General features: G+C 47.0%; 4 protein-coding genes and 1 long non-coding RNA gene across 5 annotated transcripts; 3 read left to right on the top strand and 2 right to left on the bottom strand.

Annotated features, from left to right (window-relative positions):
• The first annotated feature begins 12,304 nt into the window (after nt 1-12,304).
• Nucleotides 12,305-14,240, top strand: LOC144119792 (uncharacterized). The gene is made up of 3 exons (XM_077652332.1): nt 12,305-12,471; nt 13,070-14,157; nt 14,214-14,240. The coding sequence occupies exons 2-3, from the start codon at nt 13,126-13,128 to the stop codon at nt 14,238-14,240; spliced, it is 1,059 nt and encodes a 352-aa protein (XP_077508458.1). The 5' UTR covers nt 12,305-12,471; nt 13,070-13,125.
• A 4,381-nt stretch (nt 14,241-18,621) lies between these two features.
• Nucleotides 18,622-22,987, top strand: LOC144119791 (uncharacterized). Its single transcript, XR_013312411.1, has 3 exons — nt 18,622-18,843; nt 22,413-22,464; nt 22,906-22,987. It is a non-coding gene; the product is annotated as an uncharacterized LOC144119791 (long non-coding RNA).
• A 530-nt stretch (nt 22,988-23,517) lies between these two features.
• LOC144118691 (uncharacterized) lies at nt 23,518-33,633 on the top strand. Its single transcript, XM_077651543.1, has 8 exons — nt 23,518-23,624; nt 24,314-24,433; nt 24,831-24,911; nt 26,125-26,208; nt 26,962-27,124; nt 27,987-28,133; nt 30,207-30,341; nt 33,159-33,633. The coding sequence occupies exons 1-8, from the start codon at nt 23,551-23,553 to the stop codon at nt 33,264-33,266; spliced, it is 912 nt and encodes a 303-aa protein (XP_077507669.1). The 5' UTR covers nt 23,518-23,550; the 3' UTR covers nt 33,267-33,633.
• A 2,080-nt stretch (nt 33,634-35,713) lies between these two features.
• On the bottom strand, nt 35,714-54,434 carry LOC144118689 (uncharacterized). The gene is made up of 7 exons (XM_077651542.1): nt 54,185-54,434; nt 52,688-52,856; nt 48,469-48,614; nt 47,511-47,640; nt 46,600-46,758; nt 38,368-38,493; nt 35,714-36,120 (listed from the first exon to the last, which is right to left on the bottom strand). The coding sequence occupies exons 1-7, from the start codon at nt 54,232-54,234 to the stop codon at nt 35,920-35,922; spliced, it is 981 nt and encodes a 326-aa protein (XP_077507668.1). The 5' UTR covers nt 54,235-54,434; the 3' UTR covers nt 35,714-35,919.
• An 847-nt stretch (nt 54,435-55,281) lies between these two features.
• LOC144119790 (uncharacterized) lies at nt 55,282-65,232 on the bottom strand. The gene is made up of 3 exons (XM_077652331.1): nt 65,155-65,232; nt 57,982-58,137; nt 55,282-55,499 (listed from the first exon to the last, which is right to left on the bottom strand). Exons 1-3 carry the CDS (start codon nt 65,198-65,200, stop codon nt 55,282-55,284), a joined length of 420 nt encoding a protein of 139 aa, XP_077508457.1. The 5' UTR covers nt 65,201-65,232.
• Nucleotides 65,233-70,655: the final 5,423 nt, after the last annotated feature.

Raw genomic sequence — 70,655 nt, 5'->3', positions numbered from 1 at the left:
TTTCACTACAAAATACGCGGAATGGTTGGTTTTGTTCCATTCTCATTGCAAAGCAGAGTAACTTGCTGCAGTTAGCATTGAGATGAGGTTTCTAAATGCAGCACCGGAGTTCCTGAGGTTAGCAAATGGAGGAGATTCAAACCTCGGTTAATGTCTTAACTGCTAGAACTTCGCAGGCATTGAAGAGGGAATTTGTTTCCGTTAAAATTATTAAGATGAGGATTAAGAGGCCACGCAGAATGTTACTCATGTTTCGCCTTACCGCCAACTACGAGTGTGTACTGCTCAGAACACGCAATGGAATTAGATTTTGGCCACCGCAGAGCTACAGCGCACACGCTTTCCTTCCCTTTTGCAGCTCGCTTACCCTTCCACTAGACTACCATTCATGACTCTCTCTATGCACGCTAACTGTTTTATCACAGCAGAGCGGCAGCATGATTTGAAATCCTCTCAGTAACAGCCGGTACTCAGGACTCGCAATTTTCGTTGGCCTTATTGGCCAAGCATGCTAACACACCTCAAAGCACCTTCTCAACTTCTTCCTCGCTTTTCCGGACACTTAACCTAACGTCCGACAAAAAGCATCTAACATAATTTTTACATTTCGCTGATTTACTGAAATAAAGATCCTTCGCTTGTTCACTCCCTAAGTACAGAGGTTTCACTTGACTAGTTTAGCACCCTCAGCACTGCCCCCACAGGTTTTCGCCCGTCGCGGCTACCCCAACGCAACTAGCGTATGTATCCCCTTGTGCGACTTTAATCACATAAAATAGCTACCTAATGCTTCCGACAATGTGTCAATATGAGGTCACCTTTCAGAGGTGTAAGTAGCCTAACCTTCTTCCAGCCTTCATTAGAGATGGCTTCTACGCTGGCGCGTGCGTGATTGTGCTACGTTCAGTGAAGAAGAAGGCTTGCACTCACGCACTCCGATCTCCGTCTTGCAAACGGGCGTTCCTCGATTGCTCGGCGCTGACTCAACGGTCCTTTCACAACGCTAGTGCACTGCTTCCCTTCGTTGTCTCTTGGGTCACGGAGATCTAGCATGGCCGCCAGTAGTTCACAGGGCATAGTAGAAGGTAAGGATTGCCATGATGGTGTGAAGGGGGATGCCTACGCTGACCTGTTACCGAGACTGAGGATTTTCTCCCCCCGTGGTTTGAGAACTAAGCAGGGACACAATTAAGCTTGAGTCCGCCGCTTTGTTGCGTGTGCAGGCGAGCGACCAGTGGCTGCGGAGTCGCCGCGCCGGCATTCTTCCATCTACTCGCTGCGCTCGAACAGCCTGTCAGTAGAAGACCGCCATGATCACCAGGACTGCCGCAGCTTGTCACACTTGGGCATCCTCATGCCGCTCTACCTGTTGCCACTTTTTTTCCTTGGCACTAAGGTAAGTTGCGCGCAATGGGCCTCTGTTTCATGCGCGATGATGTGGCGCTGCTTCTTAAGATGAAATTTCTGCTGGCCTCTAGGTTTATAGGGAATGATTTGTCAAGTGAACACGTGTCTGCTGCTTACAGCCGCAGTGCACAACTTTGTGCAAGAGACTTGTCAGTGAACGTAATACAGAACGATAGGTGGCATCAGGGAGTTTGCGAACCATTTATCCATTGCGTTTTGCGCGAGTTAGAATTTGGCCGCTGTGGCTCGTCACTACTTCGTGTTCTTAGCCGCCACTTTTTAGCTTAACGCACCCAGCAGTTATAGACAAAAGCAGTTTTCATTGAGAAAGAGTCTATGAACTCAGATGTTTTCGTATACCGTAAGATTTCACTATAGAAATCAATGCATCCGCAGATCTCCCTTAAGCAGACTTGCATTTTTTTTGCTGTTAGTGTTTTTTTTTATCAGCAAAAACGTCCCCCATTGCTTTTCTAGGGCAACCTTAACTGCTCGATGCGATCATGGAAAAACTTCAACAGAAAGATTTTGGTACGCCTCGGAAGAATTGACCATTACCCTTACTAAATCCATAACAACTTACTATGTTCCAATATTCAAAATTTTTGTAAAAGAATGCGCGACATGAGTACATAGTGTAAAAATAATTTTTCTCTATAGTTTAAGGCGGTAATTAAGTATAAACCCTGCACTTGGTGCCCGATGGCCATAGTTGTTCATTCCCCCCCCCCCCTCCCTCCAAATAAACCTGACATAGGTAGGTAATACTAATGCATATGTATCTCAAGGAAGGTTCAAGGTAGCATACTTGTTAAGCATACAGCGCAGTCCATTAGCTTGTTGCGTTCAGGCTAATTACTGACTTTAAGCAATAGCGCATCATAACTCAACTGCATTACAGCACTTTGTTTTCTGTTGCTCATGATTTCATAACGCCAGGTACAGAACATTTCCAAGTGCATTTATTTGCAAACTTCCATTACGAGGGCTCCTTTCTGTAAGGCCCTGTTGACGGCATACCTGTAAAGCCTGCGGTTCTCAGAGTACATTTTTTAGCTAAATTGGGAGCAGATACAAGGCATAGTCCCATCTCGCGTTTGCACTTCAATCCCGGTGTTACAGAAGCGGTACTCATTTAGCCACCCTGCCATGTCGCTGTACAAGGTGCGTGACCACTGAGTCGTCGGCCTTATCAAAGCAGCAAAGAGAGTTAATTATTACATTCAGCCTCTCTCCCCAACTCCTCCGCTCGAAGAAAGGGAGTCACCTATGCGGCTCGCCCCACCAAAAGATGCCGAGGACCATTTGCACATTACAGCATACATCTTCATTTTGAAAACCGGCATGGGTTTCAACAGGAACACAGGCGCACATGCGGTGGATGTCGTGTTTAGTGTGGCTCTTGATACAGTTGGATGAGGGTTCGGGGTCGCTGCTTCTTGACGGAACCGGGGTCATCTCGACGTCCGTTTCCACCACCAGGACAATAGTGGCGTCGAGTGAAGAAGTTGCGTGATGGACGAAAGATTAAGAGTGGGTTTATTTGCGTTATATTACATCGTCAAGAGCAAAACGGGAGTCTCTCGGCCACTCTCTATGTCGATTTATATAGGGCTGCTATTCCCTAAAGTCCTTAGGAGACAGCCTTCCCCAGGAGGGAGTGGTCTGAACCTTCACTTTTACGCACAATCTCACAATTCCTCTCACTTGTGGGCACGCTGCCGTCACGTGTTTGAGCTTGAGAGTGAGGAGAATGCCGGCAAGGTCGCGTAGGCCGCAGTGAGTCAACACGTGTTGTTTTCCGTGGCCAGCTGGTGGTGCACACATGTTGCCGACATCCGACCCGTGGGGCAGGCACGTAGGAGAGGAAACCGCGGAAACAAGACCTTTGTCTCCAGACATGTTCGCGGCAGTTGGGGAAGCTAAAGCCCGTCTGCTCGGTGCGGTGTCTCTCGGCACGTGAGGCGACACCGGAAAGCACGTTGATTAAAGCCAGATTAAAATTGGGACATGTCCTGGTGGTTCATTAAGGCAGGCCTGGTAGCAATTGTCTTCGAGTAGGCTGGAGGTATTCGGAGCCACCCAGGAGAAACTTTTGTGGTGGTTCAAGTTTGGGTAACCTGAAACCTTAGTTTAGACCTCTACCTCCATTCACACCCGTCATTGCAACTCCTTTCACTGACTGCTCTCCTACTGACCCGCTGCGGTGCAGCACCGGCATTGGCACTGTCATATTGAGGTCAAAGCCCCTGGATGTCAACCGCGCCGCGGTGCCCGCATTTCCGATCGAAGAATCTCATGTGGCCGAAATTTTTCAGGAGCAGGATGGTCTCATAGCCCCCCCCCCCCCGCATAAAAGCTTAAAATTCGCATACCATGCCCCCCCCCCCCCCCCCCCTAGTCTCTTGTATACCAACGGTGTCATTCAATGATACTACTACCTCTGTTGCAGTACGGCGGCTCGCTGTACTGCCTGCTGCTGCCGCTGCTTCTGTGGGCCTTCAACTCGCTGCCAAAGGCCGGTGCTGCACTGGTGCACCTGGTCACTCTGCCGCTCTTTGGACTTATGGCGCCGGAGGAGATTGCCCGCCAGTACCTCAGCGTGAGTTCTACTGCCTCTTATTTCCTTCTGGGCCGCAGCGGTGGCAAAGTGGTTATGGCGGAAGGCTGGTGACCCGAAGGACACGGGTTCGATTCCGGCCGCAGCTGTCGCTTTTCGGTGGAGGCGAAATGCTAGACGTGCGTGTACTGTGTGATGTCGGTGGACGTTAAAGAATCCCAGGTGATTGAAATTAGCCGGAGGCCTCCACTACAACGTCACTCATAGTGTGAGTCGCTTTGGGACGTTAAACCCAATAATCCTATAATCTTACTTTATTCGTGGCGCCCACCTCTACAGCAGTCTTTGTTCGCTCTAGCTAACCTCGTAAAAGTCAGAGGCTTACTGACTTCGTCCTAACTCGTTTGAGAAGAGAGAGTTTGTTACCTCAGTAGTACAATTGCACGAATCCGTACGGTAAATACGTTTATCGTACGTGGGATATTTCTTGGGGTGCATAATCATATCCAAAGAAAGAGCAAGTAAGTCGTAATCGGTTCGTGCTCAGTGTTGCACCATGAGCGGATTAAGTTGGCACAACTGAGCTTCTCACGAAGGGTCAAGCTCAAGGAAACGGCGGCGCAGAAGTAGCCTGCTGTTTTGCACAACATCTACTCGTAGCTTAACATCCACTCACGCTGTTTATGTGCTATAGAACCTTTCTGAATCCTGACATCCCTAAGATCACTAATGATCGCTAAAATCACGCGCAGCATGACACTGAGCGATAGCCTCAACGTATCAAATAAAGTTCGCAGCTATGAGAATTCTCCTGGCACAGCTGACCTTATCAGAAGATTGAACAGCAAATGGAACTCGGTGTGCTTTCCAGATTATTCTGTTTAAACCCCAAGCTCGCTTCACTTCGGCAGTGCATTGCGTGGCTTATAGTAGCCCAAGACTTGTAACCAGAATCTTGTATAAAACAAGTTCAGTATGCTCCTGTTCGGTATTCGACTAGTTCGTTCAGATATCAGCATCACAGAAAACGAGAAGAAAATACTTATAGGCAAGAAAAATGAATGGTAGCAGTGGTGTAGTATCATTCTGCACGAATAGTGTGTATATTGCTGTCACTGACCGCACATGTTCTCGTCCAATTATTTTCTATGAGTCAGCAATTCTTGTCCTCCTAATTTACTTCCCACCCGACTCACCTGAACAACAGTCGATTGATACCCGTGCATAACGAGAACGCAGTAAGGTTGGTGCAAGACTGCAAAGCCACCATAGCTGCTTCTCACGAATTTCACGTTAGTGGCAAAACAGATTACACAACAAGCATGCATCTGCTGCATTGTACTGCACTGCACTGCATTGCACTGCTGATTACAAAAGCATACAACTGCCGCATTGCAACTGAAGTGCAATATTTAGCGCATAGATAAAAGGGGCAGCGCAGTTTTCGTTGACTTTGTCCTCTCTGCCTCCTTTGCCCGGTGAATTTCAGTGCAACTTTGGGGATAAGCTTTTCCAAACGGCGTTAGCTCATGCCGCGTGAGGTGGAATGTATATGGCGGGTTAATGAGAAGTCTCGAAGGAGACCAGAAATGTGAAGGTAGAGGTGATAGAGACTTCTTCATACGATAGGATTAGAGCTGTCGTCACACCCGTCGCCGTGGGATGTCAGGAAAGTACCTTATTGGTCGAAACGGTTATGACCTCACAGGTACCACGTGACCTCCAAGGACCAATTGCGGTAAGCCACCAAATTTGAAAATGCATCACTAAGAGAGGAACTGAGAGGCCCCGAAAGTATTGAAATCGCGACCCGCGAGAGCAAGCCCTGCAAGGGGGTGTCAAGTGGTAGGTGGTTTGATCATGTAATGAATAAATAAACAAAATACTCTGTCCGCGAGCAAGATTCGAACCTACGTCGGCGCGAACAGATTAGCTGCGCTGCCCACTGCATTAAACCGCTATCCTATAGTCGGAGCCGAACGTGTCGCGTGTTTTGCTCCCTGCGTTCTGCGCTGTGCTATGGATGTCGTCATCTTCATCAGCTGTCATCGATCCGGAATAGATCCAGAACACACCGCAATCACATTGCCCTCTTTAAGTAACTAGGGGCCCCATAAAGCTTTTTTTCTTTGCTACAAAGGATTCACTTTTAAAAGAAGAGATGAAGGCTATCACGAAGCAGGCCTACCCAACGTGATAACTGCGAACATTTTTCATATTTTTTTTCACTGCAACAGGACAGTCCGGCTTGAAAATATATATATACACGTGTTAAGCCTGCGAATGTCATCCACTTTCATCATTTTTGCACGGGCGCAAATCTGAATATAAGAAATTCGGCAGAGACACTTGAGACTGCTTACGCGTGAGAAGGCGTAAGGCCGCCCGTTCACTTTGTGAACGCAGTCGCCGCGCGCTGCCATGTGATGTAAGCCGATGCCACGCAGCTGGCAATTCTGTCTCTCCATGGCTCTACGTAGCTGCCGCTGCTACGCCGCCACGCCCCCTCAGATCTGTGCGCTAAATTCGTGAAGGCAGTCGCCGCCCTACCGCGGCCCGCGCCTCCTCTCCCCACTAGCTGCTGCATCGGGACGCATTCGGATGCGGCGACCGTTTGGATGAGGTCTTCCTCAACTTCACATTCATAGGTACCTGGGAGTACTACCACTCCTTGGCAATGGTGCAGCGGTTAAGCGCTGCGCCCCTGCCTTGCGATGGCAGGTGCTGCCACTTGCGAGGTTTGTGCGACCCAAGTGGCGCATCCCGAGCAACCTCTCGCGATCAATCATTCATTTAACCGGCAGATGACAGTTAAGCGGTGTGCCACTGTCCTAGGATGGCAGGTGCTGCCATCTGTGGGACTTGTTCTACCGTTGTCTCAGGTTGTCCCGAGCAACCACATGCGTCCAATCACTAATTTAGCTGCCCCCTGCCAGGTTGCATGAGGACGCCATTTTTTATGAGTACCATCGAGAGTTATGAGTACCATCGAGACACACACGCACACAGACGGGCAAGTAAGGCTTACGCCTTAAAAGAAGCTGAAGACAGTATAGGGTCGAAGCCTACATATGCGTAATGGGGACCCGCGCTTAGCCTCTGCGGGGTGAACACAAGCCATTCGTCATCTCGTCTTTCCGCGCAGACCGATGTTCTGACCGTGGCCCTCGTGCTGTTCCTGGTGATCGTGGTCGACCGGTGGAGCGAGCTGGTGCTCTCCCTGGCGTACGGCGTCTGCGCGCGCTTCGGGCTGCAGCGTAAGTGGCTCTTCTTCGGCACGTGCCTCTGCTCGTTCGCGTTCGCTTGGCTCTTCTCCGGCCCCCTGGTGTCCGTGACGTTGCTCTACTTCCTGGACCGCCTGATGTCCACCATCTACAAGGGGAACATGGATCGCGCTCCGGACGGGCTTCCGCGCTCTCCTCGCCGGGGCTCAGTGCAGGAGTCGAGTTCGTTACGCTCTCTGTCGGAAGCCGACCAGGTGCTCTTCGACCGGCTCGCGAAGCTGGCGATGTCAATGAAGAAGCCCGAGCGCAGGAAGTGGCGCAACAGACACCCTCTCGAGGAGAACAACGAGTCCGACGCTGCCGCAGCCCCAACGGCATCTGGCACGAACGCTGCATTGAAGGTTCGTGTGCTCACGAGAGGGCACCCTGTGATGCAGCTACACTCGCTGCCAGGTGACGTGAAACAGCACTGCTAAAATTAGTATTCTCCTTAGCTATGTACTGCTCGCCACACATATACTTCCGCTATTTTTAGATCTCTGACTTGTATCACAACCACAATCAAAAAACATCTAGGCAACGTTTGTTGCTTAATAATCACAGCCGCAGGACGAACTGCCCGTTTTCGCAGCAACTGTAGCCCATTGGCATTTAATTTATTTCACTGCGCATTTTGTGTTACTGTAACTGAGGCAGGCTTTTTTCGCAACAAATGTTAACTGTTTTGTCCGTTTCATCCGGAATCATGATATTTTGCAGTTTTTTCAGTTAAAACATTCTGTAAAATGAGTATTTCGAGTATGCACACTTGTTTATTTTAGAATAATCTTGCAGTTTTTTTATATCAAGGTAGGTAAAATTCTATCTCATGTTTGGATAATGGCGGGTCAAGAGCACTTAGACTAAAGCATGTTGAGGCCACTTGCTCGAGTAAACTGCTTCGAACGACTGTCCAACACCGACATCCAAAATACCGTTGGAACATTACATCTGGGTATGCGCAATCACTGATTTACCGTTACAATAAAGTAAAAAAAAATCCCTTTACTATTGGGTATAAGCTAATGATTGGGAGTATCGCTATTTCGAACAAGACATTCTTTGACGCCCGCTTTCAGATGACGTGGTTGACGGAATGGGGGGATCTGGAGTACACTTTAGCTATGTTTTTTAAATGCTCTAGGTTAGGTACTTGCTCAGAAACAGACTTTGTGTATAGTAAAACAGTTACGAGCAAATACTCATTGCACAAAGAAAGGACTTGTTCATCTTTTGATCCGTTTTGTAAGCACACCAAGAATCTGGGAGTCTTGCAGACAACCCGTAATATGGGTCGCTAACAGTGGCCAGAACTTAGAAATACGAGACCCACACTGCCTGCGCATGTTTCTCATGTCTAGAACAGTGTATAGTGGCTATGAAATAACAGATAATTGATTTATATGAACCGGTTAATTCGGCACGTTCTTAAAGAGAGACGGAAGACAACTGCATAACAGTTATTATTCGCAGTACAATTTCTATCAGCGGCTCTTTCTGGCTATGTTGACATATTTCCGGCAGAAAAAGACGCATTTGTTGTGGATAAAATTAGATTTAAATTTCTTCCACATTGCGCGCATCTATCATTCACTAGCATTCGCACAAAATGAATGGAAACAACGCCATATTTACCTGGCGGGAGAGCGCGAACTGCTTACTCATATGCAAATGCATTAAGAGCAAAACCTAGCCGCAGGGCACGTTGTATCAGTAAGTAGGATAGCGTTTTGAAATACGTACTGTACCAAAAGGTCATGTACGAAGTATATATTAAATACCTCACGCACGTAAGTTTATTGTATTCTCTGAATATAAGGGTTAGTAAGGAACTCATTGGAAAATTGTACGCTGGAAAGGCACAGTTCTGATGCTGGACCGAGACTTTCAATCTTAGCCAAAAAGCACGAATTTCACATTTCTGATTAGTCATGTGAAGGATGAACTACAGCTGCGCTAGGCTTTCTGGCAGATATCTCTGTAGAACTCCAGTGGCTGAAACGAGGGATCATGGACGGCCATAAGGGATGGCCATACTGTCGGGTAGACAACGCAATGCATTTTTATCAAATGACTCTCAATGGTTATGTAAGACAGAGCGTCCTGTGCATTCAACATCATTCATGTGCTCATTGCAAATTTTCATACGAAACTATTGATATTACTTTTGGTGCTATCCTTGAACGCTGGGAAATTCATCGCCGTAAATAAAACAAAGCAACTGTTTAGTTCGGACACGTCATATGCTTTCTTATTACTACGTGCAATTTCTTGTCATAGTCATTCCTGAAAAACTGAAGCAGTAGCGAAAACGATATTAGTTGTTTTGAGCTACTTTGCGCAGTGAGACAAGCCTAACCTCTGTAAGGCTAACTACATAAACAGACGCTAGCTATAAAACCCTTGTCCGTGAAGTTCCCATACTGAGTTCATTAAAAAAAATGGCCAGGCTTAGCTTGGTTAAGCCAAGAATGCGTTGCATATCTCGATGGAGTTCCGTGGTGCTCCGCTGACTCGATAGGCTATTGACTCGATCGCCATTGAAACTGCCCGTGTAGCAGCGCTCGATCGCCTTTGAGTCGATAGACTATCGGATCGAGGGCCCTCGAAATGCCCGTGTGACAGGGGTATAAGACTGTCCCGGCGAAGGAGCGCAGCTCTTTTATACATATGCCGTGACGTCAATCATAGCGCAGCGCCCCTAGCGGGAGGAGCGGGAGTCAGGTGGTGGCTGCGGCCGCGCGCGACCGCGCGAGTTGGGGCTTAGCTTTTCGTCCGGCTGTCGTGACATCACGTCACGTGGTTGCGCTAAAGGTCAATGGTGGCTGCCCGGCAGCGCCCAAGGGCTGAACTGAGTGATTGCAATATGCAACGCATAAAAGTGCGTTGAACGTTGGAATCATTTGCGCAGCACCTCTTCGAAATACTCTTTCTTGAAGTCTATACACAGCTTCCAACGCTTCTTGAGGTCTTGGAAACAGTTGGAAAACGCTTCATTTGGCAGGGCTGTCAGCTATTTTGTCCTGGCATCTTAAATGGCCTCCACGCTCCCCATGCAGTGATGTTTTATGGCTCTCTTCACAAGAGGAAACAAAAAATCTCATGGGTCGAGGTCAGGCGAGTATTCCGGATGGGGAAGTACAGTGATGCTGTGCTTGGCGCGAAATTTTGTCACGCTGAGAGCAGTGTGTGGTCTTGCGTTATCGTGGATATCGTGGAGAAGGTTCCACTGCCCGGATGCCCTTAAGTCAGGGCGACGGCGTCGCAGTGCATCACGCATGTGTTGGTTAACAAGGATAAAAACTCCCAATTCACCGTCTGCCCTTGTGGGATGAACTCGTGTAGTATGACTCGTCTGGCATCGAAAAAAACTATGAGCATCGTCTTTGTTTTGATCTTCTGTCACCACCCCTTTCTCGACGCCGGTGAGCTTGTGGGCCGCCATTCGGCGTTCTGTCTCTTTGTTTCAAGATCGCATGAAACCACCACGTTTCGTCCTCAGCAATGATGCTGTCTGCGAATGCAGCATCCTTCTCTGACTAGGAGAACAAATCAGCGCTCACCGATGCCCGCGTGTCCTTCTGGTCCTCTGTGAGGGAGTGCGGCACAAATCTGCCATTCAGCTTTCGTTTCCCTAAGGTCTAACGAAAAATTTGGTGGCATGTTTTCTTACTAATCTCGAGAGCATCTGATAGCAAGCGGACTGTAATGGTGCGGTCTTGCTGTACGATTTCCCTGATTAGAGCCACGTTGTTTTCACTCCATGAGGTTGAAGGGCGCCCCTGCCTTGTGTTGTCTTTCACCGACGTGCTCCCCGAAACGAACCACTTGTGCCAGTCGAAAACTCGCGCCCGCGATAATGTCCCGTTGCCGCAAGCGTCACGAAGGAGCTCATACGTCTGTGTGGCTCTCTTGCCGAGCTACACACCGAATTTTATGTTTACACGCTGTTCAAGGTGGACGTCCATCTCTCCACATTCACTCAGAGTAGAATGCGTAGACGACTATTGGCAACGTATTTTTACATGTAGTGCCATCTAGCGGCTGTCACAGCAATTAACCTAAATAGCTCAGGTTAGCCCTAAAAGATGGCGCTTAATATACGCACCAACATTTGTTTTGGGGGAATCATTTGTAGAGAAGAAAATAAATGTCTCGAAACTTTACGGACAAAGTTTGTATATTTGTAAGTAAAGTGCCTTTCATGTTACCGCCATATTTCTCAAGAAGTCGCAGCTTGCGTCTGCTGTCCTCCTGTCTGTGTTCAGATTTTGTTTGCTATTTTCGTTAGAAGGCACATACCAACTGGGCCTGCCAATATAAATGATATAGAAAGCTGCAAACTGTGCAGAAACTGGCATAACTGTTTTCTTGTAAGAGACAATTAAGTTACTAATTATAAAGTTTGCAACTGAAAGCGCTGCATGAGAAAATTATGTTGTCTTTTATCGTAATCTTTCCATCTCTTCAAAAATGCAGAAATAAAAACCGGGAAAGGCACCGCCACCGAGCCTGGTTCCAACCATTCTAGAGACGTGACTTTTCTGATCTTTCTTTAGCTGTCTTACATAAACCATGCCATTAGCTAATACAGATTGCCTAAGTCGAGACCCACAGACCACCTTTATTGCAACCGCTGTCACCTAAAAGTTACCCGCGTATTGTTTATTATTGTGTCACAGAATATCACAACTTGTGTTGCAAATACAGGAAGTACGGGCGGTCAAAAAATAAACGCTATTTTTGGTTGAAGGAAATGCGCAAGAATGCCTGTTAACTGCAGTCCACACAGGATATAGGTTCAGGTATCAACTTTCTGGAAGAGGCTCGATCATGCATGAAAGAGACGGCAGTTCTTGATCAGTAAGAAATACAAAAACAAAATGATGCCCACAGCTGAAAATCTCATTGCAGGTAATCGTACTTCCTGAAAGAAAACCTTTTATATCACATTGGTACGCATAAAGTAAGGCGAATCTAATTTCAATAGGACGCCACCAATTGGCGGCTTGTTTTAAGGTCCTGAAGTGCGGTCTGTCTCATAAACCCAGGGGAAAACCCGCGCACTACGGTCCTCTCCACCAAGGACCATTATTGTGCAATGTCCTGACTTTGACTGGGCTACGGGAGTGATAGCGGAGCCCCCTACTGGCGCACTCAGTACTCACGCATACGCAAGAGGAGCTTCTCCCCTCCTTCCTGACACAGGGCTTGTCCGAGTCGACATCGCTAACCAAAAAGGTACGGCCGAAAATTCTTTTCATTTTAGTGCTCCGCTTTCACCCTGGACTGCGTGGCTGGCGAGGGCATTGGGTTTGTACGTGGCCCACCATGCGGAATAAATGTCCATGACCGTCGAAATGGGTTTTTGCCCGCTGATCGAACGAGATGTAATTCAGTGGCACGCTATCGCCGCCAGGTTTGGGCAGAGCAAGTTGCCACTCATTGGCCTGATGGGTAAAGTGCCAGTTTGTTCAGTGAATGAAGGCAAGAGCTCTTTAACCACGATGACGCACTATCAAACACAAAGGTCATTTTCTACGCGCTACTGTTCACCACGCTGGCAGCTTAATTTTCGAGAGCAGTCTTGCGTTTCGAGAGTTTTCATTATTAAAGTAAGCATGCATCCTAGAGTGTCTTTCTCCTTCCTGATTTTACTGTAAATATCCGATTGCAACCTTGCTTCGATCCTTATAGTTAGAGGATTGCTTATATGATAGCACAAAGAAGTTGTTTGTGTGTATATCAGGAGTAAAAACGCGTATCCGTTTTTTCACTTATGCGGCAAGTTATCTACGCATCACCCTTGGAATTTGTCCTCTCTCTTTTCGTGCTATAGAAACCCTCAACCCAGCCCAGCCACTCAGTTCCGCCCAGCCTCCCTCCTTGCCTGCGATGCCACTTGAGGAAAAAGGCGACAAAGAGAACGCCCCGCTGTCAGCGATAGACGGCAGTCCCGGCAGAAAGCACAAGCCTGACCGCCAGCTAACCTTGAATGCTAAGTTGGGGCGCAACGCTCCGGGCCACAAAAACGGGCTTACCACGGACGCCGACGGCGTCATCCCAGTATCTACAAGCAAACGGCGTCCTTGGTTGTTTCGCAGATTCAGCAACTTCGCCAGCCGCCTCACACGGAAGCGGACCCGTGATGCGCAGTTCAAGCATGCCGACGAAGAGAGCGGACGCAGCTACAACATCGGCGCCGCGTCCTCCACTGAGCCGCAGCGCAACGGAGGAGCACCACAACCTAATCTCGGGACCGAGAAAGCGGCACCTGTTCGCGGCTGGTTAACGAGTTATTCGGATGCAGGAACGGCACTTGACACTAGACAGGCTGTTCGCCCCAACCCCTATGATTCTGCTCATTCGAATGCGGCGCCAGCTCAAACTGAGTCGGCTCTCGTTCCCACTACTCAGGGCACTGATGTGGTCACTGACAGCGTAATTCATCCTGCCTCAGCCCCCGTCGTGTCTGAAACCCATCTTGCTCTCCAACAGACACTTCCTTCCGTAATTCGGGACTCAGACTCCTCTGTTTCCGCTTCGCTGGTACCCGCAGCGCCTGGCCATCAGCCCTGGACAAAACAAGCTGTTGAAGAAACTACAGCCAGCTGCAGTGTACCCGGGAGCCGAAGTAATCTTCCGAGCCAAAATTTCGGCTCTGCGAAGTCTGATTCTGAAAACACCACCGCAAAACCAGTGGACAAAGTGTCGCGGCAGGAAAGTGCAGTAGCAGCCGAGGAGAAAACTGGAGAACGCCTCATCCATAGCATCGGCCAAGTAGCGTCTGCCTCTGCACTGGGAGACGCGAATAAGGAAGGTAAAATGGAATTTCAAGGTGCGCACCAAGACGACAGTGTGAGCTGGTCCAAACTTTGCCAAACAGAGGACCGAAGAACAACTAGCAGGAATGAACTACCTGGAAGCGTGAGCAGGAAATCCATGGACAAGCCGTTTGACAACCGTCCTCGGAATTTTGAAAGCAAAGGAGCGCAAGGAGAGCATCCTGAACGGCTGGAACGTGTCCTTCCCGCTGCAGTAGATGAAGAACCGTGTAACACGGGTTCCGCTGCCAGCCCGTCACAAAACATTTGCCAACAAGAAGATACGAAGGCTTTCGAACGTTTTCGAAACAAGGAGGATGGACAGTCCCATGGGGCCAAAAGTTACACAGCTGCAATTATAGACACAAAGCCTCAGCAAAGTATCACAGCAAATGAAGAGCCTGGCCTGAAAGATCCTGAGCGGAAAACGGAAACGTGTCCGCGAAAAGGAAGCAATGATTCCTTGGGCAAGCCATTGCTTCAAAATTCTTATCGGAAGAACATAGCATCGGCGCACTGGGATGGACTTGAACCAGTCCTTGATGAAAAGCAGGATAATTGTTCGTGCAAAACTTCCGGTACGGACGCATCTCTTAACGAAGACCGATCGAATGCAAAGAAAGCCTCATTGAATGTAACGGCAGAGAAGAAACACCGCACGCATGAAGCCAGTGGTCACAAAGTGGTTCCTGCCAAAACAGAGCACAAGTCAGGAGTAAGGGCAACTGAAGGCCCTCACTCTACCCACACCGATGACCATCCAGAAAAAAGGAAGGAAATGCAATGTCGCAAAAGTGTCAAGGATTCATTGAAGAATCAGCCACACCATCATCATACTCCGCGTCGAAAGAGCAAAGGTTCCAATGGTCAGCAGGTCGAGGTGCTCCCCGCGCAACAACCACGCCATCCTCCTCGGTATATTTCAAAGGGCGACCGTCGGGATGCCAGTTCCGGCGGAACCCGTGGCAGCACTGACAGTGGAAGCGAAAAAACAGAGCTTGCTGTCAAAAGGCAAAATAGCTTGCCGAACAAACACGTGTATGACGAGCATCCGCCGGTGCAGTTGGAGGCAAGCAGGCCCGAAACCACTGCGGACCCAGTGGCTCAGTCAATGCGCGGGTCCACAAGTGAGAGACACCACGGCAACTATGCTGATAGTCAAAGCGATGTGAGCCGTAGGTCGAAGACAGCCGTGAAAATCCATCACGGAAGCGACGTTCCTGATGCCAAGGAACATCCTGCTGGAACTGTAAAGGCTATGACAGCGGAGGACGGCAGTGAAAAGCGTGCAGATAAAAGGCTCAGCAGAGAAGATGCCTCTTCCAAGTTTACCGCGGAAAAGCCGCTTCAGTCTGCCGGACCGGCTGCTTCTGAAGAAACTCGTCGGAGCCAAAATTCCAAACTGGTTTCAGGTGCCGTACCGCCGAAAAAACAGCCACAGAACTTTACAAGCGGCACTAGTGCACCGAAGGCAAGTGCTCTTGATGGGGCAGAAATCACTAGCACGATGGAGCTCAAGCGCAAGCAGTCCGTCGTGTCTTTTGGTGCAGATCTATTCGGAGCCATACAGCCCCAACCAGAGTTTTCGGCGGTAAGTGAATCTTAACGTTTTGTTCTTTCCGGCGAAAGCGCTGTGCTGACTGAATATAACCTGCTCCAATTGCAGCCTGGGCTTACGGAACATTCGGAGGAAGCGGCTACCCGACCCTCACAGGGGCGGCGCCTGTCCGCTATCCTGAAGACTTCGAACTTCGCGATGACGGCTCCTCGAACAAGGAGGAGGTCATCGGTTGAGTTTGGTGCTGCAAAGTTCACTGTTATCAGGTGTGTGCAGAAGGTTTTCAATGACTTTTTCCCTCTGCCTAATAGCGTTGAAAAAAGCGTGGATAAAGCTGGCAAAAAATTACGGACAGCATCAATTTGTGTTGTAGAAAAACAAACCGAAAGGACGTCATAATAAAGCCGGGCGGGGACGTGCATGGGCAGCTTTGCTTAGCATAGATTTTTGAAATGGAGATGCCCGGTAACTGGCTCAGTCTCGGTGCAAACATGAGCCGGCACGAGTGCGAAGCGATTAAGACTGCTGCTGTCTGCGCAGCCGTGTCACTCCTCGAGTAATGGAGACTAAGACGTCTCGGTGTTATCTCTGCCGAGTGACTGGAAATGATGCGAAATTTTAGAGTGGCAAAAAAAAACGCACGGTCATTGCTTTTTACTTCCCGAGTAAGCGACCTCCTCATGAAAACGACAGCACTCGTTCTCTCCAAGAACACCTCCCGGTGCACTTGCGTGGTGCGCGGAGTCGTCGTCAATTGTACCCATCTACTATACCGTTAGGTACAAGCTCGAGGGAGGTCAAGCTTCCTGCCCACGCGAGAGAAGTGTGAAAGAACGTAGTCGCAGTAATCTTCGGCGGTTTTCGTCATGCTTTCCGCAGCCCAACTGTAGGTATTGGGCGCGAGCACAACGACAGGCTAAATGTCATCATCATCGTCAGCCTGACTATGCTCAAAAGTCTCTCCCATATATCTCCAATTAGCCCGTCCTGTGCCAGCTGTGGCCACCCTATCCCCACAAACTTCTTAATCTCATCCGCCTACCTAACCTTCTGCCGCCCCTTGCTACGCCTGCCTTCTCTTGGAATCTAGTCCGTTACTCTCAAGACCATCGATTATCTTGCCTTCGCATTACATGCCCTGCCCAAGCCCATTTCTTCCTCTTGATTTCTTCTAGGATATCATTAACCCGTGTTTGATCCCTGACCCAGTCTGCCCTCTTCCTGTAGTGCTTTTTTTTTCACGTGACCAAGACGCTGAAGAAAACTGGTGATCCTATCCTCGAATGTCTCTAGCGCAAGTTATACTGCGAATGAAGGCATCAGTCTGTTGACTTCGTTACATAACGGATTTCACACATTTGGATGTGCAACACGCTATACGCGCGAACCGCATGCGCTAAAGATGAGCAATTAATTGTTCGAAACGTACAGTTGTGAGGCCCAGCGCACATGTAAGTACGGCGTGTCGTACACGCTGCGTCTCGGCACTGAGAAAGTGATAACACTGGTCCGCTGTGGAGAGCTGCGTCTTTGTACAGTCAGATCAAGCTCGGAAAATAGACAGCTGGTGCGTCGTTTTTGTATTTCACTGAATGTACAGTCCTCCACACAGATGTCTAGAGCACTCGAACGGCGTGTTCTGCGGTGCTCATGACAATCACTGCTTCCTGACGGAATCGATACAGCGTTTAAAGATATGAGAGATTAATTAAACACAATCCATGTGAATCAGCATGAGCGATATGCTCAGGTTTTCAGCCGCAGGCCATTCGCAAATGACACAAGTGCACTCCCCGATGCTCCGTTCGAGCACTAAAGACAGGTGGTTGGACGACAGCACTTGCGGCCGGAACCAACGTGTCGGTCTAATATACGTAAAATAGTTCAGGCACCTCAGATGTTCACCTGCAAATTCCTTCAATACAGCGTCGCGTGATTGTACAGCAACTCTACTCGTGCAGTGGACATAACTTGATTTGCGGCAATACATGACGCTTGTTGAAGCGATGAAACAAGATTCTTCAGGATCCATTGCTTCTAACCGAACGCGGTGAGAGGTAAAAATGAGAAATGAGCGCTTCGCTTTCGAACCATGCGGAATCCTTCCAGCCTTGAGATACTGAAGAATTCGTAAAAATTTCATTCATGACCCGACATCGTACACATTTTTCGTTGCACCTTTCTCACGGAAGAGTGACTTAACACCTCTTTTGAACCGAATTCTTCCCTTTCACTTAATCGTCGTCCGGTGTGGAAGTTCTAAGTTCCTTACGCCGATTCTAAGATTCAAAGTTTAGGGGACACTGAGATGAGTACTCATCTATCTAATATTTGTTCTCAGTAGAAATTGAATTCTATAGTTCTTTCTGCTTACGTGAACGATTGTCCAGCAGCGAAATACGCATTCATCGCCGATAAAAATGGAATTCAAAAGCCGTCCCTACGGACGGTTCAAATATGTGGCATATTTTCCTAAATGTACGGGTTGCCGCCGTTTTTAACTGAATAGCGGAGCATCCTAGCGCCTCGTATAGGCGTCAAGAAACGTGGGTTGACCCACGCAATTTATTTGCGAAGGACGTAGTGGCGGCGGCACCTGTATTTAGTGTCATCGCATTTTATAGCATATAGCAGCTCTGTTTTCGTTCACAGTCATCTCTTTCGGTTAGAGCTCATAGCTATCGATGCAGGCCAACTTCTATTGAACCTCAGTATCCCTTCAAGCTTGGGCGCCTTTTCCGTTGGCATAAATAACTCCGCGACAGGCTGATGACGTCGCTGGAACGCGACAAGCAATGCGCTATGATTTGTCCGAAGTCTGTGACGTCACATGAAAATTTTTAGCCGGTACGAATAATAACGAATAAATTAATAAACTACGTTAATTTGCCATCGCAAACAGCTGTCGCTGACTGTCGCGTTCCCCCTCGTAACCACCCTGGAAGATTGTTGCAATGCTTAACAACAGCGCCAGTAACCATGACGAACCAGTCGGAAGTTAAGTTCGCCAACGGTCACCACTGTTGGTCTCCAGTCCTTTGCAGAAGCATGACGGCGGTCCACCGGCTCGTCGTCACTCCATGTCCAGCCGCATCTCCACCGGCAGCCTGTCGTCCTTGGGTGGTGACAGCGAGGGGCGCGGCTCGAGCCGAGCTCCACACACGCTGCGCCGCATGACGCGCAGCCGGAGCTACGCCTTCGACGATACCGTCTCCCGCCCTTCCATCGTCGGTGAGAAGCTCTTGCAGCCTTTTGACCTCCACGCTGTCTCTCGAGGAGAACCTTTCTCTCTCGTTTTTTACGCGATGGCTTAAAGGTCCCTCGGCCCCGCTCTGCAAAAATGCTTGCGTTAGCGTGGCCGCCGTCATTGACATTACCGAAAAATCCGGATTGGTCTGAAAGTTGGCTGTTACAAGAGGCTTCTACAGATGGCGCCAGCCACACCGGCGGCCCATCGTATCTTCAGAGAACGGAGTAAACACGAACAACGCGCCAAGCGCATGCGCCGTCAGTCGCCATCTTCTTCCTCACCCTCATATGAACACGGAGCAGATTGCTCACCTTAGAAGCGTCGCCTCCCAAGTTGCGACGCAGCGGACCCATAGCTCTATTCCTGGTAACCGCAGCTATGTACAGCAGAGACAGGAATCGAACTCTTGATCCTCGTGTTGCGAGTCAGACACGCTTCCACTACGCCACGCAGACAAATTCGTACGGCTTCGTTAAGGCAGGGCTTTATATGTATGTCGTCTGGTCGCTCACATAATGGCAGTTATTGTGAAAGAAAAGATTCAGCGTCGGCAACAGGAACGGCTGTCATGTCATAACCTTAAAGGCGGAGCTCAAGTGCCTCCCAATTTGTTTTATCCTCTGCCATTAGTAGCTGCTGCCGTACGGTGTTGGTGTCATGCTGGTCGGAGCAGAAATGCGTTTAGGGTTCCACTTGCTTGGGGGAATGGCGCCCCGGTCCCTTGTTGCGATGCGCCAAGGTTGCGGCCGACGCGTTTGATACGCCTGGCGAGATTAATTAGCGGAAATACCACCTCATGAAAAAACTACGTGAAAGCTGGGAGAGTAGTTGGAGGAGTATGGTTCTTGTGACTCGGTCGTACTGGATGCAGGGGCAGCTTCATGGCTGGCGGCTGGCCTAATCTTCGACGGCAGTTTATGCCCCAGCACAGGGCTATCAAGACCGCGCTAGGCGCTTTCATTTGTTTAATCTTGAGGGAAAAGGGAAGCAGGGCAGAGTGCTCTACGAAACTCAGCGTAAGATGGCTTTAAGTGGCATAGGTTTGATGGCTCAATTCATGCGGCTACCGGCCATCGGACAACGCTGATTTTAAACAGTACAAGTTGCCTTTCCTGCCGCAAAACCCAGTGCTATATGCTGAATAAAAATTGGCCTATGTAGGAGTAAAAAGAGGACTAAGCTATCCTCTAACGCAGTTCCTTTGAGAGGCAGGGCATTTGGTCCCTGGTTTGGAACAGATTTTTGTATGCAAATACATAATGTTATGGTTGGCTATGGAAAAAGATTCTTTTTTTCAAAACAAGCGATTTTGCAGCAATTACGAAGATTCAAACACAGGTTTCAGCCTCTTCTATTTGTTAAACTGCAGACGTCTGGTATTGCTCATAAACGCTTCCTACCACTGATAACTGCATCAGGTTACAATGCTTTGCGGTGGAAATATGCCTCCTTTGCCAACTGTAAGCATTGCGTATTTTTAATGATCCACAACTACCCCACGACCTTGGAAACGTAGCCTCCCTCTAAAAGGGAGTGCTCTATAGGAGAGGTTATCCCTTTTTTATTCTCATACAGGCAAATTAATGTTCGGAGTTAAAACATAAGAGATGGGACCTCTTACATAACGAAGCAGTTGCAATTCTTGAATTATAGTGCACCGCATGCAGTAGTACTTAATTCAGTAGCTGAACATAGGAGCTCACAACGGACCTCACCGGCATTATTTCTCCGGAGAGCGCCATCTATATTATTAACATTCTGGATAGCATAAGTTGGCCGGTTCCATCGCACGGCCAATGGGCTTAAGTTCCTGCTGTGCTATCTTAGTTCTGGTAGAAATTTATATGCTCCATCTACGTATGAGGAGAGTACACAGTCCTCTTCAAGGATATTTGCGTACCTCAAACGAACACTGCCATTCATACCTACAAACGAAAACGTAGGCTTTAGGCACCTGAGGCACCTCATGTCTTAACAGGCAACCAAGAAAAAAAAATACAATATTTTCTTCTATAAGGAAAAAAACAGAAGTTTACGTGTAACAGCACCCCTCGCTTTAAAACACAAATCTATTTGACCCAACAACAAGTAGCTTTTGCAACAAACAAGCACATTCCACAAAAAAAGGTATTACGTCAAACACGGACGTTGTTTGGTTTAATTCATGCCTGAAACGCATGCTAAGGTAAAATTGGCAGACGATCCTGCAAATGACAGGCAGCAAGACACGCCCGGCAAAAACTGGGCTTCCACCACTCCGGTGTGCTTAAGGTGTTTAAGCCCACGTTTTCGTTTGAAGTGATCTCTGCTATTGTTCACTCCACAGACGAGAATATCTTTCACAAAGTTTGCATACTTACCTCGTATGGACTTGGAGTATATAAATTTCTGCCTTAACAAAGGTTGCTGGGTCTGATAGCTGCATGCAACGGTCTCTTGGTGTTTTGCAACAACTTTGCATGGCAACAATGAGATTCTGAGACTAAGAATGGTGGCGCTTTCTCAACCTTGCGGGCAAAATGCTAAACGAGTAGCCCTAGCCGAGCAACGTACGCCGTCCTTCGAAGCGGCTTAGCTGGGGTGTCCGTTTGGGGGATTCTTCTATAAGGTTTTCTTCGTCCCTTTTTCATTTTTAATTTTTTCTATAGCAATCTTTAATATCAACAACACTAACGTCACAACTATTATTTGATGATCATCGTCATCATTGCGAACACTAACTACACTATCATCATAATAGATATTACCAGCTATCACTAGCCCGTCAGCGTACCTTTCTTTTTTCCGCTTAGTCTGCTGTAATTGTATTCCCATTGCTTAACCTGAAGGGGGAGGGGGTATATTTTGAGGCCGGGAACGTATAGGGGTGACTGCTTTCCCAACCTTGCGGGCAAAATGCTAAACGACTAACCCTAGCCGAGCAACGTACGCCGTCCTTCGAAGCGGCTTAGCTGGGGTGTCCGTTTGCGGGCAGAACGAGAGGGTTGGGCGGAGAGGGGCTAGAACTGGATGTCCAGCTATTCAGCGATTAGGATGATATTGATGTGTGCTGACTATGGGAAAAATTTTGCAAAACAAACGGTGGTGATAAGACTTACCACGTGGTTGGCCGGCGCTTGTGCTCCGTATAACGGCACTCTCCATGTCGTAGACTTCTTTTTCCCAAAGCGATGTAACAAATTTTTGCCTTCGTTTCCCAGACCTTGTAATTGCCTGCGTGCCTCCTATCATCAGCCGTACTCTACTTCGCTGGCTTGCACCTAAACTTTGGTCTGTGATTTTAATGCCGCTCACACGTAAAAAAAAACACGTTCAGTGCATTTACTGATTCTTTAAACAGTTGAATTCTTAATATCTTCGGAAGGCGCGCTTTTACTGTGTATGAAGCTACATTGCAGGGCTATGTGGACATTACATGCCATTGCATTTTTTTTAGTGCGTTGAGTAATGCCTCTTAAAAACGTTTTAAGTATAGGGCTTTAGGACACGTATTATTCACAAAGGCACCTGAGCACGCGACCAGTATTCACGTCTCTTCCTTTACTTACAGCCAGCCAAATAGGAAGCCAATTCCCTTCAGTCCCCAAGAAGAAGACCAATAGGTGAGTGCTCTTTTTAGAGAGGCAACACGAACATGGATACTTAATCGAAAGGGCTGCGTGAGTACCACAGTGCCTCATATCGGCATCATTTTCAGTACATGATAAAGATGAATCCACGAACCGTGACTGGGAAACTAACTCGTGGTTATCGAACGTAGCGCAAAGCTCGCCGGGAACATTCTGCGCCTATGCAGCAGAACCTACAATTGAGAGGCCCTAAATTGAGAGCCTGCGTGGTTGGCTCTTTGGTGCGAGATAACAACGGTCACAGGAAAAGGTCGGCTAACGCTCGTAGCATCTGCTCCTCGGCCGTAGTAAATTTCTACCAGAGTAACCGTTTTGAGTTAACGATCCCGTAGTTATAATGTGAAAGCTGCGATGTTTCTCGCCAGTTCACTTATCTTGTATCACACCCGATGGCTTCATTTCTGCCTCACACAGTCATGCCATCAAAGTCGACGTGGATGCCCTCAAGAAACATCCCTTCTTGACATGTTTATATGTGGGCAATAGTAAATGGTGACTTTGAGCAAAATTAACACATTGGAATAGTCCCTGAATGTAATTCGGTATTCTCACCTAGCATCTACAACGTATACTCAGTCTACTAAGCGCATAGAAAGGCCTCTAGATTTCTCTCGCGGTCATAAATGCATTGAAGCTATAAGTGCCTTCCTATGAACTTGCCTTCAAAATGGTCGTTCGTGCTTTTTACTTACTGGATTGTGAGGATCCTTTACCTGCTCTTATATTTCACCAGATTGTTGTATTTCTCCACGGATTGGCAGCACGTGCGAAGTTCTTCCTAAATTTGTAAGAATGAAGCGCACTGAAACTTCCCATTGCTGTATTCCTTCGAAGATTGTGTCGGTTGCTTGACCGCGAACTCGCACAACTAGTCCTGCAGGTTTTCTTCATTCTTTGATGCAAATCGATTTCTCAAGAACAGCGATGTTAACTTGCTTATTCCTTAATCTGCATATCACCCTCTGCATACTGAGATTGACATGTGGTGTTCACTGCACGCGTACTTTCTGCAGTGCCCGTGCCGACGTCCACAATGCATTCCTCCTCGGTTCGTCTTTGATGACCGTGCTCGGAAATATCTGCAGCTTTCATGCCGGTGGCAACAAGGCAGCCCTGGGAGCAGTCTTGCACCCGTAAGTCTTAGGACATCGTGGGGTGATGTCCAATACCACATTATCTCAGTGGCAACGCGACACTGCCAACCGATTTAAACAGAAAAGACAGCACAGTATTGTTGTCAGAAAGTAATAGTGGAGAGTTTCAAGCAGCGCTACGATGGCCGCAGGTCATTCGACAGCTTTATACGTGCAACACTTCTCGAGGCCTTCAACATTTTGCCTCACACACTCTCCTAGCGCTAAAGGCTACCTTCATTTTCCGCTCCGAAAATAAACGAGCGCCATATATCTGATATTATACACATGCGAGATGTAAAATCCAACATTTACTTTCTATCAAAAAATTTTGATCTTGCGATGACCTCTACGTTAGGACAGATGCTCGCTTATTCGGAATTGCTCTGGAATGCCACAGTTTTTTTGTGAACTCATCGGTCAATTTGCGAGCTCTCATTACCAAGTTGTTTCTCATTTTCAGAGTACTTTTTTGTGAACAAAAATAATTATTCCTGTGATTTCCACGAGGACGAATGGAAAGCACCGCTTGCTGTAATAAAGTAAAGGTAATTAGTGCCTGTCCGAAGGAGGATAGCGCCATTTACTTTCTCTGCGGCACACTGAAAAACATCCTTACACAAAATCGTGTTGCGCCCTTGAAATAAGGCACGAGAACGATTGCAAACCGCGCACGCATTTACTTGCAGGGCTGAAATTGCGAACCAGTCGGTGACCGACGTCACCTGGGCAATCGTGACACTGCCCGGAGCTCTGCTGGCGCTGTTAACATGTACCGTCGTCATCTGGATCAGCTACATCAAGCCCCAGTGAGCCATCTCTTCTGGCCACTCCACCAAAAACGGCCTTGGCATGCCGCGGGCATCATGGGGAACTATGAATGAAAATAAGGCGTGAAGCACGGCCGGGCTGTAAGTAAGCTTCCAGGAAGAATTAGATGGAAGAAAAAAGGGAATACAACTATTTTCTGCATTCTACTTAGATGTTATGAGTTGCCTCAGTTTCTAGAGGATAACAAAAGCGTCCTGAATTTCAATAATCATTTTTTTCTGTCGCTAAGTATGCGACTGAATAGGTCAGGGTGCCAGTTATGCCTGAAAGTCAAGCAAAGCACTGGTTAGGCATGTTTGTTATGCCACTGCACTTTCGTACTTAGAGTGCGCCTGCTAAGAAGCTGCCAATGTTTTCCGTTCTTTTCTTGCGCAGTGAACCAGAGCCACAATCCTCCGAGAATCTTGCGGTCATGAGAATTGCTCAAGAGAAGATTGCGAGCCCAGTTAAGCGGAGGTGCGAATGGATTTTATTTATTCACCTACCACTAATGTTACTGGTCAAACCATCAGTAGAACACCTGTTACATGTGCCCTTTGAAGTCAACTAGTGCATTCAATAAGTCCAATAAACGAAATCAACACATTTGCTGTGTGTTGTCTTTTTTGGTCTTTGTTCGTGTCTCCGAATCGAGGCCTCTCAACTCAGCAGGAATCATTTAAATGAAGAAGACTTCGATGATTCTTTCTTGACAGTTGCGTTAAGCGCTGGCTGTGTATTACGGCCATAATAGGAAGATATAGACCTCCTAAAGCGCAAAAATCACTGGAGCCCTTGGAGCATGCTTTTGTACTATGCGCTCATCATGCTGCCCGGAGCCGAAATGTTTCATACGGAGTTAAAACGCTGTCAAGAGATTGTGTTGAAACCGCATTTCACTAATTGTTGAGTTGCCGAGGAAATGGCGCGCAAGCATTACAAAAAACTGTTTCGTTTGTCGAGAGAAGAAAACCCAACGCAACGAGGACGGGACAAGAACAAGGAGGTGACAGATATAGCGCTTTCTTGCGAGTTAGAATAGTCATTGGTCATTAGTCTTGCTTCCTATGTCATAACCGCAGATTAGTGAAACATATTACACTTTGTGAAGCTCATGCGTAGTCTCGCGTGCTGTGCAGAACCATGTAGGTGAGAACTCGTTGCATTTTTTACACATGAGTAGAGCGCTTTAACTTCGTGCAGCTAGCCGTAGGAACGCCAATTTCTGCGGTGATGGTCCTGATAGTTTTCTGTTTCATGCATTCGCGTATTATATTGGCTTTTACTAACAGCACAGCAGACTCAAAGCAAGTTTCTGCGGTGTAAGAAACGGTCTAAAAATGGGGATGCGTTTTAGTTAACATTTCCCTCTTCATAGCCGTGAACGAGGGCAAACCATCTAACGTTGTATAACTGTTGCATATTTGACAGCAATAATACCGCATATTCCGTGGCACAGCACTCTGGCGCAACTGTAAGCCCTCGCAAAATCCGCCTGATCAGCTGCTGCAACTTGCACACCTGAGGGCTTACAGAGTGCCGTCAGTGTCAGCTTTATGTGTGGTCAATTGAAACCTTATGACGCTTTTCACTAAGGCAAAGAGTTTATTACGGTTGCAGCCGATGGGAACTGTTCCCTCGTTTGCAGGGACGTTCTCATTGCGCTTTTTTTCGTTTTTCCTCTTCGCAGAGGCGTTGAATGTGCCTACGCCACGTACTTGGCCATCTTCAGCCTATCGTACGTGCCTTCGCAAATGCTCGGCCTGGAACCACGGTAAACTATCGACTCTGCTTTGTGCGTTGAGAAACTACGAGGAAGAGCTAACAGCACCAGAATCGCAACACGTTCAAGGACGTACTTGAACTGCCAAGAATCGCCAGATTGCGACAAATTGCTTCCATTTCTTTCCTGTATTTATTTTATATTTGCTTGCACTCATGTGGGAAAAACTAGAAGGGATGTGGGAAGTGGATTTTGACAAAAAGCAACGGCTGTCACTAACGTCGATATGGCATGTGGCCGAGCGAACACTTCGCTAAACAAGGCACAGTACATGCTCAAGTTTCCACATACATGTGCTTGCTTAAGTGCATGCTGCTCCCTGGAATACCTGCCAAGGAAACGCCCATGCTGTTCGAAATCTATTCATCCAAGGAAGGAAAATTCCACACTTGGCGTTTATTCACGAGTAAAGTCACCCTATTGCCCCCTTTACTTCGGTATTCATAATTCGTTGCTTCGCGAATGGCATATGGAGAAGACCTGGCTTTAGTGCCGTCAGCAACGTGGGTAATCTATTTTAGAACACCATCCACAACAGTGGGGGATGAGAAGCATTCGAATCGAGCATTTGTGCACTCACGGCAGGCCAATTCTTCTAGGGATGATCGCGATTCATAGACCTTACTTGCGGAGTTTTCTGGAAAGCCGTATAACGAGGGCTCTCGAAGTGGGATCGGCATTTCTTCGTGGCACACAACACCTGGGCGGCAAAACTAGGAGCGGCATACTCTTCTGTACGTGCAGGATTACACTGGTGGTCGCGCTTGCTGCGATGATCCTTGTGACGAGTTCGTTGACGTCGTGCCTCCGAGCTGCGTTCGAGTTCATCCGGAATATCTGGCAGATGCTTCCCTGGGGAGTCCTGTTGCTGCTCGGAGCGACACATGTCGCGTCGGAGGTGGTGCAGGTACGTTGCGCGCTCACCGTCACGCCGTAGTAGACGTTTCAGGGCATCCCTCTGCGTATCGTCTCAACTCAGCTCACAGCATTATTACTTAAACAGTGTTTCCGAAAAAAAAAGCTTTTAGCAGCTGAACTTTCAGGGCGATGTAAACTGCTTGTGAGGTGTCTAGAAACAAGGAGTCGAGAGTGTGCTATGCAGAAATAGAGACAATTTGACAGGAGCAAAATTTGAAGCTCAAATAGATTCGAGTCTGAAGCATAGCTCATTCATGGGAAGATAGTCCTACTTGGCTCCCTTTATGCACGTCTCGTGTCATATAAATTCGTGTCTTCACAACCTCAGTTTACATGAAAGGTGAACCAGAAGAATGAACAGAAATTCTTGAACGAAGAAAGAAGTGGCGCATTCGTTGCCAGTCGGTTGGGTTTTTTAAGGTGTGTTTTAACCCTAACGCACTTCTGACATTTTACTCCGTTCTCTTAGTGTGCAGATCTTTACCGGAAATGTTTACGAATAAATGCAGACCGCTCCTTGCACTGACTGTTGTTTGGTAATCATGCGCGGCGACTCCGATAGATGCTATTGTTCAGTCTTGAAGGACTAATTTCTTGTTTGTAAGCGGACTAATAAACATGTTAAGCCTTGCAGCTGCTCCCCGTAATGATATGCACAAAACATAGCTGGTTATACGAGCGCCTACATATTTCCATTTGTCCACATCTAGATGTGCCCATACACTGCGAGCCGCACAGAGAAGCTCTTGCAGCCATAAAAAGTGTCATTTGCGGCTACTGTGCGTTTATATGCAAAAGCTTTTTTTATTTTATGCTTTGGTTCAACGCAGGTGCACACCCTTGTGATCGAGGCGTTCAGTATGGTGCCCTCGTCGTTTTGGGAAGAACGAACCCTGCTCGAGGTGCAGACGTTGCTGGCCTTTGCCGCAGCAATCATGGCCGAAGGAGCGGACAAGCAAGTCATCGTCGAGATTATGATGCCCGTTGTCGGACACATAGTGAGTGTGTATCGTCATGTCCCTTTGTGGTTAAAGTAGATAAGGAAGCAATGGGTGTCGAAACTGTGTTGGTCCTTGTACATCTCGGTCCTTTCGAGCTATCAGTCGCAGTTTTCAAGCTACATCCGAAACGTGCGGAAAACTTGCGCCCAAGTCGAAGAATAATCCCTGCATTATGTTATGTACAAAATAACAGCGCTACCACCGGTGCGCGTTTCGCTCATTCCAGGCACACTGACAACACTTTAAACACAAATACGCCGATATGGGAGTCCAAAGGGTGTAAGCTCTCCTCTAGCAAACTCTCTTTAGGGGCAGGATATGCTGCCGAAGTTCCGGAGTTTATTTCGATCAATGCATACACGGAATAGTTGCTCTTGGCAGCTGAGGCATGATCCCACTGCAAAGCGTAGTAACTTGAAGCAGATAGCAATAGGAGGAGGCTTTTAAACGCGGAACCGGAGGTCCTGAGGTTAGCAAATAGAAGAGGCTAAAACCTTGGTTTAAAATTTCGTATCCGCTAAAACTTCGCATCTTTTGAGGGGAAATATGTTTCCCTTGACAGGCGTAATTATTCCGGTTTTTCAGTGATGAAAATCTACCCGGCGTCCTGGGTACAGTAAACTGCCTCTAAAAGGAAGTGCACTAGTGGGAAGCTTACCCCCTTTTAACTCGTATATAGGCTAATTTGTGTCTAGAGTTCAGGATCTCAGATCCACTTTTAATGGAAGAAAAAGTCAAGGTATTGGTTTCCAAACCAGCGTCATAGTTCTGTTTGTCATGCGGCAATTGATATCCACTTGGGCTGGCTTTCAAAAAGGGATATGAAAGACCTTAACCTTTAAACACCTTACTATGAAGCAGCGTTTGAATATGCTTTCTAAAATAACCTCTAAAAAATGCAGCCACATTTGCAATTACTAAACATGATTTGTTTCCTGTTCCACTTTAGAACATTGCCGTTCCCTATGTACGGAATGGTAATGTTGTCAGAGGCAGCTTTTATGATCTAGCCTAATCAGAGCATACGATGAATGCACTTGGGGCACTGCCCGTGAACGCGCTGCCGAATATCTTCTGCAATTCTGTGCCTGCACAATTGATAGAATGGATGGGATAGTGGCTACGCCCATCGGCGTAAGGCGGGAGACTATGAGACAGGAATATCGTCTTTCTTCGAAGTTTTCTACTGCCAAAAGCCAAAGTTCAATAAAAAGAACATTTACGTAAATCTCACTGCCAGTGAGAGACACATTGGTTTACTTTAATTTTTTTTCACAGAATCATAAAATTTTCATTACTTCTTTTTCTATTTTGTTGATTTAGGCTTTTTTTTTTTCCTTAGAAAGCGCCCCACAAAGCACGGCTGTGACAAGGCCCAAAATAATTAAATCAGTTTGCTTGTAATTACTCAAGGTATTTAGACGAATGGATACTAATTATTATAGGTGCGATGTTTTCAGCAATGATCACGCAGTATGCGAAAACAAAAATATAGAAAGAAGGTGCATTTTGAAGGGAAACAAAAAATTAATTTCGACATGTTCCAATTTTTCAAACACCTAGAGGCAAAGGAGGCAAAATATAATGTCGTTTCATTAGTCAGCCACGATATTTTGAGCGAATCTGGCTCCGATTGTTGCTGTCTGTTTTGCAAGTAGACATATGACAGCCTTTCACGCGCGTCAAAAGTCCTGTTGTTCTCCTTCCATTATGCCTGAAACGGTTAGATCTATTCTGATGGAGCGCGAGCATAGGGACGGTCTGTAGAGTTCAGAACTTCCAGTGGCTTCTTTATTCCAATCCTACCTTCGAATGAAACCAACTTTTAACAGCTTGGACTGTCAGTTTCTTTTAGGACGCGCTACTCCAAACAGCGCTTACGTTATATTATTTTTCATAATCTGGCGTCCCAAATTTCGAGTAGTTTTTCTTAGGCTCTTCCGTTGCGCGTCTTTTGTTGTGCGTTGTGCGCTGTATACTAGCGTGTTTCCTCGCTTGGATGTTGTTACATGACGGCATTGTAGCTTGTAGCCTTAGTCATCATCTCCCCCTTTTCATGTTTCTGCGCAGTCCGAGATGAAGCAAATGTACCCGGCCTACTACGCCATCCCGGTGGTCGTGGGCGCGTCGAGTAACGTTATTATGCCTTCATCGGTGCCCACGGCCCTCTTGCACGATCTATCACGGGTGCCTTTCTGGAAGATGGTGAGCACAAGGTCCTTACCTTATTTTCCGGTATTTCTTGAGATCGACGAGCTGGGCGGAATAGACATTGTCAACAAAAAAAATCTATAGGTAACTTCGTCATGAGGCGCCACCTTCTGCCCGCTGTCTGGAGGAAGTAAATATTGATAATGGTGGCAACAAATAAGGGGCATACAGAATGCGGCTTTCTCATTTTCGCTCTTGAATGAAAATGTTAAAACACCGGTACGAAGACAATCCAAAATCGCACCCGGTGCGAATCACTTCACTAGCGCCTGCGAATGTCCTTCAACATGTGTCAAACTGCCGTGTTAATTCCAGCCTCTCCGCTCACCTTCCTCGCCTTCGAAATTAAATGGTAGAAAGGCGGAGGGGGCAAATTATTGGTATGTGCCTTCTTTAAGGGAGCAGTTAGAGGCTATGAGGCCTGCTGTGGTGTAGTTCCAGACCGTTTGATATCCTACGAAACACTTTCTGCAGCCGTCATTGTCCAGCCTTACTGCACTGATTACCCTAAGGCTAGCAAGTTTGTTCCAGCATGTCGGAAATCGGGCTACTCGCTGGCTCATTTGCCTGACACAAATGAGCACGGTAAGCCAACTGCACACGGCCGCTGTGAATTCCAAACAATAAGCAACTTATTAATAGGCTGATTGATTTATTGATAGATTGATTAATTGATTGACTGAACATTTCATGGAGCTATCTTCGGCATTGTTTACTGCTCGAATTGCAGCTAGCACACTCATGAGTAAACTGGCTTGCATGTAAATCCATGCCGCCCGGTGGGAATGCGGAGGTGATTCAATGTTGAAATAAATTGCTCGAGGTAGCGGCAAGGATGCTTTTGCTGCTCGCCGCACACAGTGAATGGCAAAAACGACAATGGCTTTTGTGCGTTGTGGCGCCAGTTCAGTTGGGCCTGAACAGAGCGGCAGCATTTCGCTCGGCAGTGTAAAAGCTGTGGGCGCGTCGCTCTCATAAGGCGCTGCCTGTCCTCCTGTGCACGAAACTGTTATTTAACCGCGACTAAAAAAATTGTGGTAAAAGGTAACAATCGACAAGTAAAACTAACCTTGGCAAGCATACACGTTTCAACAATTCGATCCTCATGGCTTTGTTCAGGACATAATACAGATAATAATAATAATTGGTTTTTGGGGAAAGGAAATGGCGCAGTATCTGTCTCATATATCGTTGGACACCTGAACCGCGCCGTAAGGGAAGGGATAAAGGAGGAAGTGAAAGAAGAAAGGAAGAATAGGTACCGTAGTGGAGGGCTCCGGAATAATTTCGACCACCTGGGGATCTTTAACGTGCACTGACATCGCACAGCACACGGGCGCCTTAGCGTTTTTCCGCCATAAAGACGCAGCCGCCGCGGTCGGGTTCGAACCCGGGAACTCCGGATCAGTAGTCGAGCGCCCTAACCACTGAGCCACCGCGGCGGGGCTAATACAGATAGCGCAAACACCCCTTTTTAAGCCATTCTGAAAAGCAAGCTGTGCAGATGGGAAAGACGCAGGCCAACAAATCTCTAAGCATAAACTACATTCACAGATTGTCAATCCTGCTCGCTTGCAACACAGAGTATTTGCTTTTGCAATGCATGCTCTGGTAATGATAGCGAGATGTCCTTACTTTGCTTCTATGCGAATTCCTCGAGTGGTTCTCTGATCAGCTTTTAATGCGATAGAATTAGAGCCGTCATCACACCAAAACTCCTCCACCGGATGTCGGGAAACTCCCTGATTGGTCGAGACAGTGATGACGACACATGTGTCATGTGAGCACTAAGGACAAATCACACACCGTCGCGAAATTTGAAAATCCAGCAAAACCAGGGAAGTATAGTGAGGCTGCCACAGTATCGACATCGCTACCGGAAAAGGCAAGCATAGCTGGGGGCGTCAGTGTCAGGTGGGCAGATGACGAAATGAATAAACAAAGCACTCTAGGGCCGCCAGCGAGTTTCCAACAAGCGACTCATCGAACAGATCGCCGTTGCTGGCGCTGCATTCGTCAGATACGCCATCGCTGCAGAACATCCGTGTTTAACCCTGTCTCTCGCGCTGTGCTTTCGATGTCTTCGTCTTCATCAACTTTTATCCGTGCGCAGTGGATCCAGAACACAACGCTATCGCACTGACCCCTTATGGAGACTTAAGTGGCCCTATAAGCTTTTCCTAGTCAGCGCCAGTACCCAACGTTTCCAGTGCGCATTTAGGTGATGTGTGTTTGTGTGTTTCTCTGGAGCCTGGCTTTGTGGCAGGCTGCCCACCTGCCCAGCTGGTTGGTGGGCAAACTGCCCAATACATACATACACACCTGAAAACCGCATTGTGAGCAAACTGCCCTTTCCACTGTTGCAGGTATAAGCCCATTTAATGGCTGGTCGCGAGTAGTTGCTCGGGAATAGCAACCTGGGCCTCACAAGCCTCACCAGTGGCAGCACCTGCAATCGCAGGGCAGTGGCGCACCGCTTAGCGGCCGCACCATTGCGCAAAGAGCTGCGTGAGCACTCCCAGGAATCTATGAATGTAAACTAGAGAATTACTAATTTCATATATATGAGCATTAACCCATTGTCGCTATATGAACAACTTCAATCCGTGAACAATTGATCCGAACATATTAACCGATGTGAGAAACCGAAGCGTTAGTGCACCTAATTGGCGTCTCAACTACACAAATCAAGCGTCATTTTACTGACCTCGTTTTCCTCATTTGTTGCGGGAACATGTGCCAAAAATTTGTCAATGCACTTCACTAAGATCGCCATCAACATTCCGTCTGTTTTCTTCTTCCTCCACTCAGCTCCTGCTGGGGCTGTTCTCCAAGACCGTCGTCATGAGCATGGTGATTGTGACTGTCAACGTGATGGACAGAGTGGGCCTCCTGGGCACCGACGCACCCCACGACTGAACCACCTAGCTGCCGACGTACCGTGACGCAGCAGCACTGCGTCCTTAATTTCCTTTTTGTTTGCTCTTTCAACACCTACCATAGTTGCATCTACTTTTTTCGGATATGTTATTTCTTTCCTGCACTTCCAATTATTTATCGAGGCGGCTTCTTTCGAGACACTCTACCCCTTCTCCTGCCTCCAAGCTGCGTCGGTAGTGTCCGCACATTTGCGGCTTACCAAGTAGGACTCAAGAGTGAATTCCGTCTGCGTTCCGCCGCCGATCTCTCCATTGTGCCCAAATGCGCAAGCTTCAACGTGATGCTGCATCGATACGGTTAGTCTTGAGAGTTTATAGGCTCTACATCTAGCACGCAAGCGTTGGTCACCCGGAGACCTACTGCACGAAAACAACCACTGACGTGACGATGCAGCCGAATTAAAATTATGCCTTATCACTGAACGTTCCACTCAAGCCTTTATCATATACTAGGTAGCTGATAGAGAGTAATGTGTGGCGTTCAATAGCCTGTATGCATAACGGTCAGCTCCATGAGAAAAAGCTTTCTATAAGGTTCGAAATCGCACAAATTAGCTTTCTACCCTAAGCATGTGTAGCCACTTTTCTGCGCACGGTTCGATTGTTCTGCTACCTATTGTGTCGTACCTGCGAGTGTGTTAAGCCATTTATTGTATTTCTATGCCCCACATTTTCGCTACGCAAAGTCTCATATGGTGGAAAGAAGCACAAAGAAATCAGCCGTCGCCAAACTTAGGGTCTCTCCTCTAGTGCATTGTTTTGAAGACTCAAGAATAGCTTCAGCATGTTGATGCTTTCTCGTACACGGAATAAAAGTATCCTACGGTTTATTTATTGTTCACCGTTGCCAGTTTTTTTTTTACATTCACGACAAAGGGCGCACAGAATAAAATTATCCAACAAAACACGACATAACTTGGAACACACAACAAGAACACCGTCACCAAAATATAAACAGTAGCTTCATTATGTCGCAAATTAGAAAAAAACTGAAGAGGCGAAAGGACGGCGTTCTGGTGTAAAACCACTTCATCGTCTTCCCTCCGATGTAGAATAGTGCTTGCTTTATAGGAATGAAGTATAATGAAAAAACTTACATCGCAATTCAGCACCGACAACAGGAGAAACATTTCAAAACCGTTTTCATACATTTTGCACCCATACTTTTCTTAGACGATTCTAATTCTTAATGCTAGGAATAAAGGCGCTAACGTATATAACGGTTACAGCACGTTGTCACTGATTGATACAGGATAAGTTTTTAGTTAAACACTCCTCCAGCTGATTTTTGAGGTCCTGCTAAGGTCGCTGTTTAAAATAAATTTCAACAGTGCATGCTAGACACGGACAGAAAACAATGACACACGAGCGCTCATGTGTCTGTTTTCTCGTCCTTCAACAGCATGCGCTGTTGAAATACCATGCAAAACCAACTAGCCCGTCAGCTTGCCCTGCTCAAATAGCATACCAAGTACTTCATTATCGTCCGATGCTTATGATTGTTTTGACACCAAAATGAATGTGCGAAAAAATTTATAGCATTTATATGCGAATAATTTTCTGTAAAAGTGGTCTGTTAGGTTCTCTTCAGTTTCAATTTTTATATCTTGGTGCGTTTGTTTTTGAAATTCCGTATTTAGTCGCTTATAGTTCGACATTTTTTTTATACCCACGCTCTCCAAATTCGGGGTCGAGCGTTACGCGAACGAGCGCTAGAGGGAGGAGCAACCCCAACTATAAGCTCGAAGGAGGAATGGGGAACGAAGTCAACGGCGGTTCTGTGGAATGTCCTGCGTTCTGGCTGCCTTCGAACCTTCCAAACCATAGAGCGGTTGCCACCATTACCGCTCAATAGTTTCAAGCGCCCCTTCTGTTTCAAGAGAATCGCGCAAAATGTTCTCAGGAAAGCTAGATACGAATACAAGAACGAAGCCCCACTGCACCCTCACCTAGCCGAGAGTGCGCTTCTGATGCGTCATCGTAAAAATAAAGCTGAGGATGCTCAGCTGTGCACAGAGTCATGCCTGCCCATGACCATTCCAGGGCGCATTTAGACCAACAGTCATCGTACGTGCGGAGGCGTAAAAAAAAATAACGATAGCATATGATTTCGATGTTTCCGAAGAGTGCGCCATAAACTGAGCAAAGCAGCGAAAACACCTCTCCAGGCAGGAGTTCCTTATTTGACGCACTCTGCCGATCCGCTCTATTCTATGTTGGCGCTTCGGAGTTCACATTGGTCCGTCAGCACGACAATGAAATTGGTTTCGTTTTCTCTGCAGCGTCTCGAAGTTAGACGCCTAACCTAAACAGCGTAATTCCCGGCATGCAAGCAAATACGTACATCTTTTATTGTATATTTGTAGTAAAAACGCATATAAATGAAGAAACGCAATTATTTCATTCAATATAGTCTCTATAGCCGGGTTCTATCAGAAAAATTAAAAACGAACAAATTTTTATGAGAAGTGCAGATTGCGCCTGTCACCTGTCAGCAGTTTGAGAAGTGAGCACAGCCTTTTGCTGTATGTCTCTCTGATTCACCGCTGCACTTTTATGGAGGTGTAGTGGCGGCGTGATATATGGGCATATGTATTATGTCCACCATCGAGTAGCACGCGTGGCGCCGCATGTCAGTGGCACACGGCGCTGACATTGTTCCCATCCGCGTGGAGCAGCCCGTGCATGTAGGCGCGCAGGCTTCGCGTCCTCGCGTGGCCCCGCATGTGCGAGGCACTGGGACGCGTGCACCTGTCCCGCCAGTCGTCGCACTCCACGTCGAACAAGGCGACGGCCAGGTTCAGGCGCCGGTACTCGATCGACAGGGAACACATCTGCGGCAGCGACATCGAAGAAGGCGGATTTACTCGAAATATCGAAAGACCATTGCATCTGTGGAAGTTGTTTCTTAGTTTAAATTTGCAACAAAAGGGAGTTATTTTTACGACAAGTAATTTTCCGAAATAAGAATAACAACCAGTTGTATTTGTAACAGTTTCAATTGGTAAGGAGTTTGCTATCATGTTTTTGACGTTTCCAGTTTGTTTTCTCATTTACTGCATACAAATTAGATTTTTTTTGTTTTTTTAATTACAAATACAGGTAATCGATGACAAACTACGTTGCCAATGACCTAAATGTATCCGCCCCTTTTCAAACTGGTTGTGACCACCCTTTGATCAGGACAAGACATCTCGCCTCATCAGCATGCAAGTCCTCTGACAGGACAATATTCTTTCCAAGCACGGGCTGCTAGACCTTTGCTCACGTACGGTGTCTGCGCTAACTCACTGTGCGCCTTAATGAGTACAAGAACTTTTTTGTCATTGAGTACGCGTTTGCGCGTCCGTGCAGACCCAGAAGGCACGACCTCACCCCCTAACTCATTCGACAGGTGCAAGAATCATCCCAGCAAGAACGTCCACAATTAATCTTCAGGGTGCCCGTACAGCCATGCCTTATTAATACGCTCTTACATAAATGGCCTTCCTATAAATATTTATTTTTGTCTATTCATAGTTTATAGACTATCTATAGACAAATGCTTAATAAAAGTGTATGGCCATAAGTCTGTAGATTCTCTATGAACTGTCTCTAGAATTTGTAATGCCTATAGACTGTTCCCTAGGGTTTGTCTATAGATAATTAATCGACTTTATAGACAGAATTCCATGGACACACTATAGACTGTCTCAAGAAATTTTGTTAACGACGGGCACTTGGTTCCCTAGTAAAACTTCCCATAAAGCTAATCGTGCGTAATAAAGAATTGCGATTGAAAAATAACAATGTGAAAATAAAAAATGCATAAAAATGCATGTCATCAAGGTATGGTTCTGTAAATGTTGACCGGCAGTGAAGTGGATGTTGAACAAATTCTTGGGAGGTCCAAGTGCATTATCCTAATACCGCATATTTGTAAAATTTTGTGGCGTAGTATGAAACACCTAGTGGTGCATGAAACTCAATGGAACGATGACGTATCTCCTACTCCGACTTTCCGCATCGAAGAATCCGCTAGCACGCGTCTGTGCTCAGTCGGCTCTCAGAAAAGCAGGGAACTATTTCTTCACAGAGATTCATGTAATACGACACATGGTGATGTGCATCGACCGGCCACATTGCCAGTTAAAAGCATTGCACCGCAAAAGCTGGTTATTATTCAGGCATTTCCGCTTTCACTGTGCATTTCGATGGTGTACTATACTCAAGAAACAAAAAAAAATTTGTTGGAGCAGTGTTGGTTTGCGCTTATCACTGTTCGTGTTAACCGGACCTACTGGGCCCAACTGTCCGGACAGATAGTTTCCATATTAAGAAGGAGCGAATTAATTGGAAAAGTGTGGTCCCCCCCAAAAAACTGTCCATAATTCTAGTCTTCCATTTAACGCGCGTCGTATTAACAGGGCGTGATAATATATGACAACCTCTAATGCACCTGAACTCGCCGCCCTTTGAGCAGGTTCATTATATCAATCTATAGTCACCTTAAGAATAGCCTGTTTTTTTTTTTATTCAAAAGCAGCATGTATGCTCGCGAACCGCTTTAAACATATTTAAGTTATTTATCTCTGTGCCTTTCAACACGGTCACATCACTTCCTTCCTCGTGTAGCCCAAAAATAGGTTAGCGCTCTTGGGCCAACGTGCCATTGCACCCTTCAACCACATCATCTTCATGCGACAATGCTGCACTGTCGCTAATGGCATTGGTGGCACAGCCGCCTGATCGGCCCGTGGGAAAGCACACCATCGGGGCATTCTACTCTAAAGAAGCGGCGCTGCAAGGGAACGTTGTCTGCCAGCAACTCGACACTGACTGTTTAGCGGAAATGACCAACGGCAGTAAAACAGGTATTCCTCTCCTCAGCACGAAGGCACGAGGTCGAATCTCGGCCTCGGCGGCCAAGCAAGCGAAATCGTTCTTGCACTGTGTAGTGTCAATGTTCGTCGAAGAAACCTCGCCGAAACTGTTTTCTACAGAATCTGTCACGGGCCATGCATGTGCAGGTTTGAGATGTCGAGCCCCGCATACAACTAAAAGGTATGGGAGTAAAACGTTTGTAACTCGTGGTGACTTGCCTTCCATTGCATTGTAGCCGCTGTGTCGTACGTAGCCATGAGGTTCGGTATTTGCCACGAATAAGCCGTGTGCTGCTTTGCGTCAATGGCCTGGTTGGCGTAGAAGTCCGGCCTCTCGCTGCACACCTGGAAATGGTAAAATGCACATACCGTCCATGTTTTTGCAGTTAGTCAGCTAGCGACTGTACTGGTTGGCAGTACTACTATCTTGTGGCCTGGGATACTACAGGTACTGCTGATGCTGACTTGATATCATCTGATGGCAATTGATCCGGCGCCACAACGCGGATACCTTCTATACGTTTAAAGAGGATATAATAAAAATATATACAGTGATATGCATTTGGCTTGAGCACATAGGACAGTTTTACAATCATAAAATGAAATGTGACAGCGCTGCTTCCTTTCGTTGTGGGCAGCTGGAATGCATCCTGAAACTCTTTCCTTACCGCCCCCATAGCGCATCCGTCGCCTAAGACCCATAGATACAGCTCACTACTCAAAGCTAGTACTGCACCATCTAACTTTGCTTGTCCATCAGTTATGTAGACTAAGAAGTCGGCTTTAAGTTTTCAAGTAATCAGCTGCTTTGCTACGAAGCAATGAATTTTACTGCAGGACTGAAGAGCGCTGTGCGCAGCTTTTCTTGAGAGCCCATCAAATTCCTTGATAAGCGGACCTTCTTACAAACGATGTCGGCGTCGTTACTTCTCAGGTCCCCGAGATGATTTTTTTATTGTTAGCAATGAGTATCACGATGGAGATAGCGAGTAGGGTTTTAGATGAGACACTGAAAACCCGAAGAAACTATCCGACCACATCAACTTCTGTTCACCGGGAAGCATTATTTCCAGTACGCCTTTGGCTTACTACTTTTTTTTTGCCGGCTGAGATGAGATAGGGATGTTCCAATTCTGTGCACGTTATTTTTCATGTGTTTCTACTATGCGACCAAGAATTAGTTCTGCCATCTCAAAAGGGACCATCGCCTCGCCTGAGAAAAAAAACTAGCTCCCCTGCAAGGCACTGTGCAATAAAAAAAAAAGGCACCGTGAAGTGAACTGAAAAAGATGATGAGATGAGGCGTTGTTTTCGGGTTTTTCTATTTTAACAGACGCAGTACGATTTCAATCAGGGGAATAAGGAAGCTGAACGATTATCCAAGGCAAACAGCCTTGACCTAAAGCGGATGGCCTATAAAAAAGTCATGTATTAATTGCGCATCATTCGATGCATTGGTCATTGACAAGAACATCATCAAGCTGCTGCGTTAACATCTATTTATTTAAGTTCCTTAAAGGTCGAAGTTGGCTTTACTTTGGGAGGAGGAGGTGAAATAATAGCAGCGTAATACATAATATTTGCACACACTAGTTAAGAAATGCAGTTAAATCTATGCATACAAAGGGTGAGTACACAGTACTGCGTTCGCAAAACGATAGAAAGGTTATGTACATAGAGAGCATGATGAAAACCATATTGTGAGTTTGGCCAACCAAGGTGCGTTGAAAGTTTCGTTTGAAAATAGATAATTAGTCAATCTCTACAGCAGTAGTTGCAATTTGTTTTTAGTTTTCTTCCCTAAAGGCGTTTTTCTGGGCTTCTTTGTGTATTAGACGCCTGTGTGTGCCTTTCGCCGCGAAGAATCTGGCTTTCCCAATCGCACGTGAGTCTTGGCCATTGAAATTTTTCTTTTGCTGCTGCAAATATTACGTCATACTCTATTTTTACTGTTGCCTCCAGTCGCATGAATTCAATGCATTTTGTGCACCTGATAGATATTAGGCAAATTTTCTTTCATTATATTTATTTAGAGATACTACTGGCCCAAATAGGGCCACTATAGGAGTGGTTTTATACAAGCTATTTCAGGAAAGGGAAGCGGACAAGACATTGCAAAATGGCGCAAACAAAGCACCGTGTAAAATGCATCAATAGGAGTAATTTCATAAAACCCAATTAGAAACGAGAAGGAAAAGTGCCTACAAAAGTGCAAACAAAGCACAATGAAAAAATATGCCTCAGATGAAGTTTCTTTCAACCTCGTATGAGAACATAAGAAAACCAAACCAAGAGCAGTGCAGCAAAAATACACTGCAATATACCTCAGTAAAAAATGGCTTCACTTTTCTAAAGATCTTTAATTAATGATGAGAATACTTCCGACTCTCAGTTGTTAGTGTCTATTCTGAGAGCTTATTCCAATCACGTAATGTTAGCAAAAAAACATTAGTATTAATACAATCCCTCGAAAACGTTCGCTCTTTTGCGGTTCTAGAGGCTTATTTTGCTTTATACTTGACAGAGTTTCGATGCATTTGCGTTTGTCAGTTGGTGTTTTGTTATTAATATTATCCTAAAATATATTCAATCTTTTCATCTTCCTTCAGAATTCTAGTGGGGGTAGTTCTAATATAAAACGGGCAAATTTGTTCCTGCCTTTGGTACATCGGAAACAAGAAACGCCGCGCATATTCCAACATTAGCCGCACTATCTTTTGTACGCTATTAATTTTGTATCTTATTTGGTAAGCCAGAGCGATTCTGTTAGGTATACTATTTTTTAATTGCTTTCCCTATTATGTTATCTACTAGTATATATGCAGTCCAACAATGGTTCGAATTAATTTTAATACCCAGCTAGCTATTTTCTATGGCCTTTGATAAGGGAGTGTTCTGTAATGTGTACGTACATTCCTGAGGTTGGTGCTGATTGTAAATTATTTTACATGCTGTTTTCTTCAAATTCAAGGTCGTCTGCCAATCATGACTCATTATACCCGTTGTTTATTTTTGTTAACTGCTCGTTAAGTCTAACCTGGTCGGCTACTGATTTCACTTGTCTATATAACGCAGTCATCTGGAAAGTGCTTTGCTTTTACATGTTAATTTTTAATCTGGTCATTCACTTATACTAGAAACAGCAAGGGCCCAAGAACTGAGCCTTGTGGCGCATCCTACCCCACGCGTCATGTGTCTGACTTGTACCCCTCAATACTGACATACTGGTGCCTGAAATCAACGAAAGCTTCTATCCATCACACAGTATTTCCTAGAATAGTTCGGACGTTAAAAACTGATTTGTTGTGAATAACAGAATCAAAAGCCTTTTGAAACTCAACTAATATTATATCTATTTGGCTTCGGCAGTTCAATGCATCACTGATATAGTGTACTGTTTGGATTATTTGTGTGACAGTTAACAATCCTTGCGCGAAATCGTGCTGGCAATCACTTAAGAAGTTTTCTTTCTTAATGTTTTGGAATATGTTTGGAAACAATGTGCTCTAGCAAGCACTACACGTGAACGTAATCGGTCCGTAAATGAACCCGCACTTTGCCTCACTACATTTCAGTAAGAGAATTATTTTACTTATTCCTCAGTCTCTCGGGAGTATGGCAGAGTACACTGACTTCTGGAATATCAGAAAGAGGTATTTAGCCCACCATACAGCGTATCTTTTAAGAAAAGCGTTAGGTATTTCATCAGAGCCCATAGATTTCGTTGCTTTCAGGTAGAGCAACTGCATTAGATCAATCTCGTAGCGTGGTAAGTGTTGACTAGTAGAAGCGTAGCTTGTTGAGCCAGTTGGTGCATGGTACCAGTTGTACAAGCTGCGCTTCTGAAATTCTACGCCTCCAGCGTCGTCCTTGTGAATTTTTCTTGTGTACGCGTCTTGTTCCGCTCGTTTCTCTACCCCATGCACCAAGGGTTGACTACCTGTTTGGTATTATATAACCTGTTCATTTTATTTTGTAAAGACACTGTAGAAATATTGGTGCCTATGCTAAAAATGCACTTTCCCCCTTTTGTGGTCTCTCCATGTGCACCCTTGCTGCCCCTACCGCTAAACTCCTCGTGGCTGAAGACACTGACATTCCTCCTTTTGCTTCTGCCCTTGTTCCCCTCACCTGTTACGCTGCCTTTGACTGCCCTGTCCTATTTACTCCGGCCGCAGCCTCTACGCCACGCCTTGTTATCTCTTTCGTTGATCTCGCGATTTGCGACGGTAGTGGCGCAGTCTATGTTTGCAACCCATTTTCATGCCCGTCCTCTGCCCTCCGCGGCCAATGTCTGGGCTGTGTCGAAAGGCAGGAACGGCACAGTCATCGGGGACGACTCAGGTGAGTGCATTGCCGAAGACTTCTGCAATGCACTCACTGCGTCGTCTCCGATTACTGTGCCGTTCCTCAGGCTGATGCCATGACCGGTTGTGCTGCTGAGACCGCTTCGCTCCCCGTCGACGTATAGGATGGCACCATCGCTACCGACCTTCCTCCTGCCCTAGTGCCCAATTAATCGCCGTTTTTAGTGCATCTTCTGACTTTTCCCAGCCATCCTTGGACCGCGCGGCGGCCGTCACTCACAGAACTCACACCAGCACGCACGCCCCCTTGCGAAAGCGTCCTTATCGTGTCTCAGCGACTGAGCGCCGCGTCGTCCGTGAGAATGTCGACGACATGCTTCACCGCGGCATCACACAGCGCTAAAACAGGCCTTGGGCTAGTCCAGTCGTCCTGGTGACGAAAAAGCCTTCGTCACCCCTGACGGCTTGTACGAGCCTGTGCAATGCTCCGGCCACATTCGAGTAAATTACTGATAATATTCTGAGTGGGCTTAAATTGGAGACATGTCTCTGTCGTCTAGATGATACTGTCGTCTTCTTGAAGATCTTTCTTCATATCTCAACCGTCTTGAGCGCGTTCTAACGTGCCTTGCCGACGCTTGGCTTCAGCTTAACTTGAACAGAAGTTATTTCGCTGCAAAAAAGTTCACGACCTTAGGACATGTCTCCAAGAATGGCGCGGAGCTGATTCGCTCAAACCGACTACCTTGAAAGAACTCCGAAGTTTTGCCGGCTTGTGTTCATATTTCTGCTGGTTCATGGGCAATTTTGCCCTTTAGCTGAGCTTTTCTCCGGCAGCGAGAACCTCTCATCCTGGTCACCCGCGTATAACGCCGCATTCAATATCCTGCGTCGGCTCCTTGTCGGTCCACCAATCCTTCGTCATTCTGACCACGACGCTCCGACAGAGATTCACACTGACGCTAACGGCGTGGGCCTGGGCGCTGTTCTCGCCCAACGAAGACCGGGATTTCCGGATGTTGTTGCTTACGCCAGCAGCACGCTAACTAAAGCGGAATCTAACTATTCTTCAACTGAGTCAAAATGTCGAGCCATCATTTGGGCGATTGGAGAATTTCGCGCTTACGTGTACGGCCGGCCGTTTTACGGCGTAACAGACCATGACGACCTATGCTGGTTGTCCTCTCTCAAGTATCCCTCTGGTAGTCTCGCCCGTTGGGCTTTACGTCTCCAGGAGTACGGCATCCACGTCATTTATCGGTCTGGACGCAAACATTCCGACGCGGACGCCCTTTCCGTTCACAGCTCCCATGTGATTCCCGCTCGGACGTCGTCGGCGCCTTTGATACATCTGCACTTAATAGCGCTGATATGCCTGCCGCGCAGCGGAAAGATCCTCGGATTGCCCCTATCCTGACCCTCTTCTCTACTTCCTCATGGCGTCCTCCATCACGGGCGCTTGGCCGTCAAGCTCACCACTTTGCCGTCCACGATGGACTTCTCTACCGCCGCAGCCACCTCCTCGACGGGTGAAAATGACTGCTGGTCATTCCACGACACCTCCGTGCTAGCATCTGTGCCTCATTTCACTCTGACCCCCACTGCGCCCACGCCGGCGTGTTGACGACGTATGCTCGCTTGCACGTCCGGTACTATTGGTGCGACATGTACCGCATTGTTCGTCACTTCATCCGCTCATGTCCCGTCTGCCAACGCCGTAAGAACCCTCGTCGCCACACTACCGCCCCACTGTGGCCGTTGTCTTTCCCTGGCCGACCCTTCGGAAGTGTCGGAATTGATCTCTATGGTCCACTTCCGACCACTGCAGCTAACAATCGCTGGGTGATTGTCGCCGTGGATCATATGACGCGTTGCGTGGAAACGGCGCACCTGTCCTCTGCCTCAGCCTACGGTGTTGCGTCCTTCATCTATCACCATTTGGTTCTGCGCCACGGCGCCCCTCAAGAACTGCTAAGTGACCGCGGGCGTGTTTTCTTTTCGAATGCCGTTGAAGCCCTGCTTAAGAAATGCAACATCGTTCACCGGTCCACTACAGCGTACTACCCACCCTCAAACTAACGACATCACTGAGTGCGTCACTCGCACTCTCAGCGACATGCTCGCTAAGTACGTTGACTCTGCTCATTCAAACTGGGACCACGTCTTTCCCTTTGTCCCGAATGCCTATAATACCACTGCGCAGACTGCGACAGGCTTCTTTCCTTTTTTCCTCCTTTATGGTCGCGAGCCCACGTCTACTACGGGCACCATTCTCCGCTATAGCCCTGACACCTCTGAAACTACTCCCCTTTCCGCAGCCCATATGTACGCCGAAGAGTGCCGCCGGCTCGCCCGCTCGTTCACCACTCAGCACCAGTGGCATCATAAACACGCCCAGAAGCCTTCAACGACCCTTCCCCATCATATCCACCCGACTCTCTCGTTTGGCTCTGGGTCCCCTCTACCCTTCCTGGTTTATCCACGAAGCTGCTTTCCCGCTACCACGGCCCTTGCCGTGTTGTTCAACAAACCTCCGCAGTGAACTATATCGTCGAGCCCGTCGCGTCTTCTTCGAACCGTCGTCGTCGCAGCTGCGAAACTGTTCACGTTGGGTGCCTGAAACCGTAATATGACCCGTTCTTGCTGACCTGTGAGTTGCCAAGATGGCTTCTTTTTCGCCTGGGCGACATTGTAATGGACTAGACCGGCGTCAGAGAACGTTACCCCAGTCAGAAGACCACGAAGACAAGTAGAAGCTGGAGCAACGCCTCAGAGCAACAGAGCTTACGGCTCATTCTTTCTGCAAGGAAGCCCGGGGACTGAACCGCGCGTCAGAGTTGACACAATTCGCTATTTATTGTTTGTAAGTCTACCGTTTTGTGTTAAAACCACGGAAACAGACTTTCCAGAACAAGTTAACTGGCTTCAAAATTTTTGGGGAATTCCCGCAGGTTCTTCTTCAGAGTACGATGAAAGCCAGTTTTGCAGTCATCTTGAGTCTACTCTATTTTTTAACCATTTATCTCGTGTATTACGATTCCAAATTTAAAGTTTACGTGTGTTCCATATCAGAAGTGCTTTTTTTTCGAAAGTTCCCGAGGTCAAACTGGTTCACCGAATATGTGTGAAGCTTGACCTTGCATGAGCCATGCACGAGCCATCCGAGCAAAATACATGCTTTCGCACGTCTACTCGGTTTAACTATGTTAGAACCCTACCACTTTTTCGGTTGACTTTTTTGCATTTCGCAGTATTTTTAGAAATTTTTGAAGAACAATATAGCGTTGCGAACGCCTCCGAGAAATGACTTCTTTTCATGAGGCAGCAAATATATTAGTCGCTTGAAGCATTTGTAAATCAGTGCATTGAACCTTAGAGATTCTATAGGACTTGCACCCATTACATAAACTGTAAGACGTGCATTAACGTACAAATTTTTTTTTCATATGTCCTTACTTGGTTGACGAAACAGGAGCGGGAATGCATTGTGCGGTGTTATTTAGGCATGTAAAGTGCTTGTTCTTTTCTCTGTTTGCTGGACACTTCACTCTGTACTCTAGTTGGCTGTTTCCGCGGGGCTAGGTCGTCCCTTCCCCGATACCCCTCCGCCCCTCCTCAGTATACGACCGGCGTGTAGTAGAGGGCATTAGCAATTCACTCGCACAGCTGGAATCGGCCAACCAGGAGCCGAGGTTCTCAAAGTAGTTAGCACGCAAAAACAAATGCTTCGCTAATGACAGTCGCTGGGGCTATTGGGGTTCACCAGCCGCACATGGACAACGCAAGATCACAAAGACAAACTGATACTTGCAGACAACCCAAGAATACAGCGAGAAGCACCTCTCAAAGACCACATTTAGCCGATAGCGCCGACCCATTGCCATGATATAGGGTCTACCACCTAGCATCTGTTGCACCTGGCAACGTATCAATGCAGTTTCATTAGAGGTGCTAGGCGATTAACCACGACGTCACGAGAAAGGGTTGATGTTATCGTTTGAACGCCTCCTCGGAGAGACATTTGCGGCTGCGTTTTTTTAGCTGTATCCGGCTATAGCGAATTCGGTCCTTCATTCGGAGACATATATCTTTCTCAATGCTGCTTCCGTGTGACAGGGGTAGTGTGCTTGCTGCGGGCACTCACGGCTCCGGAGGCGGCCGCCGGCTTGGTGTCCTTGAGGCAGTCGACGCCGACGAGGAACTCCTTCTTTGGCCGGTACCAGCGGGTGCACAGTGTGAAGGAGACGGCAAGGGAGGTACGCTGGACCCAGGGGAAAGTCCTCACGTAGGCCACTGTGTTCGCCTGCACGGCATGTAGCCATGGGCAGGTAACCACGATCGCACACTTACACGTCATAAAGCAATAAAAATGGTTGTTTCGTAATATGGCTTGCGACATGACTGGTATTGCGGTGCATGCGCAGTCACTTCTGAAGTTAAGTGTAATAGATGAGGTTAATCGTAAAAGAGCTTCTTATTTCAACGCCAAACTAAATACTGCCACAGGCCAAATTGCGCATGAAGCATGTGTCTGTCTCCTCTTGCATCGTAAAAGAGCTGCTTATTTCAACGCCAAACTAAATACTGCCACAGGCCAAATTGCGCATGAAGCATGTGTCTGTCTCCTCTTGCGTCCCGTGCGTGAGCGCTGTTTCGTCGTACCGTTCAACATGAACCAACCAGCCCGACACAGCCCTCTCCATGAGATTCTTGTTGCGTCTAGAATGAAAAACAAATTCATCTGAAAGCCTTAAAAAACCAATAAACACATTATTAGACGTCCTGTGCTTTTCATCATATTATGGGTACTTCAGCGAAGCGGTCAGTGTCTTCGCATGCTTTTAAATCCGGAACCGTACTTTGTGAAAACTTTCGAAAAATTATGGTTTTCCGTGATGCCTGACGCGCTAAAAAAGCATGAAAAAAATACCAGGCCGTTCACTTTTTTTTTTTTTGGGGGGGGGGGGGGGGTGTTATTGCAAGCAATATGAATCACTTTTCTCAGATGGAGGTATTGCTGCTCAAAAACCGTACGGCGCTATTTTAGGAGCTCACCATCCCCATGACGTGGTCGTTGTCGATCTCGTACGGCGCCGGACCGATGGTCTTGCATCCGTCGAGGTGCGCGCGGGATTCGCGCTCGGCGATGTGAGTCCTCGCTATGAGGGCGCTAATCGTGAAGGAGCTGCGTAACAACCACAGTGACTTGACGCAACGAAAGTGGGAGACAGAAAACAAAAGGAAAACCACTAGGGTGAAGATCATGTGGGGAACTTTATGCATCAATGCGAACTACAGAGTTCCGAAACGAGCTTAATGTGCCAAGAAAAATCACACAAGTGATCATTGCAACACTAGCGCAAGTCTTTTTTTTTTGCTTAATTTGCTATAAAAAGCTACGTGCTGCAAAAGTGCGTGTCCTCATACTATCACAAACCATGTGTTAATGTCCTGGACATATATATAGGTGATTGTATAAGCATTAATATGCCGCTTATTTGATACGGTAATGGTACTGCTGGTTCTTCGACGCCATTAGTATGTACTCATTTTTACGCGGCCACAACGACTTTAGAATTCCCAGTAACAGGGACTGAAACAGCACTTCCATGGCTCTTAACACGCACGCACACACGCACACACGCACACAAGCACACACGCTCATGCACGCGGACGGTTTAAAAATACGCATCTTTACAAGAGTTCACATTTGTGTACTTTAGTGCGTACTCTAACACCGGGCAGCCTCCGGCAAATTTTCGAATCATTCTTCGAGTATGGAATTATGCGGACTATAAAAGTAATGTAAATCAAGTAAACGCTTCTACACCAACTGGGCCAAGAATAAGTGTTTTTAATCTGATAGCAGCCTGAACAGTATTTACAGACTACCGATCGCAGTAAAAATTGACGTTCATGTACCCGAAAGTCAACTCCTTTTTCTGCCTTGTAATACTTACGCGTACGTGGCAGCAATGACAGTAGGTCTGAAAAACTGAAACCCCTTCCGTACCGAACGTTCTTCTTGAGAGCCTTGAAGAGTTTGTCATTTGTTGCCATCCAGAGACGGACACCCAGGATGACGTAGGCATCGGGCTGCGCTTCAGACGACATCTCATATGCCTCCCGGCGAGCCATTTCCTGGATCTTTGCAAACGCCTGTGTGTGTAGAAAGCAAAGCAGGCATCACAAGAAAAATTCGTCCCAGATTTGCCTGATTAAGCTAAATGGGACATAGGTGCACTTGCAGATCTGCCCTTGTTTATCTTTATACCTTTGAGAGACGCAGGTTTCTCTTCTAGAGCAATCTGGGTCTCTCACAAGCCCCACCGATGGCTCCACCAGGAGACATAGCTGCTTTTGGCTAGTGACCCATCTAGTGTTAACGCGGTTAAAAAGAAATTAATGTACACGTATTTCGTGATAACGCCAAATAGCGTAGAAAGTAATTTCGAATCCCTTGCATTGAAAACTAACCTTCATTTTGGCGTCGACTTTACCCAATATGTTTAGTTCTTGAAGACTATTAGCCCCATCCCCCCCCCAAAAAAAAATTATCGTTACGTGTCGACCATAACAATCCTACCTCCAAACAAGAAATTCCGAATGTCCTTAATATTTAAGGCTGGCGGCGTTGCAAAACATTTATTCACTGAAGTTAACTTCCTCCGCTGGCATAGATGGTATTAATTCTAAAATATTGAAGATTACTAAACGTACAATTAGATTGATTTTATCGCACATTTTTCAGCAGTATCTCTTATATGGTGTGGGTCCTAAAGATTAGAAAGTGGGGAAGGTCGTTAATAATAATTGGTTTTCTGGGGAAAGGAAATGGCACAGTATCTGTCTCATATATCGTTAGTTCCGAAAATTGGAGGACGCTTAAGCTTCTCCTTTAAGAGCAGGACGTGACAGCGTGTTGCAGCATTGCCAAGGAATCCACAGAACGCCATTGTCCTTCAGTGTGACCCCCTGTCCGGACAATTAAAGAAAGGAAACATATCTTGGTGGACACCTGAACCGCGCCGTAAGGCAAGGAAAATGAAATTTTTTTAAGGAAAGCAAAGGACGACTGTCACATATCTCGGTGGACACCCGAACCGGGCTGTAAGAGAAGGAAATTGAAATGAAAATTGGTTTTAAGAAAAGGAAATGACGCCTGTCTCACAATTCTCGCTGGACAACCGTAGCGCACAGTAAGGGAAGGAAAATCCCTTCCCTTACGGCGCGGTTCAGGTGTCCACCGAGATGCGTCATTTTTCGCTCACGGCTAAAGACGCCTATATGCTCTGCGATGTCAGTGCACGTTAAAGATCTCCAGGTGGTCGAAATTATTCCGGATTCCTCCACTACGGCACCTCTTTCTTCCTTCCTTCTTTCCCTCCCTCCTTTATCCCTTCCCTTACGGCGCGGTTCAGGTCTCCAACGATACATGAGACAGATACTACGCCATGTCCTTGCCCGAAAAACCAATTAATATTATTATTAAAGACGCCGACGACACCGGCTTTTCTGCGACACGACCTCCTTAACGCTTTCGCGTTAATATCCGCGGCGAGGCGCGCGTTGTGACGTCATGTGCCTCCTCGAAGCACCGCCACGGCGAAATCGCAGGTTCGCGGCCAGCAAAACTTTCGCTTTAAAAAAGTTAACCCTTTTTCTGCTAACCACTACCTCCCCATTTCTCTCACAATTGTTTGTTCCAAATTAATGAAGCACATGATTTACTCTCACACTGTAAATTTTCTTCTAGTTGCTAACTTTTTATCCTAACCAGCACGGTTACCGCAGGGGACTCTGTTGCAATACTCAGCCAGCCCTGTTTATAAATTATGCAAGCTTTAACTTTGACACCAGCACCCTGGTCGACACCGTGCTTGCGGATTTCGACAAAGCATTCGATAAAGTACCCCACAAACGTCTGTTTCTAAAACTTTCATTCCTATCCCTCGAAGAATTAGTCTTTAATTGGACGCGAAACTTTTTAACCAACAGTTATCAATTCGCGCACACTAACAATGGCTCCTCTCTCTTGCCCCCCGTATTTCAGGCGTGCCACAAGACACAGTCCTCGATCCTCTTTTTATTCTTAATTTTATATCAAAGATCTCCTCAATAACGTCTTTTCAAACATCTGCTTATACGCAAACGACTGTGCGATCTCTATATTCCTATTAACAAAACCCATGTTAATGCACTTCAGGCTGATCTTGACAACATCCAAATCTGGTGCGAAAAATGGCTTGTCTTTAATTATGAAGAAATAATCTTTTCTTCCTTGCAATCGCAGAAAATACCATCCAATCCAGAAATACACTTCCTGGATCTGACCTGAGCTCTAAAACTTCTTACAGATACATAGGAATTAACCTACCTGCCAAGCTTTCGTGGACAGATAGCATAAAACTGACAACTGAAGCTAACCGTGCCCTCAACTATTTGTGCCGCAACCTTCGATTAGCCCCTACTTCTGTACAATTACTAACATAGGAGACCTTCGTTCGACCTAAATTCGAATACGCATGCTCTATCAGGACCCACACCAAACTAACCACATCAACTTAGTAGAATTCGTTCAGAACTATGCTGCAAGTGTCATCTTTTCTGATTATTTATATACATCAAGCGCTCAAAGCACAAGCTAACCTACCCAACCTTTTATACCGCAAAAAAATGCCCGTTTATCTCTTTTCCATAAATTTTATTATGAATCACCGCGTAACCATGCCATTCTGCCATCACATTGCAACTACTGCCGCCTCAGCCATGACAAGACCGTGTACATACCTTGATCGCGTTAATCAGCACATCTTACCTCATTTTTGTTAACAGCGCTCAAAAAATGGAAATGGCCTTGCCGCTACTGCTGTCATCTATTGCAATCGCAACCACTTCAAATGTTCATTGAAGAACCCATATGTAATCGCGAATGCCCACCCCTCATGCAAAAACCCTGCACAGGGACATTTGAGGTATTGAAAATAAAATAAAGAAATATTTCTCATATTAGAAGAGGTGTGCGAAGATGCTGGAAACAAGTAGCTTCATCGCGCCTATAGTGTAAAGTTAGCAACCATTCAGTGTTTGAAAACGCACAGCAGGTGCACGTCAGCAAGTGCCAGGTGATCTCAACAGCACCCCTTTGCGTCGCTAATGCGCTACACGAAGTTACAATCGTGGCTTTGGCAGGTAAGTTTCTGCTTAGGAAAGAAAAGAAAAACATCGTAACGCCGTGATGTTTCGAGCATTAACATTAAGCGACGAAAGAAATGCTTATTCACAGCCCCCTCTGGTCAACTCAGAGCTGAATTGGGGCGTTTCATAACAACGAAGAATGTGGTTAACAGGCTGTGATAACATAAAATTTATACCAAAACTACAAACCGTTAATTTTGAACGAGAGTCATAGCTTGTGTGCCAATGTCATTGCGCAATAGTAAGTTGTGGTTTACGAGATGCATAATCGAGTGAAAGCTCGGGTGAAGCATCAAAGCTTTTTAGTTTTGTTGCCTTAATTGGGCGCTCAGTGCATGAAAAATATGGCAGGCTATATTTCCCGCAATGCGATACTACGCCTTCACAAGAATTTTGTTTTGTTCTATTGCGGTTTCCACGGCAGAAGCTGTAGTGTAGGTGTCGTAGCAAGCTTGTCGTAGGAGCGTGAATGAATAAGTGAAAGGGGAAGGGGATTCATGATCTGAACACGATTATATTAAATATAACTTGAAGCTGAATGGCACTCCTACACACGCTTTGACCTAATTAACCACCAGAACAAAGGAGCGGGACATTCTTAATAATTGCACGCTTTTGTAAAATTAGGAGCGTTATTTCCAGAATTTCCCTATCATTCAGCGCACAAGCATTTTGACACGCATTCCAGTTGACCGACACACGTGATAGCAGCTGAAATTGCATTAAAAACTGCCTGGCGAAGCAGAATCTGAAACAGCTATGAGGAAAATAAGCGTGTGCAAGCTTGGCTGTTACAAGTCGTTAAAGTCGTTAAAGCCCTGCCACTAATCGTATTACTTGCGGGAAGCGTGTTTTAAATTGTATTGTCTCTATAGTAAGATAATGTTCTTACGATAGAAAATGGCCATTAGTGGCCATTATTCACTGGCGGCTACACCAAGGCTGAGAATGACTGAAGTGCATGTTTCGTTACCATGAAAATGTCTTGGTTATGGCGACATCGCAACTATTGAGGCTGCTTTCGGAGGGCTTACCTTAAGTAACGTAAAGACTCGTCCTACTGCATCAAAAGCCGTGGTGCCGTTGAGTCCAACTTGCAGGTCGAGAACAGCATAGTGGTAAATGTTGTGCTTCCTCCAATACTTTTTCATCCGGTCCTGGGCTTTCTGCCGCATCATGTCATTTCTGGCTTGAGTCGCTTTTCTGAAACGAGAGGAAAACAGAGAAAAAGTTGACCCAATGTGCCGCGAACATATTTTGCGAGCTATGCTCAAAGACACTGCGAAATCGTCTACATAAACGCTCCGCAAAACATAGCGATCTTTGGGCTGCACCGGCATGTCTGAGTCTCGACAAGTTACGTGTCGTGGATTAGTACAGGCGACCCTTAAGTCACTTGTGTGGTTCATCCATGAGGGCCGACCGGAGGACCACACCACAGATTGTCTCGTCTCCGACCCTTTCCCTTCACCCTTTTCCAAGTGTCCTTGTTCCGCTTATTGTTTCCCTTCTCTACATCAGTCGCGCCAAGGGACAATAATGAAGAGGTTCGTAATAAATACATTTCTCTCCCTCGTTCAGCAGGACGAACTATTGGCTTCACAATGTGGTTTACCGTCTATGCTGATGAAGCAACAATTGAGTGGACCACAACTTACTGATTGAGATCAGGAATTTCGCTCTCTAGTTTATATTAATGAGCCTTACCTGAATTAAGTTGTATGGCCGAACAAAGAAGCGTTTTAATGATGCCGCAAGATATACATCAAATGACGACGAAGGCGATAGACGCCGCATAGCCAGGAGAAAGATACCATTGAAAAAAGCGCTAATTTGCTCGAGAATCCGCAGGCATAAAGCAAGGTAAGTGAGGAGGTAATTAGGAAAAGCATGCGCAACGATATCTGTAGTCACAGGCGTACTCGGGGCAGTAAGTTACATAATCTAACCGAGTGAAGTTTGCCTTAAATGACAAGCCAATCATTGTCGCTTCGTCTGTCGAGTTCTTATTTCCTTATTTTGAAAAGGGAGAGCGGAAAATCAAAGGAAGTTAGTTCTACGTGCAATTCTTGAAGACTTCGAAACGTCTTCCCTGTAGATTTCTTGCACGGACATGTCGAAGGCCACAGCGATATGTTACAGCGGGTTGTGGGAGGCTGGAGCCAACAGCTGCTCGCAGCTCTGGAAAAAGTTGAAGCACGAAGCTCTCACACACATTTTCCGCCGTCCAAAAGCCAGCTGCTTTAAGAGCCCTGAAAAAGGTGTGCACCAGGACCTCAAGACGTACAGTAGCAGGTGGCTTGTTTTTCGTTCTCCCCTAGCCCCCAGTTGCTGAGGACAAGCATTCAGTAAAACTAAAGAAAAACTAAAGCGCAATTGCTTCCTAACAGATAGCGAGTGACGAGAGGACCAACAAAAATAGCAAACCATTGTCTTCAGTTGAGCTATTTTTTCCCTAAATTATGCACCAGCAAACCAAAGAAGCCACGCTATTCAGCAAGGCTTCAAAAGAGGGCCAACACAAGGCTTACTTCAGCGGCACATGGATGCCGAAACTGGTCCTGGTGGACTTGGAGGCCATTTCGAGCACCTGCCGCGTCACCCTGTGGCTGTCGTGTAGAAAGGTGTCACCGCCCCTCGGAAGCACGTAGAAGGGCGCGAAGACGATGTCGCAGAGGCCATCCAGCGTCAGCGCAGCGTACTCCTTGAACTTCCCGCCTAAGACGCACACCAGAGAGCGTGCGGGCAGCTGCTGGGGCCCGTCTCTGTGGCTTATGGCGGCTTGCACACCGGCGCGCGCGAATTCTGCGCGAATATAGCGTATAGTCAAGACTAGATTTCAATAGACAAGGATACCGTGACTGGCGCTCCTTAACAAGATTATCACCCCTCACCGAGAACAATCTGTTGCTTTGAACCACTTCCTTGATGTTCTCAACTGTCTCCAGCGCATGTCAACGCGGGCAGCATGTTCAGGTAGTTCTCAGTGACAATTTCTTCCCCTTTACTCCTCAACCCTATCCTTGCTAAACCAATTGGCTCAGCAGCAACGATTTTGATCCCAGTCTCTTGCATCACGTCCTGCCTCATCCAAGCTGCTGCCAGAGCGTTGCCCTGCAAATCGAGTTCTGTAACTTTCCCAAACAAAGAGCATGCGAGGTTATTCCGCTTTATCGATCAATATAAACCAATTGCTGTTTAATACGGTAGCATTCTAGTGATTGGAGACATGTCGATGCCGGATAAGTACTCGGCTTGTCTGTCGTAAAACGTGGGCACGATGAAATCTAACGCAGCTCTCCTACTATAAAAATTATGAGGCAGGTATTCTGGCAGATAGCTTTTGTCCAGCTAACAAGGTCTGGCCTAGGCCTCAAGCATTCTAATATGTTCACTGATATGCCTGGCAGTGCGCAATTGCAGTCTGTCATCGAGGAATAGACAAACAGGAAGAACATAGCTGCGAGGAAGTGTTGAACCCCGTAGTTCTATTTACGAACACTACGAATGCAGACAATATTGCCTTGCTGGGAGCAGTGATACTGGATCGATCGACGACGGTACTGGTGTAACCACGCACACAGATCGACAGAATGCAGGATCATTTGTTCAGCGGCATTCAATTTCTTTATCTTTGCTCAACAAAGACATTGATAAGTAATAGTATCTGCGATGTACTCTTACTGAGGGAAGTGCGGCGCCGTTTCGCCGAGTGATCCTCCGCCGACCTGCTCTCCGCCGAGGGGCTCTCTTCGGCCTCCGTTTCGTGGAGCATCGATTCGTCCGGCACTGGCTCGGCGTATGAAGATTCGTCGTCCAGCTTGGCAATCCACTCAGTCGGCTTAGCTGCGAAATTTTGAGAGCGCCCGTTCAGTTTTAATAGTGTTTTAAATAGAGTAAAATACCATTCTAAACACGGTATAGTGATTCTCAAGAGGATGCTGAGCTGAACTGGGCAAGTTCAAGTTGCTTCGAGGTTAGACTTCCGCGCAAGCATATCGGTGGAGACAGCGTTCGTGTACGTTTCCGCCTTTTTCGTCCTTATCGGGCGTGCTGATGTCTAACTACGATCCTAGTTCTCCTGCGTAAAAAAATTCAAGTTTTCAGGAAATCTAACAACCAAAACAGGCCTGATGTTGTAGTGCGACTTTCGACCATTATGCGAAAGGAGCAAATCTGTTCCCAGCACGAAGTTCAGAGAGTGCTTCTGTTCACTAAGGAAACGAGCGCAGGAGAGATGAGAAGGGAGATCGAGTACGCGAGAGGGGGAGAAAGAATTTCTCGGTAATGTACGGTCCCGCCGGTAGGGGATGAGAGACGTGTAGCTGTTCACAAAATCGTCGTCCGGTACGAGGCGAGTAGAAGCGCCCACTAGAAGGCATTTACAGTATGAGCGCAGAGTGAAGAACCCTAAATTAGAAAAGGAGTGATCAGAGAAGGCAGAAGGGGAGTTTTAAAATGCATAGACTTCACCTAACCGAGTCGCGACGACTTCATGCAGACTTTCCATGCTTATGTTGGCCTCATGCGTAGAAAGCCGCAGCAGCTGAAATGGTCTATTGAAGGCAGTGGCGATTCGCGTGCGGGTTGCTTCGCAGCGTACAAACGCGTGTGTTACAACGCACGCGCTCGGTTAGGTGATATATTGTCTTCTGTAAGAACTCATCATGTCTTGGGATTGATGGCAATTTTGAAGAGTATCCTACTGAAAAATTCTTTTTGCGAGAGTTCATAAGGTTCTTTTCGTCCTGTGCAAGATGAGTGCCGCAATGGGGGCTCAGATGTTCGGCTGGTAGGGCCTCGGCGGTGGACTTTGCTGCCAGCTCGACGTGGTTGCCATTGTCATGAAGCGCTACAAGGGAGCCGACAAAAATAGATAGGCTGTTTCCGGGGTTGTTCCGATGGCTAGAGGAAAAAGTCGGCTACGAGGAAGCCGGCTGGCTTCCTGAGCCCGTGTTCGCAACGGGATTGACTGGAGCCGACGTAGATATTTCGATGCTGCCGACGTAGATGGCTGCTTCTGCCTGGTAGAACCACGTGCAATATTTTCAGCGTAGAATGGCTGAAGAGGGGCCATGGGTTGGCCAGTTTCACAGTCGGGTTCCGGTATCATGGCGTGTCTGCAGGGGCGGAAGGTGAAATTGCGTCAGGAATGCGTTGTCGTACGGGTCTCCAATTTGCAGAGCGAGCTTGGTCCGGCTGACAGGCGAAAAGATGACACGTGTTAGCACCAGACACATTCAGGGCTGACTGATTCTATTCACAAAAGGAACGCGCACACAACAGAACGAAAAAGAGAGAGCGAGAGGGAAATAATGGGCAGCTTCCCTGTAGTCTGCAGCCCCGCGGGTCAGGGATGAGAGGCCTCGAGTAATCGAAATGATTAGCTTAGTCAAAATGAGATATAATGTTTGCTAAATTCGTATACAGTGCGGAAGCACCGAGTATCCACGCACGCAGGATTGGTTTTTCTCTACTTATCATTGAGAGACCCCTGGAAGTCTTGATGACGCACCTGGCGCTGTGGTGCGGCGCTTAAGCGGTGCGCCACTGCCCTTAGATGGAAGGTGCTGCCACCGGTGGAATTTGTGCTATCCAGGTTGCTGTTCGCGACGCATTGCCCCTGTATGGCAGGGGCTGCCCACGCTAGAATTGGCGCGATCCAGGCTGCTCCCGGACCGACAAACGCTAGACAATCTGGGCTCGGAGCCTCCGGTTTAGTGCTTTCGCGCTAATACCAGGGAGACGGTGCTAGTCAATGTTAAGCTACGGTGCAGAAAGGTGATTAGAGTAAAACCGAGCCGGCCCATTAGAATGCGATTTCGAATGCTGCTTAAATAGTGACCGGTTGAGCATACATTTTAAGTACAGTTTAAAAGTACCTGGCGGGATATACGCGTACCCAATTTCTTTGGCCAGCCAGCTGTGAACGTGTTAACGCCACAAGGCCACGTACGCCACCCACCCGGGAGCGGAGAAGACCACACCCGCCCCTCCTCCCGCTTCTGGACGCCTCCCCGACACCGAGCTGGCATGCTGGCCGTTCACGTGCAGGGAAAGGGGGCGAACACTGCTTTAATGGAGAGCAAAACGATTGCCACACAACGCAAAAATCGGCGAGGCATTACAATGCGCCAATTTCGCGGGAAAACGGCTCTTTCGATATACGTGCCGCCGGGGAATTAATCGCTTCGCCAGCCCCTGATGTGCACCCGCAACATTGAGTCGCTACAATAAGCATCGTACCTTTGTTCGTTGCGGTATTTTTTTTCCTATGGTCAGAAAAATACACGTTTAATAGACGCATCTAGTAGCCATGCGGACTAACCTTGACTGTCCTCCTCCACAGGCCTTTCGGTGTGCGGCTTGGAGTCGTTTCCCGAGCGCGCTACGGCGTGCGTCTGCACGCGGTAGTTGTTCTGTTGCTCGGGCTCGGGCTCGGTCTCCGGCGTGACTTCAAGGCCAGCCGCGCTACCCGTGTTGACTGCAAGTGAGCGCAGAGTGATGTTTTCGTGAGGCACTGAGGCACGAGGCAACCAACGCCAGTTAATGATGTCCTTGTTGAAAACAAAAATGAAAGGTATTGGCAAGGGTATGCTATGCGAGTACAAGGTAACTGATGGTTGCTCTGGGTAGCCGAATGGATTACAAGAGAAAGCAAACGAAGGAAGAGGCGACAGTGAGTTAGGTGGGTGGCTGGGATTAGGACGCTAGCGAAGACATCGTGGCGGCAGCTGGCGCAGCTAAGGGTTCATTTGAGCGATATGGGAAAGGCCAATGTACTGAAATGTACGTAGTTACCATGGTGATGAAGATGAACAGTACATAACAGCAGTACTGATGCTGTTCTAATGTAAGAGGATGAAACACGCTGAAAGGGGTTTCTTGTAGTGTAACACGAATATCAGCGTCAGTGGTTAAGGGGGCCATATTGCTTAAGAGATCATGGCGGTCATGGTCATGTGACCGATAAAACGGACCCCCTGAAAATAAGTTTCAGGGCTCATTGATGAAACCCATGCTACGTCACATAGTTGCTAGACGGGAAAGCTTTTAAGGATTCTTGGTTAAACATTGCGGAAAAGAGTACGGACACACACTTCGGAACTAAGTAGCGACAAACAAGCGCAGACTTGCAACCAATGTTTATTTTACCATGTTGACAGCAAGAAGAATGCTCCAGTGATAGAATACTACGTAGCAATATGAGGTGACCTTGTCCGGCTATAACCGCTGATGCTACGAAATGGATAAAGGTAGATTAGTAGAGATTAGTGGGTAGGATTACCGTGGATTAGTGAACATTAGTGTGTGATTAAGCTATATTAGTGAGGATTAGTAGGTCGAATAAAGTGAAAGGGAGTATAAGGTTTGTATAATTTTATATAATAATCCAACGGAATGTACTCCATCATTCTAGCCCTCAGATTTTCAAATTTGGTGTTGTTGCTGACGTCACGCCCCCCTCGACCAATAAGAGAATTTCGTTATGAAGCAATCCGCTGTTTTTTGCAAGACGACAACCTGACTGCTATCGCGCTAAAAAGTATTTGAGACCTGTCAAGCAGTGACAGCATATTTCTGACTTGGGGGGGGGGGGTCTCGTAGAATTTTCCCATTCATCAGCCGATTATTGAGATTTTTAGCCATGGATGTGACCGCAGCCTCGGATATCACAATTTCATATAGGCTCCAGGTGAGGGAGCACCCGTATGTTAAGCATTTCTACAACATGCACCTCAACGAGGCGGGGGCAAGAGCATGAAAGGAAGATTAGGAATTTCTTGTGAAGATGGAGAGCTCTCTATCAGGCTGATTCACCGGCTTGTGGCACTCCGTAAAGGTCACTATAATCTTAACATTAACTGTGAGTGGGGAGACAACCTGGGCTCGTTCTTCTCTAGCGCTGCAAGGATGCTGGTGTCGCATACGAGCAAGAGCTCCCCCCGAAAAAAACTATTCTAAACAAAAGGACAGAAATAGCATAAGCTTGACTGGCAACGACGGTAAAAAAATAAAAGAAAGCTTGCGGGCGTATGCTCTCGAGCAACTCTCTTCGGGCAGCAATTTGGCTGAGAAATTTTTGACCTTGGAAACTGTGTATGAACTTCATTCTGCGGATTCGGAGTGTGACAATGGCGAAACGTTAAACTAGGCGGGGCAGTTTCGGAGCCTAAACTTTTCTAATGCGCCAAAGCTCTCTCCCCAACTTCCTTTACTTTCTTCGAAGGAAAGGGAAAATTATGCAGGCCGAAAAAAATGTAATCATCTTCGTTCTCCACAAAAAAGTCTTATTTTAGTTCAGGAGAGTCCGGCGACTACTTTTAAAAGCGAAGTAATGTGTTAGGATCAGGCTCATCCTGTGGTGTCCGTACCTACTATACCTGCCGGACGGATGTTGCACTGGCTATGAGGGAAACGGAAAGTCCCCGAAGACACAGGTGTGCTAAAGTATCGATGTTGTCCCTTCAAGCCTCCATCCTGCCTTTCTCGAGGAAATCATGGACGTTAAGGATGCAACGCCCTTGGTTCTACTTCGTGGCAAATTGCATCACAGCCGACGGGAAGACGCGGGCCCTGCTCTTCACTCTGTGTATGCCGCTGACATTTGAAACGGCCCGCGCACTGGTCTCACCAAGGTACCATGAGAAGTGGAATACGACAACATCGTTCAAACCTTGGCTATGCATTATGGACATATGCGCATCCAAGCTCTACTGTCCCTGAAAATTCCAGAGGCTGAACCAACAACCAGGCGAGTCCATTGGCTTATTGTTTCTTATTTTGGTGCTCTAGGAAATCTGGGCGCGGATAGTAACTTCGGCGTCGGAGCGCTGCACGTGGCGGAGGCGACAATGGCTGCCATAAACACCACGCTCCTTCTCGACATCACGTCACGTGACCGTTTAGTCTGTTGCATACCAACGAGCTCGTTCAACGGCGTCTGTTCGCCTAAAGAGAGCTAACTTTCCAGAAGGCCTTCTACCGCGCTTAGAGGGCGCAAAAGCACTGGCCAGCACCAACATACAGGGCATAAAGCAAAAAATGGAAAATCTAGAAACGCACAAGACAAGCCAGAAGAAAGAAAGGGCAAATGCAGAGCAGTGCACTCCTCGCAAGGCGCGCTGCTGCAGATGCGACGGCTCTAACGACCCGGGTGATTGCAAGCTCCGTAATACCGCATGCAACTTTTGCAAAAAAAAAATTCGGACATATCGATACAATTTGCGTCGCAAAGAAAACAAAACAACGAAATGCTACTCTTAAAATTGTACCTAAGCCTGCAAGACATGATAAAAGCATGGAACAGTCGACAAATAGGTCAGCACAGCAGACCTGAATTCTGTGAGAAGCCTTCAAGCACGCTTAAAGTTCATTGAAAGATACTGGAGTTTGAGGTTGACTGCGGTGCAGTATATTCGATTATCAGCAAGGAAACCTATGACCGGAGTTGGCCTACAAATCCTCCGCCGCTAGCACAATCAGACTTGGACCTTCACAGGTGGCCAGGAAGACACTTGAGGTTGGCACAAGGTTGGCACAAGGTTGGCACAAGTGAAATGATTACGTCCTTCCCCCACATGTCTCGGCAGGCAGCGTGTTTCAACCTTCTGGGCAGCAACTGGTTCAGTGCATTGCAGAGTCTACAAGGCGTAAATCAAATTCCAACCGTAAGGCACACCAAGTACAAGTTGCTACATTGCCTGCTAGAAAAGCAAGCACATGTTTTGGCTGAAGACGTCTTAAGCTGCGCAGGACCGCCAGTTCACACCCAAACTTCCCACCGCGTTCTTGCAATGCTCAAACGGACACCCTTAAACTCACACCAGCTGTAAAGGAAGAGTTGGATAGTTTGGAGCAAAAGGGCAGTCTGAAACCAATTCAGCATTCTGACTCTGTGACACCATTGGTGTTCGTTCGCAAAAAGTCTTGCTTGTGAAAGCTTAAGCTACTACAGTAGCACGGTGAATGCAGCGTCCGTGAAAGCGGGCTATCCACTTCCAACCACTCAGGAGGTGCTGGCTACTCTCAGAGGTGGAACACTTTTATCAACATTTAATCTCTTCAAGCCCGTCAGCAACTTCCGGTCACTGAAGACACAGCAAAATGAATGATCCTGAACACCATAGATGAACCATACGCAGCCAAACGGCTTCCCTTCGGAATCTCAGAAGCACCGGCTATATTCCAGCGGAGAATAGAAACAACTCTCACTGGAATTCCTAGCACCATCGTGAACCTGGATGATATAATTGTGTGCGTAGAAACGCCGCAGCAACACAGTGAACGGCTGGTTCAAGTACTGACAACTGAACAATATGGATCTCCGCTCTCGAAAAGACTAATTTGTTTCCGCTCATCAGTGCGGAACTCCTACCATGCTGCACGGACGACCAAGGTGTGCATACACCTGGAGCAAAGGTTGAAGTCATTATAGTTCCACCGGCTCCTAAAAGCAAAGTTGTACTCCAAGCACTCTTAGGGTTGCTTGCATTCTACGACCGCATCCTCAAAGACAGAGCGAAAGCAGCATCACAACTGTACATGCTTTTCTCAAGCGTCCAGAACGCCAAGCAAAGCTGAAAGAAATTATGCACAACTGGATTGAGAAGGACTTGGAGTAATATTTGCTGCTGATCATTTCCAGAAATATATAACTTGAATGGAGCTGACGATCATCACTGACCACCAGCCATTGCTCAGCAATCTGGGGCCGAAGAAGCCGCCTCTACAAGTACTAACGTACTAACGCCTAGCATGGCATGATGGTACTGAAGCCGTCCACTTGCGACTACAACATTGTTAGTAGACAAAGCCATCGCAACCAGAACGAAGACGCCTTAAGCAACCTTCCACTTCAAGGACATTACGACAAGGCATCCCCTCCAGGCGATGTTGTAATGCTAGAACGTGCGTCTCACCCACACTTTCACTACAACTAATTGCAGAGATAACGCGTGAATACAACACACAGTCCGCAGATATTGAAGCAGCCCAGAAAAGAATAGAGAAAGCACTGAAACGCGATAGCTTCTGACCTTATGTGAAGCTAGCGCCCGGCCTGTAAACTCTATACGGATGCTTAGTCAGACGTTCCCGAGCGATAATTCCGCCCGCTGCAAGCCTTAAGGTTCTGAAGATAATTCACTCCACGCGCAGAGACACCGTGGCAATGAAGGCATGCGCAAGAGGATTCCTTTAGTGGATTAGCCTCAGCGAGCGCATAGAGCAGGCTCACCAGGAATGCAGGCCATGCCTGGAAAATGGAAGGCCACCAACGAAGGCGCTGCTCACAAAATGGGCAAGAACAACGCAGTCATGGAAGACAATTCACATACACATCGCTGAAGCATCGAGGGCTGCATATTTTTGCGTGCCGTCGACTCTCAGCGAATGGCTTAAAGTACGACAAATGGTGCGCACACAGTCTAAGCATCTAATTAGAAACTGTAGAAACTTTTTTGAACCTTCATTAAATAGATAAAAATAGTCAGGGACAACGAATCGTCTTTAATCTCAGCACAAACAGAAGGCTTTTTCAAGCCAAACGGATTGAGACGTTTCACAAGCGCTCCATACCATCATGCCACGAACGGTCGCAATGGTCATCGCAGGTCACCGAACGCATGGTCACCGAACTGAAGCAAGCGCTTACAACAGAGAAAGGCAGCTCTGTCGCCTGCCAGCTGCAATGTTTTGAAAGCAGCACAGAACAGGGCATGCCAGCACAAAAAAAAACACTTGCCATGACGATGCTTGGGCGGGAACTTCGGACTCCATTGCTATACCTCAAGCATTCAGATTCCCCGCTACCCGAGGAGGAAAGGTATGACGGACTGCGTAATAGTAAAAAAAAACAGATAGTTTACGTAAAGAACTTCTCAGGCGAGACGGCATCGATGTAAGGAACCGTCACTAACAGGTCGGTCATCGGTCTTGGCTGGTCGGCACGGACAGAGACGTCGTGCGATGACACAAAAGCCACATTCGTACAACAAGGCAGCAAACAACTAATAAGAATGCTCCTGCAGCAGTGCCACCGTGCAATTTCCTCTAGTATTCTCTGCTACCGCTGTTCCTCCTAGACAGTCAGATGATTGGGAAGAGGAACCCACTACAAGAAATCCAGAAGGCTACGATGCACCTCAGCCACTTCCGACTGGTGAAAGGACCACCACAGAGGCCTCAAAGACGGCGGCATCTGCCGGACCATTACGAAGATCTGTGGTGACTCAGTATGAGGGGGGAGGGATGTGTGGCGTCCGTCAGGTTTGGTTTGAACATACCTATGTATTCTCAATACGTCTCTAACAAAGGAACGGCCAGACGCATGTATCAGATTCAAAGCAACCTCAAGCCTTCTACCGGTACTTGGGAGAGTGACAAAAAGAGAAGAGCAGGAAGTTAATTGCGGCACAGTTCGGGAAGAATGAATTTGCATCAAAAAATGCAGGAGAGAAGCCCATCACACGGCACTATCAACTCCACTTAGACGACGTGCATACAATAGCGTGAGAGAAAAAGAACATTTAGTTAAATTACCCATGTCCAGGTCCGCGTTCTTGAGAGGGAGCGAGTTAAGAATTTTCCCCCAAGACGGTGAGCAGGTGCTGCATGAGACTGCTGCATGAGAGGCCTTTTTGGCCCAGGCCGCCCACGTTGGTATATTAGGAGAGAGTGAGGAACATTCTGTGGTGTTGGCGCTCGGACAGTTCCAGTATGTGTGGGCCAGAGTGCGGATAGAGCCCCTCAATTTAAAGTGGGGTATATTGGGGACATGTTGTATTTGTTGTCAGCTGTAGTCATTGGATAGAATACGAGGTTTTGGCATGCTAGCATTGCAGACTAGTGGCTAAGGTCCCCTCAGAGAACACTGTTCATGAACTGCACTCTGTACTCGTCACTTCCCTGTAGTCTGGCAGCAATGACCAGTCTGTTCTTCTCTTAAGATTGGTTCCCGCTCAGGCACATAATAGAGATATATAGAAATATCAGACACTCATTTCGGTATTTCAAGGACCGATAAAATGACAACAGTTTTTCCGTTCCTAACTGAAACCAACCTCTGAAGAGATTTTGACGACATAAATCGACAACACAACGCGATACAAAAGCGGGCAGGTGCGAGTACCACGAATATGTACCCCTTGGTTCCTTTAAACCGCTGCGTCTATGCAAGCGTCATAAAAAGAGAGCAGTAAGCTCAGCATTCATGAAGGCATGTTGCCACACTAGTCGATGCTGCATGCTAAATTTGAGCAAGCCTCAACATATACAACATATAGGACCAGAAGGAGACCAGAAGCGCAGGTAAACGTTAGTTGTCTGGTACTATGTGTTGTCTATGTCTCCCCGCATTCTAATTGCTTAAGTGTATGTTAATGTGCAGTGTGTCATTCAATGCCACTTCTGCGCCTCGATTTCATGCGCTGTTTTTGTCCCATTATGGTACAAAACACACGCACTCCCCTCCCCATGCAGAGGAAATAATGCCGGCTACCACTTATGAATATGAAGAGCGAGGACCCGATGAGAAACATCACCATGAGTGCTGCGGTGGCAAAGAACAAGTACGGCGAGCACCTGCGGAGTAGAGAGATAGGTACATAAATGTACACGTAGCCTATCCCAGAACCAAGCTGGAGACTTGCGTACGCACAATTCATGTGACGTCAAAGGTCTTTGGCTTTGTCCCAAACGGGGTGGAAATTGCCTTTTCCGAATTGTCACATGTACGTAATGCTTACTTAAGGCAAATGTCAATTAATCGCAGTATTTGCTTAATGATTGCATTGGTTGGTCTTAATGCTACCCTGGAGTTCTAAATATATGTGCGTGATAGAACTGTCATCCTCACCGATCTGGAGCTTTGAAGGTTCAGATGGGCTTTAAGTGCCGATTTTTCGTCGGGAAACTTTTGACCATTAATTACTCTTTATTGGTTGTCCTTTGCAACAGGTACCGAAAGTGGCGCAGTGCTTATTTACTTACCACGGCTCCTTTGCTGCCGTTAAGAGAAATGAAACATTAACATAGATCCAAGAGTAAACAATTCGTGATTTGTGTTTGTTTTAATGGCGCACAAGGAACAAAGGCCGCCATGCGCCAAACACATCGTAGAGAACGATTTGTACTGCACCTCGAACAACAATTGCGGATGACTGCGATGTGGAATACTCTGAAAAACAAAAATGGTGGAAGCTAGTTAGAAACTGATGCTCAAGAAGTATACACGGCATAAGCAACAAATATACCAGATAATTGGTACTTCAAGCGACGCACTGAAGCGCAAGGTACAGTATGCGTCACTAATAGTGTTATGCGCCGGAAATGTTGAAACTAGCCTTGTCTGACCACTGTCAGGAGTAAAAAATGTGTTTGTAGGCTTGAGGATGGTTAAGAATTACCCGAGGCCCATGCAAGCGCCACTCACACCAACCGAGAGATACGATTTCTAGCTGAATAAGGCGCTGATCAATCCCGAATCGCTCTTACGAACGAAAGGCTTTGATATCTAGGCTTATTGGACATTTCGCTTAAAAAAGGCCGCTAACAAACACAACAATAATTAATATCCTCACACTCAGCACTGTGTGCGCCATTTCATTGATTGTGCTGTATGTTTGCGCTGCTCATTTCGACTAAAAAGCATTACGAATTCAGGCTGACCGCATTTCACTTGCTTAACGCTGCAATGGTGCGAACGGTGTATAAGGATCAATATTTTTTGGGTCAGCAAGTATCTACAGAAAACCGCCATTTTTACAATCCGTTCGGTGTATGGGATATCATGAGAGAGAGAATGAGGGCGACTGTGAATCCCGCGTCCTGATAGATACATACAACGTAGGTATCTGTGCTAAGTGCCACTTCGCCGGGACGACTTAGACTACCCTCAAGGCGAGAAATAAGGTGCACAGGCTCACCTTCGTCCTCGAAGGAAACAATCCCAATACTCTTCACTGTTTCAACGTGCACACGCAACCTGAACTTGAATAACGTGTTCATGACTAACGGGCATGTGCAAATCTGAATAACCAGCACAGTTCAACGCGGACTGAAAGTTAACATCTACAGCTGTTATAAAGCTTCAGAAAACTTCATTGATTCACAGCGCTCATATGCATGACTTGGCTGCGCCCGCAGGATGAGGAGTGACAACTGGTGACGGCGGTACGATAGCATGATTGTGGAGGATGGCGAGCCGCTGTCGTGAGCGAGCAGCTTGGCCAATGGGATTGTGAGACAGCGCATCGAACACGTCGTCGCTGCTGCTTAGCTTCGAACCCGAAGACTGGCAACACCGCCATGGAGAATTCTTCCTGCTCTTTGAAATAAGGCTACCTTCAAGCAATTATGAGCAGTTCATAGCGTAATTTCATAGGCACATGAACCGTCGGCACCGCTGGCTACTGGACGCAAGAGTAGCCCACCTTTGTCAACGTCGACAGACGATTCAATTGTACTGGTGTGATCACTTTCCGTGGACTCTGGAAAGGACACAGAGGAATACAAAGACGTTGCAGTATATCGCCTGCTGTTAGGTGAAAGCTGCGGCAGTTATGCCGTTATTATGGAGCATGGTGTAAAAATAGAAAAAAAAATCCCGACGCACAGTGTAGTCGAATGGGGCAGATACTACTTCGCTGTGTCTGCGGCCAAGTGCGCGACACAATTTCCTCCGATGCAAGCGCCGTTCGTTTGTTGCTTTAGAGATACATCGAATATGGCTGGCATGAGATAATTGAGGTGGCATATATTTTAGATATTGGCACAAAAGTTCAGACCGATTTCTGCGGAGCTACATGTTGGATGGCCCAGGCATACGAGGACCTGTGTCAATTTACCTGAAGAAAATTGCAGGAATGTTTTTTTTTTGGTGGGCCGAGCACCCAGCGACCGATTACTCATACCCATATTCTCTTTACCGCCCGGCGCACATCGGGGCACAGCAGTTATGTGCACCGCTATGCACACAATAGCAACAACTATGTTACTGCAGGTGGTATACTCATTAAACGGTCCGAGCGCTCGGACTGAGGAACATATAGAAGGAAGATACTAAGGTCAAAGTGAAGTTGGCTTCGTTCATTAGTACACAGACCGACCCCTTTATCATTCATACCACTCTCTCAAAAAACGAAGCTTTAATAAACTAGAAAAGATATAAAGAAAGAGACGCAGATATCGCCACCACCGACAGTTTTCGCAAGGAAACTGCGATGACGTCAAAAGAGGTAGTCCGTCTCGGATCTCCGAGGCCAGGCTACTCTGCCATTCACTTTAAAAAGTGATCACGAACTCTTTCAGCTCCCGCAGGAAAAAGTAATGTATTTTAGCCCTATTTGCTAAGCAATAAATGCGCCTTTTTTATTCAACAAGGCACCTAGATAGCCAAAAGAGGCCAAGCAAGATATCTGTTTTCACTAGCAAGGAAAATTTAATGGAGTTTCCATCAGAATTGCTTTAACATTTCTCTTATGCGCTCAGTTTCAGCAGCGCCCACCTCTAACCGCAACCCGACACGAGAGGACCTTGGAGGCGTCCTGACTGGCTGCTCAGACCTTCAAGCCCAAAGGGCATTGGTCCAGAGAGCCAGGACGGTGGCTTCGACCAATGGGGTCCTGGACTAGAAACACCAACTAGTATGTGGGTCCCCACAACGAGGCCTACGCCTCTCTTTATTGAGCAATATAAGCTTTTCACCACCACCACCCAGAAAGTGTTCCAGGACACTAAGATAAGGCGTTCGGTACACTCCATTTGACAAGGGGAACTCTAAAACGTAGGGAATAAGGTAAATGGTAAACGAGGCTTTAGCGGATAAAAAGTTGACATTTACACAAACAAGAGCACATTTTCAATGCCAGAAAGGAAGTTAGAAGCGCATTTTATTTTGAGAGCGAGTTGGCTAAATGAAGCGCAGTTCGAATTTTAGTTAACAGGAACGGTCTGTTCACGATTGCATGATACTGATTTTTTTTACATAGGGAGCTCCATGCATCCTGGCGGGGGCACCGGCACGGAGTACGCACTACACGCGGTTCGGCTTGCCAGTTTACGGTCGTAATTTTTCTGAAAAGAAAGTAAAGTTATACGCAGGATTGTGCGTGGTTTCGCCCAATGCCTCCAAAATTCTATCCATATCAACGCAGGGAAAGTTTCACCACCACCCTCTCAAATGACGCTGGGACAGTTGATGACGTGGTTTCGGCTTTTTATTCGATTGTAGCACGCATGCTGTTAGGAATTAAAATTTTTGTAAAAACAAAAAACAAAAGGTGCCCGTTAGAAACTGAAAATGCGCTAAGTGTTTAGGAGAACAAGTTTAGGGAGACTGGGTTGTACGTTAACTCGGGTCTCTAAACAAGAAGTTCTGCGCAAAGAAATCAGTGAACTTTTTAGCCTAGTCTTTGTCCGTAGGCGTCGCAGTATTAAGTTGCTGAATTAGGTGCGATACGAAAAGAAGAGCGTTTAATGTTTTCCAATTACAGGCGCCTGGCGGCGACTCCGTATTGCTGGCACCCAAGGACGAGTTCATCAACGTATGCGTACGGTCCTCGTTTTTCAGGTTCCAAAAGGATTGACACTTATTATGAGAAATACCTTGAGCGATCAGAGTAGTATAGGCCAAAAATTTAATTCAGGTGTCCTTCTGCACAAAGCCGAACTATGGTTCCAGCCGGTTAATGGAACTACGTCCGAGGGCCGTATTCTGTAGCAGTCTGTTTCCTTTCTATTCCATTTGGCGCTCAGTCATTGGTCGTTTCTCCCATTCACGTAGGACGTCAAAGCAGACGTCAGAATAGTCCAGAAATTTAATTCAGGTGTCCTTCTGCACAGAGCCGAACTGTGGTTCCAGCCGGTTAATGGAACCACGTCCGAGGGCCGTATTCTGTAACGGTCTGTTTCCCTTCTATTCCATTTGGCGCTCAGTCATTGGTCGCTTCTCCCATTTACGTACGACGTCAGAGCAGACGTCACGGCGGTCGTGACTGAAAAGGGCCCCTGATGCCACCTACTTGCAAAAACGCGTCTCGAGCCCGTGCCGCACTGGTAGACCGGCGCCGACGCCTACGTATGACGGAGCACGAGAACACGTTTGACGCGCCGGATGAGCTTTATCCCCGCTAATTCAGTCCTGGTAAAAAAAAAAGAACGTCATTTATGCCACGACATGGCGCAGCATGGTCCGTGTGACTCGGCCGGACTGGATGCGCCAGCACCGCTATCAGACAGGCCAAGACCTACTGAACTAGAGACCTGCACACTTGGCGGAGTCCTATGGGACTGCGTGCGCCAACTTTCGTTAACCTTTTGGCCGTTGAAGGCGCTCGGTTGACCTGTTCGTCTGTCATGATCATCATCATCGTCGTCTGCTTTCGACAAACGATTTCTCTCCTCTCACTGCCTCCCTGTGGTTTTGTCCTTTCTTATTATTTTGAAATCTAGTAATGAACGATGCAAATATGACATTTCTTCCAACCCTAGCAGTGAATATTGTGTTTGCGCGCATGCAGGAGTGAGACTCTCTGGCATCTTTGCTAGGCAATGGATGAATGATGAATGCTCAAAACATAGACATGACAAAACTATTACGTCCGTGAAGTATTATAACCGACGTCATCTTGCTCAACAGGTTAATTGTAGCGCCAAGCCACCCGTAGCTGCCGTTCCCTAGCGGCAAAAGGCATGAACTAGAACATGGCCGCTGGAGCAGTGCCAAGTGTGCAGGTCTCTTGTTCAGTAGGTCTTGTGACAGGCTCTGCCTGTGATTAACCGTTCGCTTTCCTGCCTTTTGTTGCCTACGTCACATTGACGTCACGGCCAAATGAAATGGGTCGTTACAGAATACGGCGCCTGCCTGCGCAGCATACAAACTGAGCACAACATTACGGCTACCGCGCCTCTCCTCGACGTTCTTCAACGGAAGAAAGGAGTTGTGAGCGGCTGTCCTTTGAGCGAACAATGGAATAAACTTACCCATTATCAGACAGTGGA

Source organism: Amblyomma americanum, chromosome 2 (assembly GCF_052857255.1).
Source record: "Amblyomma americanum isolate KBUSLIRL-KWMA chromosome 2, ASM5285725v1, whole genome shotgun sequence".
NCBI lineage: Eukaryota > Metazoa > Arthropoda > Arachnida > Ixodida > Ixodidae > Amblyomma > Amblyomma americanum.
The sequence above is the reverse complement of the archived record's forward strand: the minus strand, read 5'-3'. Positions and strand labels throughout refer to the sequence as shown.

Coding starts and splice junctions, on each gene's coding strand:
- LOC144119792 (XM_077652332.1), top strand. CDS start 13,126: ATGCCACTTGAGGAAAAAGGCGACAAAGAGAACGCCCCGCTGTCAGCG. Junction 14,158..14,213: donor GGAATGAACTACCTGGAAGC/GTGAGCAGGAAA, acceptor GAATTTTGAAAG/CAAAGGAGCGCAAGGAGAGC.
- LOC144118691 (XM_077651543.1), top strand. CDS start 23,551: ATGACCGTGCTCGGAAATATCTGCAGCTTTCATGCCGGTGGCAACAAG. Junction 24,434..24,830: donor ATCAGCTACATCAAGCCCCA/GTGAGCCATCTC, acceptor TTTCTTGCGCAG/TGAACCAGAGCCACAATCCT. Junction 27,125..27,986: donor TCGCGTCGGAGGTGGTGCAG/GTACGTTGCGCG, acceptor CTTGTGATCGAG/GCGTTCAGTATGGTGCCCTC.
- LOC144118689 (XM_077651542.1), bottom strand. CDS start 54,234: ATGGCCTCCAAGTCCACCAGGACCAGTTTCGGCATCCATGTGCCGCTG. Junction 47,641..48,468: donor GCTCTCAAGAAGAACGTTCG/GTACGGAAGGGG, acceptor GTTGTTACGCAG/CTCCTTCACGATTAGCGCCC. Junction 46,759..47,510: donor ACGACCACGTCATGGGGATG/GTGAGCTCCTAA, acceptor CATGCCGTGCAG/GCGAACACAGTGGCCTACGT.
- LOC144119790 (XM_077652331.1), bottom strand. CDS start 65,200: ATGGTGATGTTTCTCATCGGGTCCTCGCTCTTCATATTCATAAGTG. Junction 58,138..65,154: donor GCTCTTCATATTCATAAGTG/GTAGCCGGCATT, acceptor GCTCACTTGCAG/TCAACACGGGTAGCGCGGCT. Junction 55,500..57,981: donor TGTGGAGGAGGACAGTCAAG/GTTAGTCCGCAT, acceptor AAAATTTCGCAG/CTAAGCCGACTGAGTGGATT.